The sequence below is a fragment of the Aphelocoma coerulescens genome, chromosome 4A (assembly GCF_041296385.1).
Source record: "Aphelocoma coerulescens isolate FSJ_1873_10779 chromosome 4A, UR_Acoe_1.0, whole genome shotgun sequence".
Lineage (NCBI taxonomy): Eukaryota > Metazoa > Chordata > Aves > Passeriformes > Corvidae > Aphelocoma > Aphelocoma coerulescens.
The window spans coordinates 191,677-255,295 of NC_091018.1; the positions used below are offsets into that span (position 1 = coordinate 191,677).

At 44.7% G+C, this 63,619-nt stretch overlaps 2 protein-coding genes and 1 non-coding gene across 11 annotated transcripts; all 3 read right to left on the reverse strand.

The window, feature by feature from the left end:
* Window positions 1-2,339: 2,339 nt before the first annotated feature.
* ARHGEF6 (Rac/Cdc42 guanine nucleotide exchange factor 6) lies at window positions 2,340-41,268 on the reverse strand. 5 transcript variants are annotated; one of them, XM_069014981.1, is made up of 21 exons: window positions 41,159-41,268; window positions 32,278-32,362; window positions 27,499-27,626; window positions 26,886-27,087; window positions 24,246-24,316; window positions 22,944-23,038; window positions 22,198-22,293; window positions 21,261-21,383; window positions 19,815-19,953; window positions 17,892-17,951; window positions 15,590-15,736; window positions 14,628-14,714; window positions 13,570-13,648; window positions 12,565-12,698; window positions 12,158-12,283; window positions 9,368-9,388; window positions 8,461-8,554; window positions 7,242-7,331; window positions 6,441-6,540; window positions 5,558-5,612; window positions 2,340-4,639 (listed from the first exon to the last, which is right to left on the reverse strand). In XM_069014981.1, exons 4-21 carry the CDS (start codon window positions 27,082-27,084, stop codon window positions 4,499-4,501), a joined length of 1,857 nt encoding a protein of 618 aa, XP_068871082.1. In that variant the 5' UTR covers window positions 27,085-27,087; window positions 27,499-27,626; window positions 32,278-32,362; window positions 41,159-41,268; the 3' UTR covers window positions 2,340-4,498. The 5 variants fall into 5 exon arrangements, with proteins under 5 accessions (XP_068871082.1, XP_068871086.1, XP_068871085.1 ...); XM_069014985.1 differs by lacking the exon at window positions 41,159-41,268 and adding an exon at window positions 40,064-40,142; XM_069014984.1 differs by lacking the exon at window positions 41,159-41,268 and adding an exon at window positions 35,312-35,407.
* An 8,102-nt stretch (window positions 41,269-49,370) lies between these two features.
* RBMX (RNA binding motif protein X-linked) lies at window positions 49,371-59,742 on the reverse strand. 5 transcript variants are annotated; one of them, XM_069014990.1, is made up of 9 exons: window positions 59,674-59,742; window positions 58,284-58,413; window positions 57,979-58,085; window positions 52,352-52,523; window positions 51,164-51,280; window positions 50,688-50,802; window positions 50,448-50,573; window positions 50,267-50,355; window positions 49,371-49,763 (listed from the first exon to the last, which is right to left on the reverse strand). In XM_069014990.1, the coding sequence occupies exons 2-9, from the start codon at window positions 58,390-58,392 to the stop codon at window positions 49,456-49,458; spliced, it is 1,143 nt and encodes a 380-aa protein (XP_068871091.1). In that variant the 5' UTR covers window positions 58,393-58,413; window positions 59,674-59,742; the 3' UTR covers window positions 49,371-49,455. The 5 variants fall into 5 exon arrangements, with proteins under 5 accessions (XP_068871091.1, XP_068871087.1, XP_068871088.1 ...); XM_069014986.1 differs by having other exon boundaries at window positions 50,267-50,370; XM_069014987.1 differs by having other exon boundaries at window positions 50,267-50,370; window positions 58,284-58,410; window positions 59,674-59,694.
* On the reverse strand, window positions 58,160-58,232 carry LOC138110710 (small nucleolar RNA SNORD61). Its single transcript, XR_011151020.1, has one exon. It is a non-coding gene; the product is annotated as a small nucleolar RNA SNORD61 (small nucleolar RNA).
* Window positions 59,743-63,619: the final 3,877 nt, after the last annotated feature.

Genomic DNA, 63,619 nt, shown 5'->3' on the forward strand with positions numbered 1-63,619 from the left:
AGGTGGCTCTGTACGTTTTGAACACCGCTCACCCTTCCCAGCCCCAGGCTGAGATTTCACAGGATCCTGCTTGGGGTCTGGGGACTAAGAGGGCAGTGGGGTGGTACTGGGGGTCACCCTGGGGAAAGCCAGTCCCAGCAGCCTCCAGGGGCAGTCATTCCACCATGCTCCTTGGGGCATGTTGAGGTGCCAGGGCCAGGCAGCACTAGGGACATTTTGGAAGGAGAAGGAAGAAAGGAGCCCCTGTCCTGGGAGGGTAGTGAGGCACAGGCACTGAAGCCCCCAGCACAGCTGTGGAAGAGAGGGGTGGGGACTAGTTTTAAGGGGATTTAGGACACCTGACTGAAAGAGCATTATTCCTGTCTGTCCTAAGGTCATGGAGCCTGCAGGGATGTCTCTGCTTTGGAGCAGTGGAATGGATGCTGCACATGCTGTGTGTGGGGCTGGGCAGCTGCTGACTTCCACAGTACCCCGCAGTGGTGTGGGTCCAACCATATCCCTGCTGCTGCTGAAACACAGCCAGCCCTTGGGCCAGGCTCCTGGAGGAAGTGCTGGCCTCCCTGAAGAGCCACAAACCTCCACAGGGGAGGTGGAATTGCTCGGTCACGGTGGGAGTGCTGGTGGAAGCTACAGGAGAAACCAAAGACGGTGCAAACTGGGATAGTCTGAGACTGGGGGAGGGGTTGGGAGCAAGTAGATGGGGAGGAGAGAACTGTGAGGAGCACATGTGTGGCCAAAAACCTCCAGGAGCTGAAAACCTGCTCGTCACAGGCAAGGAAAACCTGTGAACAGTGCACACTTCGAAACCTCCTGCAGCCCTCAGCCTCAGTGGCCAGGAGCACCTGCCAGAGACCTTGGGCTGGGCTGTGATCCCCAGCCCAAATCACTGAGCAGGGATCCAGGAGCTGCAAATTACATGATTGGGGAAAACAATTAAAGAGGGAAGGAGAGAAATAGTCATAAAACGAGTCCATAAAGTCTGCAGCAAGAGCAGCAGATGCCAACTGTCACCTCCCCTGCCTGTGGGCTGCCTGACCAACCCTAGCCCCTGCCCACACCGCTGCCTTTCTCAGGGCTTTTGTTCCTTGCCTCTGTTTCTTGACTTACCAAAAATAGCCCATGGGATTCAGATGTGAAGTAGCATGTAGGAGGGGATGAGATGCAATTGCTGCCATCCAGCTCTGTCCTTCTCCCACAGCCCTGCCCGTTGCTGTAGCTGGCATGGTTTCCTCTCCCCATGGAAAGTTTAAAGGTCGTCAAAATACTGATTTCTCCCTTGACGTGAGGCCTCTATGCCAGTCCTCAGGCTGTGGATTTTACAGTTTCCAAACTGATTTTTGTTCTTTCTGAGTTAAGAAGGGGTTGAGAGGGTGATGAGTTTGTGGGGCACATCAGCAGGACCGGCACAGGGGGTCATGGATGAGCAGCAGCAGGAACAAACAGCAGCATGGTCATTTGCTGGGAGAGGTGTTTGCATGGTTTAATACACACTGAGCTCACTTTTAAAAAAAAACAACTATACATATATATATAGATACCAGGTTGCTCCAAGCCCCACCCAACCTGGCCTGGAACACTTCCAGGGATGGGGCAGACACAGCTTCTCTGGGCAACCTGTGCCAGGGCCTCACCATCCTCACAGGGAAGAATTTCTTTCTAATATCCCATCTAACCCTGCGCTCTGGTAGTTTTGGACTTCAGTGTTTTTCCATGATGCACCCAAGGCTAGTGTTTCTTTTGTCTCTTGTTTTTTTTCCCACTCTGAGTGCTGTGTTTGGGTCCAGCCCAAACTGTGTAGGGAGACCAGGGTCCAGCCCTGCTGTCCTCAATCCTCTACTTCTGCTGTGGGCTGAGACCGTGGCATGTCTCTATCAAAGAGTTAAAAAACCCCCAGCCTGCAGGAGACGTCCAAATGGTGGTAGACCAAAGGAAATCCTGTCACCACACCTAATTGCCAGAAAAAACACTAACTTAAAAACCATAAAATTTCAAGCAGGCAGGAAGTCACTTATCTACAGCAACTGCCTGGTGCAGCAGAGCAGCCAGTTCTCCATAAAGCATCCTTGTGAACAGAGTGCATGTGGGGCTTAAGGGATGGAAATGCATCTCCTGTCCTGGGACCTGGTGCCCTTGGCCTGCTGCAGGACTGGGTGATGGTGGGAACAACAGCCGAAGTGCTAGCATCACCTTTCACACCAGTAAACCCACCAGCGAATCAGAGAAGGATGATGCTGCCATGGCATTCTGAGCAAATCAGTGATGCCCAGAGCAAGCACTGGCTTTGCTTTCACGGCAGAAAACACAGGAAGCAGCACCAAGGGCTAAGAAGCGACTTTTATCCTTCTTTATTTGTTGAAAATGTCAATTAAAAAACTGTTCAAAATAAAAACATGTTAGAAAAGTTGAACTTGCATAAGTTGTTACACTAAATAAACCTACGTGACAAAGATACACTGGAAGGCAGCTGACACAACATCCATCTAAAGACAGACTCACTGGAACCTATTTACAAAGCACTGTAAACAAAGTAAATATGCAAACATTGCTGTCCATCTGGCATGGCTTCTTTTCCTTTTTATTTTCTTCTCTTTTTTTGGCTTCTAGCTCTTGACAAATGCTTGATCCAAAAAGTCCCAGTGTGCCCTCCATCACATTACATCTCACAAACATGCATATGTACACAGCACGGGTTTCAACTGAGCCTGGGGGCAGCAAAGACACATTTCTACCCTCTCCCTGGAGTGTCAGTGACTCCTGGTTTGTTCTGCACGTCAGCAGCCTAGTCCCCAACCCAGCTTTGGGCAGGCGGCAAGGCCAGGCAGTAGTGAGGGGTCTGCGCATGGCCTCCCAGAGCAGCAGTACATGTAGCAAAAGTTCTGCTCCTGGAAAACGATCCACAAGCACAGCAGAGCTTGACTGCTGACCAAACCACTCAACTGTGTGCCTAGGCAGGGATGTGGGGAGCTGCCATCTGGCTGGGATGCTCTGGGGATGGCAAACGTAGCCAGACCTCTGTTTTGCCCTAGAAACAGCTTAAAGAAGGTTTCTTATTACACTCCTTGAGATGTTTTGGAGTCTACATCTCCCAAAACACCATTTTCAATGTCCTGGCTAAATTTTAATGGCAAGGAGGGAGTTGTAATTATTGCCTCTGTTATGTCCTTCACAACCAACATAATGGTGTGACTGTAACAAGCTGTGGTGCCTCTGCACACCCTGGGACCATGCTGCCCTGTGAGATAAATAAGACACATTAACTTTAACAGAAGGTTATTTTTATAAAGCTGTTAAGGAAGGAAGAAAAACATCAGTTCTAAACTAAGGTATAACACCAAGTAAGATAAGGAGAGCTGATACATATGCATGTTGCCTGTGTGCTGTGGTCGAGGAGCTGTGCAGGGATCAGTGAGGGTGTTGCACATCCTTGCCCCAGGAGCGTTCCAGCTCTTGTCAAAACATAAATACCTTCCCTATCACAAGAGAAAGTTCATTTTCCCTAGCAGAAAGCCCCTTTGGGGTGGTGTGCGGAGAAGTGGCCGCTGGCTACATTCCCAACCCTTGGGAAGGAGCGATGGAGAGCCTAACATGGGCAGAAGGGAGCAGGGGACCAGCACATTTGGGGTTGTTTTTTGTTGTCAAGCAATGTTTACATTTCATACAGAGAAAAGCATGTCCTGCAAGAAGAAGCACAGCAAAATTATAATCTCCTAGGATACCTGGACACTCGATGTGAAAACAAAGCAGGGGATAGGAATTCTCCATCATGCATAAGAAAAGGGATAGGGGACAGAACAGCAGTTACCTGTTGTGCTAATCACGAGCTGTAAGGAGGCAGCACTGTGCAAAATACCTTCCTATGCGCTCTGACAGGTGCTCCAGATCTGGCTTCCCCAAGGAGTTCAAATGTCTTCATGTTAATTGCACATTTTAATCAGTATCAAGGCCACACAGGAACCACAGTATTGCTGGGCTCTAGTTCGCTACAGTCAACTAATGGGGAAAAAGAAGATAGATGGGAAAAGCTTCCCCTGTTGTGACTATCTGAAAAGAGGAGCATGGTGCTTTTTTGGTTTCTGCTCAATGCCACCTCAATAATGTTTTCATTCAATAAATAGGTACCGGCGCTTTTGGAAAGAATGAAAGCATTAAAAAGTGCTTAAGCTTCTTCTAGGAAACTGCTGCCCAAGCCTTTGTGAGCAGCAGTCACTAGCAGAGTTTGTATTTGCTCCCAGTAGCAGGTACAATGAGGTATTAGTTGCTGCAGATGAATTGTGAATCATGGACCACTTGCTTACTGGTTCAGCTGTGATTGATTGTTTCTGCTTTATTTCCTTACTGGATGGAAGAAAAACTATTTTTTTTCTCTATGACTTTTTTTTTTTGTAACAAAATATACCAAACCAACAAAATAAGGACCAAGAAGAGGCAAAGGATCCAGTTGCACTTCCCAAAGAAACACCTGAGGTCACACACCACTGCCTGCAGCTTCTCCACGAATTCAGGCGATCAGGGATGACTTGCGCCCAGTGTCCTCCCTGCCACACTCATCCGTCTGCTTCAGCAGCCTTCTCACCAGCTTCTCCAAGTCCTTCCTGGATTTAAGCTCCTCTTCCAAACACTGTTTCATCCTTTTGTTTTCCTGCAAGGTGAAAAACAAAGGAATAAATATGCGGTTAATGCCCGAGCACTTCATGCAGTGAGGTACTTCCATGCATCTGCTGCCTGATGCCTCAGAGGTGATGAAATAACAGGGACATTTGATAGGACTTCGTGAGGATGTAGACTATAAGTGGATCAGACCACAAGTAACCCAAACAGACCCTTACTACCTCAAAAACCTGCACAGAAGTTCCCTGACTTTGGGCAGGCAGAAACATCCTGCTGGAAACCTAATTTTAGCTTGGGTTGAAGAACCCTGTTCTCCTGCAGTGGTTTCTCCCACCTCCAGACTTGGGACTGGAGGGAAGAGGACATATTTCCTCTGAGTCCACAAGAACTGGTGTCCACCAGACCCCTATAAAATGAACAGTCAAGTTGAAAGAGCTTTCGGAATGGAGGGAAAGTTTCATGTTACCACAAAGACCAACTACTCCTTCCCTCTTGCTGTCTCTGGCATTCAAGCATGAAGGATGAGGAAGTGGTCTCCAGCTGTGCCAGGGCAAGTTTATATCGGATATTAGGAAAAGTTTCTTCAAGGAAAGGGTTGTCAAACACTGGTACAGTCTGCCAAGGGAAGTGGTGGAGACACCATTGCTGGGAGTGTTCATAGAATGTGTGGGTATGGCCCCTCCAGGACATGCTTTAGTGGTGAACATGGTGGTGGTGCTGGGTTGATGGTTGGACTCCATGATCTCACTGGTCTTTTCCAACCTTAACGATTCTATGATTCTGTGATTCAGAGAGGTAAATCAGAAGAAAACTAATTCTCATTCAGGAATTTGCAGGATTGGACCAGGATCAGTAAGACTTTTCCTGGCACCGACCAGCTGAAGATGACCCAGCACAGATTGGTTGGCTTTCACTCAACTCCCAGTACAAACGATCCCACCCAAATTACCTGCTTCAGCTCTTTGACTTCATCTTTCAGTGCATAAACTGTGTCAACAAGGCTTCTGAAAAAAAAATTGAAAGAAAAAAGAAATAAGAAGAGTTGGGGTGCAGGAAAACAGTGACAGCATGGGAGGTGCTGACAGGGAAGTTGCATCCAGATTCTGCTTCCCGAGCATCAAGCTGCTGCCTGTGAGGGGACTCTGGAAACACAGCCCAGGAGCACTTACAGGCCACTGGTCCAAAACTCAGGGCTCTTTTCTCAAACCTCAGTACCTTGTTCTGCGCTGAGTTATTGGCAAAGATCTGTGGCTTTGGCTTCCTTGTTTATGCTATGGCAATAAATAACAATGACTTTAAAGGTAGAAATGCCTGAGCATCTTTTGTAAAGTAGCCTTGATTCATTGAGGTTGTGCTGCAACAAATCAACCATGAAAGGAACACACTGACTGGGTTGGAAAGGGAGAGGCTCAACACAGTCACACAGATGCAGAAGTTATAGTACAGGCTGAGAGCACTCACAGGCAGGTGCCAGGCAGGCTCCCGAGGGGCAGCAGCAGCCCAGTACATCAGTAGTTAAAAAAATAAGAAAATAAGAGCCACTTGCTTGGTTCTGTCCCCACTGACCCCATTATCCTACACCTGGATAAGCCATAAACTGGGGATCCAGACTTCCAGAGGGATACAGCCATGTCAGGACAGCTGGGAAGGCGGCTCTGTCCTTAAAAGGGACAAAATAGCGGTTGAAATTGTCTGGTGGTTCTTTGCCAGAACTAAGGCAGGAGCCAATGACACCAGCCCTGCTCCTCTGTGGGGACAGGGCATTGGTTCTTAATGCCATTCCAAAAAGTGACACAGGGATCTGTCTGCAAGTGGAGAGCAGCTACACTTACTTTTCCTCTGTGACTGTCTGGCCATTGCTTCGTGTTTCCTCTATGATGATTTTCTCTTCCTCAGGAAGAAGGACTTGGGGGATGGAGTCTTTACGGGACCCTGTGTACAAGAATTATTCATCAGGCAGAAAAAGCAGTAATCTTCCCTGGTGCCCATGCTACATCAGACAGAAGCTCTTGTTCTTCCTGCTCCACCATCAACCTGGGGCAGGCTGGAGATGTCAGCTGCATCCCACCAACCCAGAGCTACAGCAGAAAGTGGAAAATTTTCAAGAGTACTCATTGCATCTAAAGTTATGTCATGACTTATAAATGAAACCATTCAACTAGGGTCAAGAGCTCCCCAAAGAACCATGGCCTCCCTTTTTTCTGTGTACCATTATTTGACAGTTCAGTGATTTAATTTGACATCTCACCAGCAATGATAGTTTTACTTCCAGAGCTGAAGATGTTAGATAGCTTCTTATGAAGCAGGTTGTTCTTAAACACGCAGCTGATTGAGAGATAATATTCATGCTTCCTTTCTAAAGCTATAAGCAACCTGAGATTACCATCAGGTAATCACTGGTGAAATAGCAGTGTCTCATCTGCCCTCCTACCTGCTTCATTCTCTGTGTTTAGAAGAAAAACAATGGCAACTAAACCACTAGGCAGATGAAGCTCCCTTATCTCGAAGACTGAACACTACACAGTTTCCTAGCATGAGTCTCATTGCTGTATGATGCAACATCTGTTTTTTCCCAGAGGGGTTATCAGTGTTGTGGGCAGAGTAGGAGCTAAATAACGTGGTTGTGTGCCCACCTGAGCTGAGAGCTTGCTGGAAGCCTGCCCCAGTACAGTATGCCTCGATCACTTTCAGGATCTGAGCATCCTCCTCCAGCGCAGCAGTACCTGTAAAACATTGCAAACAACAGCAGGCACAAAAAGCAAGGTACTCTGGCCTTGTCTCTCCCAGTCTTTGTACCCAAGCCCCTTAAGAGATTGTGCTGTTTCTTTGGCTGACTGTCTCTGGGACGTTGTCAAATCCCTTTCGAGGTCCTTTGCATTTTCTGGCCTTAGTGGCATCAAGCGCCATGACCAAATGGTGTGAAAACTCATCTCTAGTTGCTCATCTTGGCAAAACTCAGGGAATTTTTTGCCCTACTTTGAGTGCAGGCAGCACTGGGAGATGGGCAGGCAAAGCCCTAATGTGGGGGGTCTGGTACAGCAGCACCAGAGCAGGACTTGGAAGTACGAAGTGTTAATTTCCAGCCTCCACTCAGTGCTGTCTTCTCAAGGGAGAGAGCTAGTTGTGGAGCTGCGCACGGCTGTGCACGGCAGCTTCACCATGGCTGGGTGACCATGGCCTTTCATGTAAAGCTCCCAAGGAGTGTCCCAAGTGGGCTTTAGGGAGCTGTCAGGACACCCCTCTTTGCAGGTGAACACCCCTGTTGGGATGGGGACCTTTTTGTTTCCTAATTCCCCATGGAAACTGTTCTAGGACCTGCTGGCATGCCCAGGTAAGGGTTTGTCCGAGCTGTCAGACATATTTTGGTGACTCTTGATGTGCAGTTTTAATGCAGTTTTTAACTACTTGGAAGTAGTTCCTTGGCTTCATACCCAGAACAAGACCACCCACAACCCATGACCCTGTGCTAGCAATCACGAGGAGGGTGGTGGCATGTCTGGCAGTCATAACTGGGAGGGGAGGAAGGATCTGTCAGAGGCTGAGGACCAGTGCACTTCCAGAAGCCTCCTGTGTTCAGGAGCACACAGGCTTACAGTGAGAGCATCCTGTCACATCCTGCACTGCAAGAAAGGGTGTTCTCAAAGTCCCATGGAGATCACTGAGAACACAGAAATCTCCAGAAACAAAAGAAAAATAGAATCATAGAATGGTTGGGGTTAAAGATCATCTAGTCCCAATCCCTGCCATGGGCAGGACACCTTCCACTAGACTAGGTTGATCCAAGCCCCATCCAACTTGGCCTTGAACACTTCCAGGGATAGGGCAACCACAGCTTCTCTGGACAAAACTTACTTTTCCGAATAACAAACTCTTCATCGGATGGTTTTCTCTCAGTTTTCCTTTTTGGAAGAAACTTCTTCATTGTTTTTGGACTTTTGCTGGAATCCTACAGAGAAATAGACTCTTGTGTTTAACCAGAATCAAAGGCAGCTGGGACAGGGGAGCAGCACAGCTGGGTGTAGCTACCCATGCTACACACAACATGTTAGAGAACTATAAAGCAGACAATGACAAAGTTGGGGAGAAAGATGGGTTTTGCCCTTCACATGTGCCAGTTGTGACCCACTGCTCCCTGGAACAGCAATGGGAATTGCACCTGCAAGTTTGGGCCAGGACAGGCTCCTTTAGTAAATTCAACTCTGCTCTAAAATCCTTTAGCCATAGAATTCAAATACATTGATAACACTTTTAGTCTGCTTACCAACTCTGTCATCTGTGCTAGAAAACCCTAAAATGTGGTTTATTCCATTGACTCGATTTCTAATATAAAAGAGTTGGCAAATAGCTCTGCTTCTAAATGTCCACAATTTGTGAGTATAAATCCCACACACACATATACACAGAGAACAGACAAACACATACAAAGTTAGTGTTTGCTATGACTCCATGAGTAAGAAACACAAGTTTTTTTCTCCTTCACTTAGTTAAAATTCTTGCTGATTTGGAGAGAATTAGTGTACTAGTAGGTTACATGCAATAAGCATTTAAAGCAGGAGAAGAGGCATGCCAGGAGGTTTAAGTACCACAATACTAAATCCTTTCGGAGATTTATCTCAAAATATATTTGCCAGTTGCTACTGACTCTGACAATAACTTACGGATACAACAAGGCAAGATTAGGGTCATGCAAGCACAAGAAGCATGAACAGGAACAAGCGTTCTGTGCCACGACAAGCCAAAGAGATTTATCTACCCTTACCTTTAAGATATAAGACATCCTCTACAATGAATATGCAAAGAAAGAGAAGATGAGTGTGAGAGACTGATGATTTTTATCATCAAGTCCATTAAATCCACAATTCTGAAACACATTTCAATGTTAGTCCTGTGATTAATGCAGCACACCGTCTGTACTGGTTTTAAAGCACTATCAACGTGCAAAGGAGCACCATGTCATGCAAAATGGAAAATTTACATGTGAGACGCAGGGTGAGTGGGCATTAATACACTCTAAACACACAGAGAACATGCCTCCTCGGTTAGTAGTGGGTGTTTGTGGATGTTGGTTGCCTAAACTGGTGCTTACAACCACAGGAGCTCCATGTGCCTGGCTCCTTCCAAGCCCCAGGGATCGCTCGGGGTCTGTGCTCAACACCAGTCCTGAGGGCCTCAACCCAGCCTAGTCAGGATGCCAGGATGCTCTGCCCACCCTGGTGACAATCTCCTAGGATTCCATCTTCTCAAAGGGGACCTGCCATCCTCACTGAAGACCTGACCATGCCATCAGGCATCAGCACTGCAATACCTCCCTGCTCCACTGGCAGGGACGGGGAGCTTCCTGCACATCCTGTGGAGGGCCCAATCCCTGGATGCCATCTCAGGGATGCTTGATCCAGGGAGCCGCTTGGCTCTCCTGCAGGTCTGCCCAGCAAAGTCATGAACCCTGATGTTATAAAGCCTTCACCTGATGCAAAGACACCAGTTTAAAAAAAAAAAAGCAGTAGAAGAAATGATTTGTAAATCTTTTTCCCTTGCTAAACTGAATCCAGACACAGCACTTTACACACGGAACTTATCTGTTCTGTCATTTCAAATTACTACTGGAAAGAGAACAGGAAAAATGACCCAATCTCAATGGAAATAACAAGAGTGATGTGCAGTACACAAGCAGGGTCTGGGGTTTCCTGAGCACAGCTGGGTACAAGGAAATGCACAAGACTGTGCCATCCTGTCCTACACTATGACAAGACAAGTAAAGTAACACTGTATGTCTGAAAATCTCTAATCTTTTAATCAAACTCTCCCACTCACTTCCCTACAAATAACCTTTGAAATTTGTATTCCTTCATTAAATCTTCATTATAGGAAGGTGCTTGCACGGAACTGTTAGCATTGTTTATTTTGTGCTCTACTTTAAATTAAAAAAAAATTAAAATACAGTGAAATGGGGATAGCGTTTAGTCATTCAACACCCCAGAGGGAGGGATGAGGTAGATGTGGATCTGCTTGGGCCAACAACCAAACTTATTTCCCATCTGTCATCGCAGGCTTGTGTCCATGAGTCCCTCCACAGGCTCAGCCTGAACTGACTGGGTACCAGGCTGTGCCTGCCCAACTCTGGACACGTTGGCCTTTGGGTTTCCACCAGCATGGTCAGCACAGCTTTTTCCCATGGAAGCCACATTTTTGGTCCTATGACACCTCGCAGGGTACCATCCACCATCCAGTCTCTTGGGACTCACTGTTGGCTAGGCCTCTGTGGCAGAAACCTCTGCCCTGGTTTTGACACAGAGAGTTTAATTCCTGCTATGGGTGGCAGGGGACAACAAACTGCAAAGGACCATGGTATTAATGATATCACTCAATCTGTGTTTTTTCCCACAGAAAAATTTCTCTTCTACCTCAAGCCTCTACCTATATTTTTAATTCACCACGCAAGCAAGAAATCATTTAGCCTCCATTAGGAATTTGGAACATGCAAAGATTATGGATCATTTTCAGTCTGCTCAGTTGGTATTTAAACACTTTAATTCCCAAACTGAAATGCGTTACTCTACAAATTCTAAGAAATAAATGCAACAAGATGCAATGAGGCTACATAAAGTCTCTACCTGGAGCAGCAGACTCACAGCCCTGCAAGCTGCCAGACTCTCCATCCCTAAGTGCTGGGAGGGCTGAGGGGGTCCAAGCCCCCTCCCTGACCCCATCCTCACTGGGGCAGTGACCCTCCCAGGGCTGCTGTACGAAGAAAGGCAGCTGACTCAGATCCAGAGTGCTCACTCAGTAAGGGGAACGTTACCTGAGGTACTGGTGAGTAATCCCAAAAAATTTAACATGAGGTGGGGAAAGAGAGCACTACAGTTGTGGTGCAGGGTGAGAATCAGAGCTACGCTGTATTTTGGGTTTTCCCACACCACCTCCCAGCTCCCAGGCTGGGATTTCTGCAGGGGAAGCCATCACTTGGGCTGCTGCCTCCCAGCAGGACCTTGCTGTGTAACACTCAGGTGGGTGGCAAAGGAGGGTCAAGCCCCACATCCTGTTCCAGCCACCAAAACAGGGTGGAAGACACAAGAAACACGGGCAGGTGTTTTGCCTCTTCCTCGTGGCACAGTATTGCTTCTCAATCATGTATCACTGAGCTACTGCTACAGCTGGAGCTGGAACACATTCCAGCAGGGAGCAAGACCAAGCTCAGACCAAGGCAGGAGGAGGAGAGGAGGCAGCTCCACCATGGCACTGCCAAAGGACAGGGCTCAATGGGACACCCAGATGTGGGACGGTGACATCCAGCAGCTGAGGGTGCTGGCTACAGCAGCCAACAGCAAACATCCAACCTGCAAACACACATACTCATGAGTCCCTTATAGCACAAAGTCTGGCACAGCAACCAACATCCATCACAGGACTGGGGCCAAACTGGCAGAGTCATTTTTCTCAACATCCCCAACATCCTACATTTCTGTGCCCTTGCTACGGGATACGAAACCTGGACACAGGGTCTAGGGATTGTGTGAAATGAAGGTCCTGCACAGGCAGCTGGGATGATTACCTCTTTGTAACTCAGCGCTGCTGATGGTCTGAGTGGAGGAGCAGGGCGGAGGCAGCTCAAGCTCCAGGGCTTGAGGATTTTGGGGGGTTCCAGAGGCCCACGGATCTGCCCAGATGAACTAAATGTCTGAGAAAATAGACGAGAAACAAACCAAGACTGTTAACCACCAAACAAGGCAGAGAAGTGGAGGGGGATGGTCAAGCATTGAGACATTGAGACATCTAAGTTGCAACAAAAATAGGGCAGGCTACATGTAAAATGGTACAAGCACAGCATGGTTACAAACCAGACTGTGGGATATGTCTTACAGCTGTCATGTTACCTTAGTGTCAAGGCGCACTGCTGAAACAGAGAGCTCAGGCAGCAGCAAGGAACCCAGGCAGCAAAGGCCAGGAGGTGACACTTACCGAATGAGGGCTCCAAGACTGTGTTTTGGAGACAGTGCTGCATGTCCCTTTCGTCAGCTTTTGCAAGTGGTCAAGCCACTCGTGCAAGTCCTGGCTGGTGCTGCAGGACACAGTGATCCGCTCCATCATGTTCCCTGTGGCAGAGGGTTAAATAACTGTCTTTAGCAAGTGGAAGAGACTCAGGAGGAAACACAGGGTGGGATCAGCTCAGCACAGTAGGAAATGGCTCCTCAGTTTGCACAGTCCAGTGGCTCCAAAAGGGCCAGGGCAAAGATAGAATCATGGAATCATTAAGGTTGGAAAAGACATCTGAGATCATCAAGTCCAACCATTAGCCCAGCATTGCAAGGTGCACCACTAAACCATGTCCCTAAGCATCTCATCTACAATGATGATGTGACTGCCTATCCTGCTCAGGCCAACCACTGAAAATGTGGGAGCTGCAAGAAATGCTAAGGGAACTGGTGAGATGAATGTGTGAGGATTATTTAATGTTAAAGGTCAATAAACACAACATATCCATGATTAACAGGATCCTGACACCAAATACCACCAGCACAAACAGCTGTACTGCAGCCCAGGCACTGAGCATGAAATTATTGTATATACCTACAAGTAGTGAGATAAATTGAAGGGGAAAATGGGAGGAACACTAGGAAAGCTCCCTGATGACCAGAACCATTAATCTGTCAATAAATTAGGTACTCAGAGCTACAAGGGATGGCCACTGGATGCAGACAGGGCACTCCAGTGCAGAGCAGTGCTACTGGGACGGGAGATTTGTCCCATATGAAACACTACAGTCTCCAAAGGCAGCCAGAGGCAGAGCTCCAGGGCACTGGGAGGAGATTGACTCAACCAGAGGTGCTCAGGAACTCAGACAACACATGGTAAAAGAGCAGGAGGAAGATCATGGTGGGGAATTAGGGAAAGGAGGACCAGTACTTCCAGTGGCAACAGTTGTTTGGACTGGGAGGACAGCCCCAGGCAGAAGGCCCCACTGACCTGTGATTTCAAACATGTGCTCATTCCCTTCAGCATCTTCCAGCTTTGTCAGCGTCATTCCTGTCAAAGGCAGCTTTCCCTGGGAGAATTGAAGAGCAGTCAGCATCTGTGTCTGCTTCCCAGCACGTGTTGTTCTGCTTGTTTCTGCTGATTCCTTTCTCTTTGGGAATTGCCATTTAAAATTAATTTGTGAAGGCTTCAGACTGCAGGAAGAGTCTCCTTTAATGTATGGATCTAGATTTCCCTGCACAACTAGGTCAAACCCCAGAGATGAGGCTCCCATGATAACTGAGTCATCCCTGGCTCATCTGCCACCCTTTCCCTTCATTCAGTGCAAGCCTTTTTCACAGTCAAGTCAGAAGGATCAATTTCCCCTGTTTTTTTCTGAAAGCCTTCCCCGTCCCTCTGATTTGCATGCTGAACTGCCTGCTCACCTTACTCCCATCGGTGGGTCAAGTCAGAAAACCCAGCCAAATATTTCCCATATCGTTCTCATTTCCCTTGCTATGACAATGACACATCAAAACAAGAACATCCTTTTCCTGGCAGTATTGATGGTTTCAGACAGCTGGAGAAAAGCCAAGCTCTCAAAAGCCTGATTCCAGCCATTGGATGGTATGGAAAATGGTAAAACACAAGAAATGCAGAGTTATACGTAGTACCTCATGGAGTGGAATTTTTGTGCTCTTTGCAGTGGGCTTTATAAGTGTTTTCCAGAGATGGCACAAAACTGAGAGCCAGCTGGCTGGTCAAAACCCTACAGCTGGGTCAGGACACCTTACACACACACACACACACACCCCCCACTCTCAAGAACAGCAGGTAGAACAACAGGTTTTGAGGTTTTTCCCTTTTTTTTTCTAATTTCACAGCATTCACTTACCAAATGCTGCTTAACCATTTATCAGGACAAAGGCATTGACTATCCTAAAGCCAAGTCCTGGCTCCCAGCCTGGGGTGTTTGCATCACAACAGAGAATTCGAAGGACACAGAGGACTTGAATTTGATAAGAACTATCTGATTTCCTTTTTTACACTGAACGCCTAAGCATGTCTACCTGATAGATGAACCCGCTCATCCGTGGGCTTGCAGACAGCATCAGCAAAACATTGGAAAATAACAAGAAATACCGCTCCTCTTTCTCCTGGGGGGATAAGAATTTAGGTTAGTCCAGTTGGCAGTGCATCACAAGCACCTGCCTCTAGCAAACTGAACCTGTTGCAGCTGGAATCACAGCCTGTGAGATCACCCCCAAACCAACTATTCTGGCTTTTTTTTCTTTACAGCATCTCATTTATGTACCAGTTTTCCCCGCATAGATTTTTGTCTGCATCCTGCTAATCCTCTTCCAATCATTGTAGAGTGCCTCAGAGGGCCTTATGTCCCCCAGCATCTCACATCCCAAACAAGAAAGACTTTTGGGACTAGATGCTGCACAGGTTTGTTTTACAGGTCTTCCCTTCCCAGGGAAAAGTTGCTACAGCAAGCAATTCAGTGCTAACAGGAACTTTCCCACACCGAGCATGCAGCACACATGCCTTTAGCACCACTGAGGAAGGTCTGTGGCAGGCACTGGTGTGATGCATTAGGACCAGTAGGACAAGAATCACTCCAGTTAGTTCCAAAGCACAGTCAGCTCTGGGGTGGGGCATCAAAGCAGCCCCTGTGCTGGGCATAGGACACTTTCTAAAGTGGACATAGGACACTCCCATTTCTCAGAGTAAGTCACAGGGGAGAAAGAGGGAAATTAATATGCTATATGACACTGAGATACTTCTTTTGCTTGAAAAGTGTGTCACCAAAGGCCTGAAGCTAAACCTACGGGGTGCCTGACTCACTTCAAAGACATACACAGCCCCATTGCACAACTCTTCCTGAAGTAAAATTATTTATCAGCATTATTTGTCACCAGTTTGTGGCCTGGAAGGAGAGGAGCTGCCGCCTCGCATCACTTATCCCGGGTGCAAGCGGGTATTCAGACATCAGTTCTTTAGCCAGCAGAAGGAACATTACACTCACCTCACTTCCCCCAGACTGCACCATAACCTGGGACATGTAGATGACGTTTCCCATCATTTTTATGTCCTCTCCTTCCCAGCGCTGGATGGATTCAGAAAGGATTTGCAACTCGAGTTGTTTCCTCTTCCTCAGCTCCTGGCATTGCGACTAGGAATCACAGCACAGCTTTGTTAGCTGAAGGGCAGGAGCCAACCCAACTGTTGCAGTTGCAGTTCCACCAGCAACACTCACACAGCCCTGTGGGCTCAGGGATGGTTGTGCCAGGGATCAGGAAAGCTTGCTTTGGCTCCATTACACAAAGTTTCTTAAAAAATCACACCCTAGTGATTTATGAAGTAATGATTACATTCAAATGTCAAAGAAATTGCAAACTGCACTGAGCAAACTTTTCTTTCCAAACCAGCTCTACCTCTGAGAGTTTAGGGTCACAATTTCCAAACCAAGACAGCTGCACAGTTAAATGTCTCTAATTTTGCTACTGCTTACAGGGATTTTGCCCATTTTGTCCAAACAGCAGAGTTGTACTTGTAGCACTGCAAAGTCCCCACAAGTCAGATGGGTAGATATTTTCTAACCAAAATCTGCGAACCCAAAAGCAGGACTGGGCAGTGCTGTAGAGTAGTACAAAAAAGAATCTTCTCAAAGCACTGTAACTGAAAAGACTGCACCACTGCTGGGCAGCTGGGGACTGGAGAAGCTCTAGGGAGTGACCAGTCTCTCAGCAGCTCTCAGCAAGAGAGGACAGTGCTGACTGGACAAAGACAGTCCTGCAAATCCAAGCAAAACTTTCTTTAACTGACCCCTCTGCCAACAGGGAAAATTGCTGCAAAGCCAAACCAGAGCTGTTTTCACCAACTGCTTGGTTTTTTCCAAACTCTTTTTCTGACAGAGATTTTCTTCCTTTCCAACTCTTTGACTATCCAGCTCTTCAAAGAGAGAGGCTGCCTTGGGTCTAGTTTGAAACCACACACATTTGAACCAAACTGTGGGTGCTTACTCTAGTTCTACAACTGTTGTATGTTTTGATGGCTCCCAAGTGTAGCTGAATCCAATGTTCCCAGGATAAAAATCCAAATAAAATCCACAGGAGTTCATCAGTCTGTGCAGAGACACCACTGTGAATCACCAGGCTCTTTGGTTCCTCCCTGCCTTTGCTTGGGAGCCTTCCTGGTCCTATAACAGGACCATGTGCCCATCACAAGGGGCACCTCTGCCTGTCTGACCTCAAATCCACACTGAACCTCTTTAGCTGTGTCATAATGACATTAAATTACTCATCATCCTAGTACACATTTCAAGTAAAACCATCCAGCTCTTACGAGATTTCCTAAAGATTAATGACACCTTGTAATTTAAATGAGTTATTCCTCTATTAGCTTCCAGAATAAATGGAAAGAGTGTTGAGTTTCTAGTAAATGTAACATGACCACTCTTTCCTGTTTTCTATGAACTTTCTCCTCCCCATCTTTTATCTGCACTGCTAAACGCATCTGTCACAAATGTGTGATATCTGTTGTGCTAAGGGAAGGAAGCTGGGCCATAGCTGGAGTGGTTATATATCTGGAGTGGATATATAGATATAGATAGATAGATAGATAGATAGATAGATAGATAGATAGATAGATAGATAGATAGATATGTGGCTACGAAGCAAGAGAGACTACAGCTTTTTTAATAACCAAAAAAAGCTTTTCCAGGTAAAACCTTTGTGCACACAGGTGGCTTTCCCCCCTCTATTTCATCTCAGTGCAGCAGGACTTTGAGGGGTGCAGGTGACAGAGTTCATAGAAATAGGTTTGTTATCTCTGAGTCATCCCTCCTCTCTGTTCCCCACCAATGGCCACAAATTACTGGAATGTGGTCCAAGCCTCCCAATGCCCGTGGAGCAAACCTCAGCCAAATCAAGAGTTACTCCATGGGCTCAGAGGGGAAATTCCCATTGGCACCAGCACTGGAGTCAGTCACATCTGTGCTAACTGCTCCCTCAATGAGCAAGGGCGATCTAGTTTGAGGTGGCAGATGATTAGGGAATGGACACAACATGAGATGAAAGGGACCCTGCTGTCACCACGGTCCACATGTGGCTTTCAGCAGCAGAGGGGACCATAGAGCCAGGGTGCTCTTGCCACAGCAAGAGGAGCAGCTCTAGGGTTGAAATGTGAATTTAAGTTTCTTTGTAACCCATCTTTTCCATTCCAGAAGACCTTTTTTTTCTAACGAGGAGAAAAATGTCAGGCTTGACTCATTCTTCATGAAATGCAGACCAGAAATGGAGAGCTCTATTTTAAGAATTGACACCTACCACAAGGGACTTGAAGGATGTGACAGCTTTCAAAACATCTTCATGATCTGCATGCGCCTCCTAGTGAAGGGAGAGCAAATTCAGTCACCAGCACCAGCAGAACCCAACCTGAGCATCAACCCACCCTGAGTATCACCCATCCTGAGCGTTACCCACCGTCCCAGTACACCCAGGGCTGAGGATACAGACAGCATGGGATTCAGGAAGAGCTCAAAGTCCCCCAGGTACCTTCCCCACCATCAACTTCAACATGGCATGGCTAAAGGCAGCTATGCAATTCACTGATACCAATTTAATCAGTGTAAAGTGGCCAGAGCAAGAGTAGGTATGATTGGACTTAGAACAAATCTGACTTGCAAAGAAAAATCAGTGAAAACAGGAAGTGGTACAGGATGCACCTTCAGGAAGGAAACTTCCATTGACATGCCAGGTATTCCAGGCACTGCCCCATCAAGGGCAGAAATCCACGAGCATCAAGGGGGCTTCACCTCTGGGTTTAAGGGAAGGCATGTCTGAGCAGAGTGCTCTTGGGCCAGGTAAAAGCAGAATGCTGCCCCTTATCTCTGACCACAGCTGTATGCTAGTACTCTCCCAGAATTTTCTCCTGGATCTAGGGGCCTGCTCCTCACCACCAAGTCCTCATGCCAAGCAAATCATAAGGTGCCTAGGTTGTGATGGAGCTGTCCCTGCAGCCTGGGATTGCTCATGTGGAATGTGGGACGAGTGGCTGCCTTGAACACACCTGCCCCCTCAGTAGCTGTGCAGCAGTGCAGGGAATGCTGTGGTGTACATCCACACTGCGTACAGCCTGCAGCATCACAGCTTAAACCTCAGCCCTACTAATTCATGCAACAAAATTCCCACACTCATCTTAGAAACTAAGACAAATAAGTGATGTGTCCCCAAATCCACTGCTGAACTGCCTGCAAAGAGCAGGCAAAGAGCACAATGCATATCCTGCAAAGAGCACATTATCCCTGCATGGGCATGGTGGCTGCAGCCAGGCTCAGCTCAGTCCCTATAGCTCAGCTCAGCCAGGTGAGAGGGTACAGGTATGTCTGGAGTGTTCCTACCCTGCAGGCTCTCATGCTTTCTCCTATGCAGGAATATCCCTGGCTCAAGCATAGAGGTTTTAATCCTTTGGCTCAATTGTAGGTCATGGATAAGTGTGCTGAATTAACTGGTAATTAAAACTGGATGAGGGGAAAAAGCAAACTTGGTTAAAAACAGACTGTTACTTCTGTTTCCTTCACCCCCTTGCACCACCCCTGAGTTTTGCCTTCCTGCAGCTAGAGTGCACCAGCATCGAGTAGCAGAGATCTCTACAGTCCCTGGGGCAAGAAATGTCCTGAGGCAGACCTGCTTCTTGCCAAGGAAGTCTTTGTGCCCCTGGCCATACTCCCTGCTCCCAGGGACTTGCTCTCCACCCCTGTGTCTGTGCTGGCTGCCAGATCCATGTCTGTCTGTGCAGCTCTGCCTCCACCCAGGAGCACAACCCTGGGGCAAGGGGTGGGGATGTGCCTGCAAGCCACAGGAGTGAGTGGCCAGGCTTAGGAATCTCATCAAATGATAACAAAAACACAGATTTATTCCTGGCTGTGCAAATAAATAGCAGCTGCAGCCCAGCTCTAGACTCTGCTTTTACTTGTGCTGGAAATGGCCCATCTTTGAGGAAGGGCTGGGGTGAAGAGCAGTCAATGCATTTCCTTAACATTTCTCTAACTCTTCCACCGGTTTCTCACTTTTAATCTGAAAGGTAGATGATGTCTGGGGGACGTGGGACATCTCCTTGGAGATGTGGTAAGTACTTTTAGCCTCATTGTGCTCAAATACCAAGAGGCAGAGGCATGTCTTGAAGCTCAGGGAGCAGCTCTGGCAGCATCAAGGGACAGAGCCTGCCCAGCAGCCCCACACCCCACCTACCTCCATGTGCCGCTCCAGCTCCTGCAGCAGTGTCACGTATTTATCCAGCCTCAGGAAGGGTTTGCTGAGGCTTGTGGTTAGGATGAGAATGCCTGGGTTGGCCGCACCCTGGCTCTCCATGAACTTCTCCAGCTCATCACTATAAAAAGAGACAACAACAAGGAGGGGTCTCAGAGCTGAGGGTCATGTTTTGCTGCCCCCCACAGTCTCCAGATGGCCAGGGCTCTGCTCTGAGCTGGGCCTCTTTGAAGGCAGCACAAACTTCCCTCTGAGCACCCCCACCACGACCAACCCCATGGAGCAGACAGGGAGCTGGGAGCTTCCCACCAAGCAAGACCCTTCTCCCCTGGAAAGCAGGAGAGGATGCTGTGTGGCCACAGGAGTTGGAATGCACAGCCCCTGGGGCACATTGCTGCCAGAAGCTGGTCTCCCAGCACAGCAAGGTGGCACAGGGCCAGGTATCTAGTGGTGGATGGGAACAGGGGGAGCTGCATAGGCTGGTGCTGTGCTGGAGGAGGCTGCAGCAATGCACTGGGACCCTGCTGGAAGCTGTGATACATTGTTTGCGTGCACATTGCTCCAGAAAATATGGCTTGTGTGTGTCAGCACATTTGCCAAAGCTGATTCTTTGGTTGATTTAGGAAAAGGGGTCAGACTGAGGAATCACATGAATGAGTCATTTGCTGGAGCCAGGCTTGTTGTTACACTGAATTAAAGCTGGATTTCAGCAGGTGAGTAAATACATTGCGAGTTCCCATTGCAGAATGGGAAGACGTAAACACTCCTGGATGTGGTCCTGGCTTTCCCATCATTGCAGGGAGGACAGCTAACCTGCATTAGGGATGACACAGTGGTAGCATCTTGGCTTGGCACACTCTTGAGCAGAATATCACAAAAGTTTAAGTGCCTACTCATGCGGGTCACACTGAAGAAAGATGTTATTAATGTGATCTGCCAATGACCCTGAAAATCAACCATTTGGTTGAATAGAAGCTCAATTAATAAACTGGGTAACTGGGTGACTTGATGACCATCCTCCTTCTGCAACAATGGGCCCCCCACCACGGTGCCATAGGGGAACACCCTCCCATTTGTCAGTGTGTGAGCACTTGAGCGGTGGGTCTGAAACAGCAACTGGGTCCTTTGGCAAGTAACAATCACAGGAGATGCTACTGCCAGAGCTGATGCTGCCTGTTTGACCCAAGGTGGGAGTCATCTATGTGCAAAAAGGACCTGTGAGATCAGCTCTGGACACGAGCAGTGAGTTGTCTTCATGCTGAAGCTGAAAGGCTCTGCTGAAGAGCCCAAAGCCCCAGCACGTTTTCCAGCAGCAGGAAATCCCCTTGCCCTATTGTCAAAACACAGGTCAACAGCCATGCCAGGCCAAGTATTAATAACAAAACTCAACTTTTTAAAGGAGTCTGAATCGCCTTCTCCATCACTCACCTGTGTTGTGTGAGGACATTCACTGCTGAAGGGTGGTTAGCACAGTACGTCAGGTACAGGGAGCGGAACTGGGGCATCAGGTTCATGAAACAGCCTCCCACACGCTGCTGGTTCTCGGGGAGCCTACAGACACCAGCACACCAGCCAGGTTAAGCCTCCGGATCTGCACCCTGAAGCTACAGCACTCTCAGGGACCTGCCCAGGAACTACCCACTGCACAGGGACGTTCCCACGTCACCTGATAACTGCAGCACTGAGCAAAATACCCACACCTGCCACCTGGGGAGGCAGAAGAAGGGGATCCTCAGGTGGGTCTGGGTTTCTGTGGTGCAGACAGTGAGCATCACAGCCTAAGACAACCTGTGATTCAGCCTGATCTGTCTCACCAGAAAAGCTACAGCTGGGATGATGAGGATGTGCTTGAAAGAACTAGGGGGTAATGGAGGGGGGGGTCTCTGGGCTGCCCCTGAATATGAAAAGGTGGATAAAGAAAGAGAAGCCACAACCTGAATATATTCCCAGTATTCAGTCTTTCCCCATCTCTTTTCAGCCCTTAGCTAAGGCTAAATGTGTCTGTCAGCCTCCCTGCAGGAAATTATCACCTCTAATAATTTGCTCTTTGCTCCCTGGCAATTCCCATCTTCATGCCTGCCAGATCTCCCACCCTGCATGTGCCTGCATCTTTGGGTTAGGCACACTTCTGTGTCAGGTCTAGTGACACTCATTCAGCAGATGCCTTAACACCAGAAATGTAAGAGTTCCTTCTGCCTTTCCTCCTGCCAAAGCACTGCCTGTCACCTTTCCTCAATCCTGTTATTTTCTTCTATATTTAACAAGTCTAAGACAGCAGCCAGGAGGAACATTAATGAACATGTCTTTCTATTATTTTTATCTAGATTAAAAGCTTAACAACCTCAGTGCTATGACACAAACTTACTTTGCAACTTCTTCCAAGGCTTGGTTCAGTGTTTGCTGAAAAGCAGAGATTTCTTCCATGTTTCCCAGCAATGCTGCGATGTCCCCCGCGCTGAGCCTACAAGAGCCACATCACCAGTCACCATTAAAGAGAAGTTGCTCTCAGGAGCATACCATTTTTATTCGTAAGCAGCCCTTCCAAAAAGACACAAAAATTTCTCCTTCTCCAGATACACAAAACTCATGATCTGTGATCTACAGTCCGCAGTCTCCTGGAGAAGACGTCTGCTGCCAAGGATTATCTTAATTGGATTTTAATCACTTAATCACACTAATCTTCACAGATCTTTAGCTGTCTAATAGACACAGACAGATGGGATTTCAGCCAGAGGTGGGGAGGGAGGTGTGTGCACAGACACAGAGACAGTTTTGTCTTCAGGGATTCATGCTATGGATTTCCCTATGGGAGGAGGGTCCTACAGGTAGGGGCTGCTTTGTTCCTTTAGTGAGGTTGGATGTTTCCAAAGCTAATGTGCCTGTTTCTGTCATCCTGTGAGTCACTCTCCTACCACCCTCATTTAGGCCTACAAGGCTGAGAGCACAAGAAATTTTCCCACATTAAGATTTTGGGAAGGGAGAAGTGACTGAAATACGGAGGCCACTCTCCCGTCTCTCCTGACTGGACAATGTCTAAACATGTGCCCTCTGTCCATGACACCCCAAGGCTCCCACAGTGTCCTCTCCACTTCAGATGCCCTTATATCTTACTTATCATAAGACTGGAGGGGTCTTAAGTAAGTTCCCAGAAGTGACTGTAGTTCCTTTGCATAATCTCGTTCTGTTTCCAGAATATTTTGCAACACCTAGGGTGAGAGACAGAGCACTGAGAAGATTTATGTACTAGCAAACTAGTCAAAAGAACATGACATCAGCTTCCAAGTCTGGAAAAGCATAGAAGTGTATTTTAAGTCCACAAATCACATTTCTTAATGCAGAACCCAGAACACCCAGGAAAGTCCTGGTGGTCAAATATTGAGATTTTACTTTGCGAACTTGAGAAGGCCTGGAAAGCAGACGTTAAAAGCTGCACCAAGGATGGCTTCTGTGGCAAATCAAGCCAAGGTACACCTCATTCGCCACTTCAGGGATGTGGTGGTGATCTGGGTTTGGTCCTGCTAATCCATCTCAGCAGCTGGTTTGTCTCTGGCCACATAGGAGGCAAACCCAGTGCCTCCTGCACGCTCCCAGTCAGCACTCCAGCTTCTCAGTGTGGATAAGTACTGGAGACAGTGGAGGTGGTTTCCAGCTCCCTGGACAAACTGTTTCTGCTTTGTTTTGCTTGAAATATATTTAGACATACTGATGAGCAGGATTCAGCTCCAGCACTGAGAGCCAGGGATGCTCACACGAGGCATCTTCACTCTCCTACACCACAGGGTTCACTCCAGGACTCCTGGACAGAGGCAGTGAAGGTAACTGCCCCTGCTTTGCCAGATCTCCTCACTTCAGCAGCAAAATGTAGAGGAGGGGGTGTTTCTCCACCCATTCTGCAGCAGCCATTCATGGCCTGGCAGGCTAGGAACCTGCTCCAAAGCCAAGTCCAGTTACGAAGCCAGGCCATGAGCTCTGGCAGCTGCCTGTCCTTCAAGGGCTGCAGCTGCTGGCAGAGGCACAGGACAGGCACCTTGGGGATAACAGCTCCAGCCAAACCCAAGACAGGGACCAGAGCCCTGATCTGGCTTGCCTACACCATGACATTATCTCCCCTTCTTTATCAACAGGAAATACTGTGCCTTATCCCCCCGCATTGATGTGAAAGTTGTCACCTCTCCTTAACTATCTCAGTTGTCTACTTCAAGTCTCTACTTTTGACATCTTGCAGCCACTTCCATTTGAGGTTTATTGTCTCAACAGCCTTGAATCCAGGGAATGGAAACAGCTGCATTTAAACACAGAGCCACATCCCCAATTGTTACAAATTGCTTCAATGATTTTTAAGGGAAGGAGCCAGTTCAGAAGATAAATAACATGGTACTTATTAAAATGTATGATCAGCACTTTAAAACTTACCACAGGGTAATAATTCTTTGTCAGCTGAGTGTTTTCTAGCCCTTTTAATGCTTTGGGAGAGAGTGGTTTATCTGCACAAAAAAAACCATGAATAAATTACAGTGCACAGCTCTCATTATTCCACCAGGAAAAGACACTGCCACATCATGTCCAGCAAATGTAACTTCACCCCTGTGACCACAAAACTTCAATTGAAGGGTTTGTTTCCCCATTTCACAAAAAACTAGGATCAAAGCAGTGGCATGCACAACACTGACGGCAGCCAAGCGAGTCATACCAGGAGCTTCGTGCAGCCTCTGCCAACCAATGTCCAGGTTTGCTCCAAAATCCCTGGCAGCAGCCCAGTATCTGGCACTGTTTGGAACTACAGTGTGGCTTCACCTGGCCCACTAAATTTGGTTTTAAAACTGGGTGACTGTCAGAAATGAGAGATACTGTGTTTTTTTCCAGGTGATTCACAAGACACTTGAAGCCAACCCCAATCAATATGCTGAACTCTGATCTCTGCAGTCACTTGTGATGCCAAATCCTTCTCTGAATGAAGTTATATTTAAATGAAGATCTCCCAAAAACCTGGAAATCCATTCTCATTCTGCATTTGCTAAATCCCTGTGGATGCCTCCAGCATCTGTACATATGTGCACGCACACACACACATGGACAAGTTCTTGCTCCATTGTTCCTTCCTTAGAGAAGCCCCTTCTCTGCCAGCAGCATGGCTTTCCCAGCAACACCATCACCCCTCTGGACTGGGACAGGAAGGCAGTGCAAGGCTGCCCCAGCCCTGGCCACTCTGCGCATACTTAAGCAGCTCCATGCTATGTGGAGCAGCCAGGCTCTCCTGTCTCCCTGCAGTCGCTCACACAAGACAATTACTTTCCCACTGATAGCAGGGGAGAAGCTTGAAATTGATACATTTAGCATCTGGAAGCTGCAGCTTGGTGTACTTTCTAATTACTGCCATTGCAGTGCTTCCTGTCACTTCCAGCCAGGAGCTCTGTGCCTCATCTAAAGACTCAGAGGAGCTCACCTCCACAGTTATTTCACAGAATCACAGAATATTTCCACCCAAAGGGCACACCTAGGACAGAGCAGAGGCAAGGACACTGCTGAAAAACAACTCCATTCAGAGTGACAAGTCTTACACTGTGGAGATGGGAAAAGCAGCTCCCTGCCAGCTGCAGCCCCGGCAGTGCTCCTGGGGCATGGAGGGTTTACTGATGGTCCCTCATTCCTCACTTGCAATGCGGCCACATCTCCTGAGCATGCAGACACCAGGGCAATGAACTGTCCTGACATGTGAAATGGTGACAAGAGAGGATCTGGAGGGAAAAGCTCTGCAGACAGAAAAATCTGATGGGCTCTTACATCAGGACCTATGGGAGACTGGCCCTTCACTTCAGTGAGGTACTGTCATTTCATGCAGCTCCCATCTGATTTTCCCTATAGGACTCAAGTTTATTCTCCTTTGTTTAAAACATCTCTCTTCTCCCCTCACTGAGTTGATTAGTGATTCCTGAGTTGTGCCAGACATGCCTTCAATGCCTGCTGCAATGTCCTGCTCCAGGTCAGACATCATTTCCCAGAGGGAAACAGTGGGAGATGAGATATCCTAAAAATGATTTTTTTCATTTAGAATTAAGTAAAAACTGACCTAATTCTGAGCATTAAATCATGAATTTTTTTCTTCCCTCCTTTGCTTTGTTTTTGCAAGTGTGGAAGCAAGGATGTCTAACAGGGGCTGCACATTTTGCAGCTAATTTGCAGACCCCTGCTGGTATCTCATTGTTTGAGGCCAGAGCAGATCTTGAGCCATAGAACCAGCACCAAGCACACAACTGGTCTCTGTCTATGGTAAGTCCTCAAGGTACATTAAGGAGTTAAGTTCCATTTTGCAAAAAAACAGTTTAATCTCACAAAAAGGCCTGGGTGAGCTGCTTGAATGGATGTGTAATGCCACAGGGCAGTTGGCCAGGGGTTTCACATTATCATCACCCTACGTCTGCGTACAGCCACATCACAGAAAATGTTAATGTTAAGGACACTCAAGACAAAGCTCAATAAAGGCAGATGTCATCAGACAGATCATCCCCTCCCTCTTCCTTTCTCAATATTGCAGCAAAATCATCTGGGGAAAAATGTACTCTGTGAAATCAGCCATCACTATGGACCGTGCCCTGTGGCCATGCAGTTTTTGTCATATTCCACACCATGATGGTGAGCATCCATTCCACTGATGCCTGAAAAGCCAGGATCAAACACAAATACATTGCCTGACCAAGGTCTCTAACAAAAAGCTAGTTCTGTGCTCAGATGCTGGAATGACCTGATGGCTCCCCAGGGCAAACAGGACCCACATCCATCTCTGTCCTCATCCTCTGATAATATCACTGCTTCCATGCTGCTGAGGCTTGGGGGGAGTAACAGAAAGGCACAATGTGCTGGGAAGAGGGTGAAGCAGCTCTCAAGCAACTCATCTGAAAGGCTACGCTTTGCCCTTCCATTCATCCTTCCATTAGCCCAGCTGCCTGAAGTACACAAACGGTCCTTAATAAATAGCAGCAATTTCCCAAAGGCACAAGGGTCCTCACTGCATTATACCACTGTCATTCAATCAGCCCTTGAAAGCAACTTGCTTACCGGTGGATTTGATTTCTCTGACGTAGTTGCTTGGGAACCAGCCTGTTTTTCCATTCAAGGTCCCTTCCCACCAGCCCCCTTCTTCAACTCGGGTGACATAAATAATGTCTCCTTTGTTAACAGAGAGTTCATCCTCATTGGTCTGCTTAAAATTGAACCTGGCCTTTACCACCAGCTGATGACTGCCATTCTCGGTCATCTCCTAAGGAAAGAAATGTGGAAAAACATCAGTAAATAGTCAAAAAAAGCAGAAACCACTAGGACAAGCCATTGTTCTTCTCTGTTGTGACAGCTGTTTTTTAAGTATTGCTCTGTATAACAAGCAATAATATCTTGCTGTTACGTAAACACTCCCTTCAGAGGACCACAAGGTCCCTCCCAAGCATTAATTTAGTTTCCCAGTGCAATGGGTGGCAGATAAGAATCACTCTCCTCATGTCACACAGAGAAACATTGCAGTTTGGAGAAGCTGCGGGACTCTCTCCAGGTGAGGCAGCAAACCCATGATGGAGATCAGGGGAGAACAACCTCTGATGCTGAACCAGAGGTACCAATCACACTCCTCTACCCCCAAGGCCATCAAACCCACGATTACATGTTAAATAAAGGGTACCACAGGCTTGGACTGCCTCCGTAACACCCTTGCTGACTGGGAAGCTGTGCCGTTGGAGTCACTCTGGGGGTCTCCAGCCGCAGAGTTAAGAGAGGACAGATGAGAACATGGCCCTTTTGACAGCTGATCTGGGGAAACAAAAAAATGTCTGAGTTTTACTCAGCTGTTCACCATCCCTCCACATCACAGCAAAGCAAAGAGTAAAGCCTGCAAAGAAAACAGGAACAGGGCACAACAGTTCAAAGAGCATCTATCAGAGCAAGATAGCAAGTGCATGACATCTGCAGTGTGGGTACTCCCAGTCAGCAGTGAGGGCAATTTTCTGGGCTGAGATAACCCTTCCATCATGGAAGAAGTTAAATTGCATCCTGAGGCACTCCTAGGTTGTGCCAGCTCTGCAGCCACACATTCAATTGCAGTATTTCTTTGAAATCCCCCTTAAAACTGTAGAAAAGTAGACTAGTACTCAGTACAGTGATTCCCTACTGGGAATGTTTCTGGGATGCAAGTAAGCACTGTTGAAGGTGTGTCAAAGTTTAGCTCTCCAGTGAGTGCTCTTAGGTCACCTCTGCAGCTGCAGTGTGGGCTATCCTGCTGAGTGGGGAGGAATGCTGAACAGTTGGTCCACACAATTGCTCCTCTATTTAGAGAAGTCCCTCTGGGTTCATTATCCAGCTGAAAGAGGCTAGGCACTATTTTGATTGCTGTTCATGGACGGCTGCCATTAGTCATGTGAGAGAGGGATTCAAGCCACACCGAGGAAGGACAGGAGTGTCATGGCCAGGAGATGAACTGCCCATGGAAAGGCTCAGATCTTCCCAGCAGCTTTTGGAGCTGCCGCCGTCACACACACAGAGCTCCTTGCTTTGCAAACCAATCTTTAGGCTTGTTTCTGTCCCCACCTGATGCTGGAGGCAATGCTGCTGCTCTGACACATCTGTTTTCATAATTAGTGATTTGTTTCTATATTAACACTGAAAAAGTTGCCAGAGGGTAAAAAGTTTCCTGGTCCTAACTGTGCAGAGACTGAGTCAGTGGCCTTGTTGCTAAGAGCAGTTCCAGATCCTGCAGGACCTGGCAGCACTCAGCCCCAGCATCCTGCTGGATGCTGCAGAGGGGTAAAAACTTGGGACTCAATTCCCAGTACTTCACTGCTACTGTACCCCACACCACAATGTGGGACACCACTCTGATCACCTCCATTCTGTGTTCCATGGTGCTCAGAAGACACAACAGCACATATTATCACTTCAGTAAACTGTGAAGGACTTTTAAGATTGGTCTTGTAGGTTCTCTTCAGATTTTAGGACACTTCTGCATTCCAGAGCTGCAGTTTTCCACCTGCAGTGGAACCTCACATGTCCGTGGACCTCAAAAACAGAGCAGAGAAGAGCAGTCTGCATGAATCCTTGTGCTGGGTGTGCAAGTCCCTGGACCACGTTTGGAGTTCTGCCTTGAAAACACTGCAAGAGGAGAGGGTGATCCAGCCACAAAATGTGCGCAGAAATGGGAAAAGACAAACTGCAAGGCTGCTTTTCCTCCATTCTCCTCCACTTTGAATGCCAGCATGGAAAACTCATTCTAAAGGGGAAATTTGGTGGGAATTACAGGAAGTCAGCTGGGCTTTTATGCTCCTCAGAGGATTTTTGTTTCAATAGGAAAACACCTCATCCTTAGATTGGACCTGGAGCAACACAAACTGTGAGCTCTTGTGGAAGAGACTTGCTTTGTCTCTCTCCTACTCCTTGCACAGTGGGGACCAGGTCTGTGACTACGACTTCCAGGTGCTGCTGTCTTACAAAGCCCAGCCATGCCATACCCACACACCTGGCTAGCCAGTCTGTGCTCCAGCGATGGACAACATCCATGGCAAACCTTATGTGCTGTCAGTGAGTCAGTTTTCTCTCTTGCCCTGCTTGTTACACAACTGCCTGACGACGACTGCAGGGTGAATTCCCAGATTCCTGGGCTGCAGCAACTGCAAAATCCCTCTCCATGTAAAACCCACTTTGCCAACAGAGTGGGTTTTTCTCTCTGAAGCATCCTGATATTTGAGCAGGAGCGGTTTTGGCTGCTCTTGGTGACTCACAGGCCAGGGGTGTGGCTGGCTGCCAGTGTGAGATATTCTTCCCCTGATGCCTTCTGAAAGGGAGGGCATAAATCCTGAGTCCAGACTTCGCTTATTCAAGTCATCAGCCACAGTCCCACGGAAATGACTCCATTACTGTCGATTTTATGATTCTCCCTGCCCCTCCCAATCTTCCAAAGCCTTTTATAAATATCTGCAGCAACCTAGAAACAAATGCAAAACTGCCTTTGACAGTTTGGCAGGGAAGTGTATCATTTATATTGCATCGTGACAGTGTCCTATTTTATGCCTGGTCCAGCATGGAACACTGCTGCCATATGTTGCTTAAACTATGGTTAAAATAGCTGGGTTTTCTGCTCACATTCCTACGCTATTTTTGGCAGATGAGCCTTGTCTGATCTAGCACAGCTGGTTTTCCTTCCCTGCCCTCTCTTGCAGACAAAAGCATCAAGCTCTGTATTGCTGTGTTTTGATGGACAGCTGCTGAACTAAAAGTTTATCTGCTACAAATTATGCCTCCAGTTATTTGCATAAAAAGATCCATGAAGACACAAGGATTTGGACTTCAAATAGATGCTCAGAAACGCATTCCCACAGTGTTTCCTTAGCTGACACCTACTTCCCTCTGCCTCCAACCAGGATGTTGGGATGTAGCAGTGCTGCAGGTGTTGGGATGTGCAGGCATGTCAGAGCCTTGGCGAAAGCAGCAACTGCAGTAGCTAGTACCAGGCTTATCCTGATGCTCTATTCAGACCGTGGCCTCTGGCAAGACAGACAAACTGGAACATCTGCAGAGGCAGTTTGTAGGACACAGGCTCCTGCTCCTCAGGAATTTAGCCAAGCCACCAAAAAGCAAATTATTTAGACATGTATTTATTTTACCCTGTACTCTTCCCAAGGGTGTTCTCTGCCTGAGCAGCTAGTTATATTGCAGGCATTGCACTTTTTAACATTTAAACACAGAAAGCATATGTTCAAACAGATGTTTGCCACGAAACCAAGAGGATCCCAACTTCTCTATAGCCCCATCAGTAACATATGATAGGAACTATTCCCCAGCAAAGCCCTGTCCCGGGCTGAGCTGGAACAGGGGTGGCAGGAAGAATGGAGTTGGGACTGTAAATAAGGGGACTGACGTGAGAATGGCATTGCAGCCTTGCCACCCTGTCAGCACACACCCCATCACACCCCTCCAGTCCAACAACAGGTAAGGACAAGAAAGGCAAGAAAGTTTCTCTCTCTTTTCACTTTCAGAATAATGAAGTAAATATCAATCACAACAGCAGCATTTGCAGAAGTTGTTCCCAGTCGAGTTAACCTACATTTTATATATATCCCCTATCACACTGAACTGCAAGAGCTTCTACACAGGGTCAGCGGGTACTGTTGATTATTGAGTGGTGAGGGGCTGGGAGGAGGTGCTGAGGTGGGAAGATGGCATGCTGAGGCCAAATTCCCATTCCCAAACTTCTATGGAGTGAGCTGTCAGCAGAGCTGAGTCCTGGCTGCAGAACAGCATCCTCAGAACCTGAATTTCTTCAGAGCAGCATTATACACACAGACACACACATATATGTGTGCACAAATCATAGGGGGGTGTGTAAAAATATATACTATTATTATTATACCATATATATTATTATTAGACATTATATTATTATATATGTTGATGTACAATATATGCATGATAATTCATACACTAGTTTATATAATGTATAGGCAAAATGCAGTAAGCCAAAAGGAAAGACTTCCCATGAGAGGAAAATAATGAGTTTTCATTTTGAAATTTCCTCCTTAAATCACCTCAAATGTAACCTGCAACAGGGAAATGGAACTCTTCTCCTGGTGCTGGACTTCGGTGGGTGTGCAGGAGTCTGTCCTAAACCACCTGTATGACAAGAGGCTGTGAAGTCTTCCCAGCACCAGGCAGACCTGCTCCTCATCCCCTCATAAAGGAGATCCCAGTCCTCTCACCCCTCCCCAGAGCACCACTGTGCCATTGTCCTCCCTGTTGAACTTCTCCTTTCACAGCCTATGCTACTAAATATCATTTTAAAGCAATCTGTAGGGAACAGCTACATATCTGGGATGGAATCAGGATGAGCTGATTTGTTTTGCTTCAGCAGCCTACTCCTGCTCCCAGGGATGCAGGACAAGCCATCAGCTTGATTCCCAGATCCAGGAGCCTACTCCATGGAACCAGGGAGAGGAGAGAGAAAAACATCAATACAATTGACTGAGCAACTAGCAACAACATTTGCTTTGACATTCAGGAAAGGTATTATGCAGATGGAGCTGTTTTTCTCTTCAGCTTTAAAACACACTCTTTAAAATCTGATATTTGCATTTTGGGAGGTGTATGTTCATTTACATTGAGGATCCCTTACGCTGACCTACTTTGAAGTCCCTTGATACTGTCAAAACTGAGCAGAGGTCCCCCAGTGTAAAGTGATAATCGAGCTCTGCAGAGTTCACACAGCAACTCTGAAACGTCACAATTCAACCCTGAGTTGGTAGAAGCCTGAAATGCCAATCCCACCGTCCACTATCAGCCATCAGTGCTGGGTGCACAATTTGACAAACCTCCAGAAATCACCATAAATCAGGAATTAGCAAAAAACCAAAATCTGGCCCTGCATACACATGAGAAATAGTTGGAAATTACAACAAAAGAACCTCTCTTTTCTTACCTTCAGTAGCTTTATTTACAGCTGTTAACGTGCTCAGGACCTTGGAGAACTGATCTCCAGTGTACAAATCATGTGGATCAAACACCTGTGAAAGATGAACTCAGTCAGTTGAGCCCAAAACATCTCACTCCGGCTGCTGGAGCCACCCACAATGCTGGAGGGTGAGGATTAGGCAGCCCCTATGTCTCTACAGGGACAGGGTATTTATTCAGGGCTGACAAGTCCATTTCCTTTGCAGACAGAGAATTCCTGGGGCACCACTGGCAGGTGGTGTGGGAAGGGCAGGGGGACCCAGCAGTATTTGGAGTGTAATTCTGGGAACAGGGAAGGAATCAGTGCTGTCTGCAGAGCAGAGACTCCTCTGAAAATCACTGAGAAGGTTATTGCTGGCCTTGAGGGAAGGAAAGATTTTATTTCTATTTTTGTTATCGAAAGCTGAAGAGATTGAGGCTGTACATACAGAGAGCTATGTATAAACACACACATACTTTCCACAGCAGAATTAACAAACATGGAATTTTCTGCTATTGCAATATATACATTTACACTTTTTTACAGGAAGACAAACCCAGTTATCTTATATACCAAAATTTCACCCTAAAGAATTTGATGTTGCTAATCCTCAATGGCAAAACAGAAATACATGGTTAGCAAGGGCTTATTTTCCATGACTGATAACCTGAACCTTGTACACTTCAGAAATCATCACCAGTATAATGAGGGGCAGTTTGAGTTTCCAAAACACTTCAACCCCCTCTAACACCTGAAAAATGCTCTCAACTTCATACAGACTGTACAAATCCTACCATCAATGAAGCAAAGATAAGAGATACAAAAAGTCCCTCTTGATGCTACCACCATGGCACCATCTGCTAATCCCCAAATACATGTTGTCTTGCAGATGGAGACCACAGATACACAAATCCAATGAACAGGAAAGATGATTTTAAAGCTCTCCTGACAGACACCATCTAATTACAAACATCTCCAACACTCTAAAGAGTGTATCCTGCTAAATAAGGACAAAAATCGTAATTACGTTTAGGCTAGTACTGCCCTTTAAAACAGACCTTTCTTGCTTTCCACACACAGCTCCTTGAGTATGCTTGGCATATTTCAAATAGGAAGGGAACTGGCCTCTCTCACAGCCCTGGATGCTCGCAGCACCTCCTCCTCTTCACAGACACACCAGAGCAGCACCAAAGTCCAACACAGACAGTACAATGGCTGATCTTTGTTGAGAATATGTTTTCAAACTAACTCAGCTACTCAATACTGAGAGACACGCTTTACCCTAAAGAAATTTAATCCATGCTTAGCATGGGGTCAGCCTGCTGTCATTACAAATATTAAAACCTGTAGCACCACAGCTCCAGTTGCATCTACTGCTCTGCGCATTCCAGGGATATACCCACCTTCCTTGGGCTGTTTCTGAGCTGATCTAGCGCCTGCGTTCACTTGGGTTTGCTCCTTTGGACTATGCAAGTCCCATCCCCTCTGCCAGCTGGTGCGTGAACCATTTTTCCTGCCCTGAAGTTGCAGGCAGTGCTATCCAAGCATCACCTTCAGCCCTAAGCAGCGATGTTCCCATCTCCGTGGAAAGGGAAACGGTAACAGAGAACCCAGGTGTGCGCTGACCCCGTTGGCAGCTGCTGGAAGATGGGATATTACAGTTGCACAAGAGGAAGTAAACAGCCAGGCTGGGATGCTTGAATGTATCTCTCTGGTGTGTCATTTTCTCAGCCATACCCTTTTTCTTCCACTTCAGTAATTTCAGAAAAATAAAGTCCTGCCTTGAATGAATGCCTTTTTTTTTTTCCTAAGGAGCAAAATAGTAAAATATATCTCAAATCATTCAGTGAAGAGGATAATGCTGTAAGCTCAGTAATCAGGCTGACAAAGTCCAGATAAAAATGGTGGGAAGAAAGATATGCAAAAAATTCCAGACAAAAGCAAGTAATAACATTTATAACTTCTTCATGGGGAAATTGTCTTGAACAGCTACTGTGGAACAGTGGCTATGTGGAAAACTCTTCTAGGTCAGCTACTGTAATGTAAATATACTCTGCAGCTTGTTCCAGAATAAATTCCTCATACAGAAAAGTCCTCACTTATGACCTAAAAATTACTTTTTCCAGCACAATCCATCGAGTTCCATTCATAACTAAAAGACAAGCTGCAACTAGAAGACAAATAGACGCAAAAAAGGCTTTTTCGCTTCTAACTCATGGAAGATCAGGTGGATGTAACTAAAACCGCATTTAAATCTACACCTATCATCTGAGGATCTGCATTAAAACGCAATTCTGACTTCAATAATCACAGACTGCAGCTCCCCTCGGTAAAACGCTCCGGCTGTTTCGTCAAGCACCGCGCCGGGCGAGAGCTCTGCACTGCCGCACCGCCAGCCTCCGCCAAAGGCAGCGAGGGGATGAGCAGGAGACGGTGCTTCGCGACCAGAAGAGCGCCCGGCTATTCGGGAAGGACGAGAATAGGAGGCCCAAACCCGTGTGCGGTAAGCAAGTTATCAGGACCCAAAATCCCAGTCCCGCGACGGGAAACGCAGAAAAGTTAGGGAAAGCCGGGTTGTGTTTCGAGTCCGAGCTGTCCACAGTTGGACAACCCTTGGCAAACTCCCAGCTGGGTGCCAAGCCCGAAGCCCGGCGCGGCCGCGACCCCTCCAAACCCGAGGACGGGGGCTGGAGGCGCCCGTCCCCCAGCGATGCGGCGCTTCGGGCGCTCGCTGACCCGGCTGCTCCCACTGGACCTGCCTCCGCCTCCAGCGGGACCGGCGGCGCGGCCGGAGCTCCGCCAGCATCGGCGAGACAGAGACAGGCGGGCGGCGGGAGCGTCGTTGTACCCGCGGAGCGCCCAGAATACAGCCACCGCGCCGGCTCCGAACCCTCCGCTCCGGTGCCGCGGGGCCGCCACCCCTTTCAGCGGGGACACCCATGGGAGCTGCCCGGAGGCATCCCTGCTGAGCAGCTGGGACAGCCGCGGGGACCCCCGGGGGATGGAGGTGGTCGGTACTCACGGCGGCGGGCGGGCGGGCGCGCAGCCCCGGGGCATGGCGGCAGCGCGGGCGGTGCTGCGGGGCGGCAGCTGCGGCTCTGACCCGGAGCCGGATCGCAGCGCGGGGAAGAGAAGGGAAGGGAAGGGGAAGTGACAGGCGGTGCCGCCGCCCCGCTCCGCCCCGCTTCGCTGCTCGCTGCGGGACGCGGCCCGGCCGTGCGGCCGCAGCTCCCTCCGCCGGCCGCGGGCGGGAGGCACCGGGCGGCCCCCGGGAGAGCAGGAAGCGGACGGCAAAGGGGAAAGGGACATGGGAAAGGGAAGAAGAGACAGGCCGGGGGTGGGGGGGAAGGAAAGGGAAAAGGGAGAGGGAAAAAGTGAATCAGGGAGGAGAAGGGGAAGGGGAAGGAATAAAGGAGAGGAAAAGAAAAATTTCAAAGGACGGGAAAGGATGGGACAAGGAAGAAATACCCACGCTATTGGAACAGCAATTGCAGCAGGTTTGCACCACTGAGAAGAGAAACACTGCAGAAGGGCCCATAAATGAAGCACAGTTCAGTTGAGGCAGTGAGATCTCAGAGATGATGTATCCTCTGCTGCCTGTTGGGGGAACATTCTCCTGCAAGGAACAGGAAAATCCCCAGATACTTCAGGACACCAGCAGGCTGCAGCATGGACAGGGAACGGAGGAGCACTGCACTGATACCCAGAATGAAGCCCAGCTGTAGGTCCCAACCCCATGCAGGGACACCCCACACACCTGGAGCCAGGGTTCTCTGGGACACTGGGTCACTTTGAATTCAGGCAGAGCCATTCTCCAGTGCTTGTACTGGTTGGTGTTGGGCAGGAGCTCTCACTTCTGACGTTATCCAGCTAAGAGAGGTAACGTCACTTTGGAGTGAAGCTAAAGCAGAGCAGGTTTTGGGAGTGCATGGATGGGGAGCTTAGAGGGTGATGATTTCTCACCTGCTCTCCCATGCCTTCAGTCCAGGTAGTTTGTTGGAGGTTGCAGGCACCTCCAACAGCACAAATAACCTCTATGCTGCCCATGATAGTAACGACCCTCTGCATACTCTATGATCGTTCTGGACAGCCAGGTTTAATCCAGCTATTGATTTATCTTGCAGATACTGTTCTTAGTTCACAAAATTCAGACCTTGCCAGAAGTTCTGTTGTTCTATTAGCAGTGAAATGCTGCTGCTGAATGAAGGTCTTGTGCTTCTTCAGCAGCAAATGATGCTTATCTATTGATCTACTGTTGTTATATGCACACTGGTGTCAAGAGCAAAAGCAAACAGTTCCCATTTGTGTCCACCAGAGCAAGCTAGGCCAGGAGCTTTCTATGATTTTTCTCTTTCCTCACGATCTCTTCCCTGTCTCTTCTACACTAGACTCCACCTGGCCATCAGGACAGAACGCTTTGTCTTCCACTTTCCACCTCAACCCACCTGCATCCAGCTGGCACTGCCTTAGCAGTGCTCACTCACCGGACCAACTCTTGGGTCAGATACACAGCTCAGATGTTGAAGCCACAGTATAAATGAAGCACATTCAGGATTTCTGCACTGGTCCTCAGTCCAAACCATTAAAGAATCCTCTAAGGACACTTAAGCTCCAATGAAATGCCCATGTCTTTTGCCTAGCCCTTTGTCTCAGCAGAGCTGAGCTGACAGACATTCTTACAACTTGGATCAAATTCTAGCACTGGAAAGCTTTTGGAAAGTTTTGGACACAGTCTCATTGTTTCACCTCATTATAACACTTGCCTGGTTAGAAGGATGGGGCAATTCCCCTGCTTGCCATCTCTTTTAGGACTAACACACATGAAACAGCAAAAGATTTCGGGCTTCAGTCCTGAGCTGAAGCTAAGAAACAGTTTTGTTATTTATACTCTGCCATGAGGTGGATTCTTCCAGCTCACACCTCCAGCCTGTAGAATGGCTTCAACTTGATGGAGCAAGCTCATAGCAGGAAGGTCACAGAGTGTCCTTCTACCCTATGTCCAAATGTTTCACTGCTCCCGTAAAACATGAGAAGTTGCTGTTTGCCTCACTTTGTCTTTCGTCCACTTCCCGAGTTACCAGGACAACAAAGAGTAGGCGGGAAGTGCCTATGTGTAGCTCTGAAAGAGTAATCTCTATGCATTCCCTCCTACTGGGAAAGATTGGCAAGCGGTATCTGTTCAGTGGAAGGTGGGACTTCGGTTTCCACCAAAAGCTGCTGGAAACCCTACCTTCCACACTGACCACCCTTCCTGCATGCTGGCAATGGCCAGTGAAGTGGTGTATTCCATGGCAGCTGCACAAACATCCATGTCAAAAACAAATGGAAGGCAGAGTACAATGAAGCCATGGGATGCTAGGATGGGATGCTAATATCATGTTTGAGTTTCCCTAGGATAAGGCCCTTTTGTACAAGTCAGCATCCAGGAAATAAGTTGGGAACTTTCATTTTCCTCAGAACATCCTCTTTTGCTCTCATCTGCAACAAGAACAGAATATTTGACCTTAACGTGCCCTGTCAGTTTCAAGACAGAAGTGGCTCAGGTCCACTAGGGTACTTCTTCATATCTAAGGAGCAAGAGTCCACTGTGGCATTTGGAGAAGGGTAGAATTTGAGAGAACCATCAGGGTTTGATTGTCATATTCATGGTTTGGGTAAGCAGCAGGATGGCTGTCTTGGAGTTCAAATGTATTAAGCCCACACCTTTCCTGATGTTACCCTTTTCTCAGACTATGTTGCTGAGGCAGAACAGATTCCCTATCCTGTGTTCATCTTCCTCTTACCTAATACCTGATCACTGCAACTTCAATGCTGATACATCTTGGAAGCAGAAGGTTCTCTGCCTATTCTGATGCTCCAGACATGCTTCCAGGGTAAATGTGATGCAGTAAAACCCCTCCCAAAGGGCAATGGCCCTTTCCAAGGCAAACTAGGGATCAGGCATGAGGGATCACCCATAGGAATGCTGCTTAGTCTCCTTGTCAAGATGTTCCAAACAGAGGAGCTTTTAGAAGGAACAGATGGCAGAGGCTCTGCCTGAGAGGACTCAGAAAAGCTGGCAACACAGGAGAAAAGTCAGAAGGAAGCATAAGCACTCTGCCTGTGCCATGTCTTGCCCACCATCTCAGCTGTCCTACCTCAAGCCTTCTTCTGCATGAGGCTTCAGAGGGGAGCTAGGAAGAAGCAAAATTCATGTCTTCACTTGGCATTCTAACATGACAATACTTTGGGGAAAAAATTAATTAGAAGAAATTGTTTTCATTTCACTGCAAAATTTAAACTCAAGCTTGAGAGGTTTGAGTTTTTATCCAGCTTTTGAGGTCTCTCACAGCAAACAGGAGAGGAGCACATGAGTGTGAAGGAAGTTACTGAAGGCTCAGAATATTTCAAAGATTAAGTGGGTTATAAATCAAAGTTAGATAAAGAAGTTAGAAACCTTGAATTTATTAAAGCCAAGGAAGAAAATGCCCATGGAGGATGAGAGAAACACCCAGAGACGGACACACCGTGTTGCCTGTTTTGAGTATTTGCAAACTGTGGAGTGTGACTGCAGTATTGCAGAATGAGCTTTCAAAGCTATGAGATGGCACTGCACAACAGGTGAGGAGCGTTTCCCCATCCTACCTTTCAGCAGTTTAAGATTCCTATTTTTAAAAATACTTTCCACCACAACCATTTCATGACTAGTTTGCAAATAGAAAAATAAACTCTCAGAAAAATGGAGGAAATCACATGGTCAGTGCCAGAAGACTGGAAACAACTGATTTCTTATGCGATAGGCCTTCTGGGATTATCAATCTCTCTCTCTCTATATATATGCTCTTAAAACTGTGCTGCTGCAGCAGGCTCCAAGAAAGGCATCACTGGGCAACAAAAGGCCAGGCAGACAGTTCTGGAATGAGCACATTTTCATGCTGCTTAGCTTAAAGCATTTTAGCTTCTGAAGAGAAGAAAGGCCCTTTTCATGTTTAGATCTTCAAGGGGAAAAAAAAAAAAAGCAGGAGCAGAGCTATTGTGGGTTGGACTTTTCTCACTGTGGTGCATGAATATTCTGTATAATGCCCAAGGATGCCATCCCTGCTTCTGGCAGACTTTGTCTTCAGAATGTTTTTTCCACAATCTTGAGCATATTTCAAACAAGATAGTGATGACACTTGGTTACAGGTTTCTTTTTTTACTGTAGGAATTTAAGTGTGACACAAAAGTCTTTAAATAGTAAATAATTAGATGGCAAAATTAATTGAACTCTGAACTAATTAATTTAGACTCTGATCTTGCAAATACGAGCTATAAGAATCTACACAGAGGATCAGGAACAGCCACAAAAAAGATATCTTTTGACTCCATTAGGATTATTTTTATGTGTAAGGAACAATTTAATATGTGTTTGGCAGAATCTTACACAACAGTTGCAGGGGATGAAAAAATACTGTAGTATTAAGATCACCTTCCCATTAAAACAAGGCTAAAACCTGCAATTCCTTCTAATAACGAAAAAAAATTATGAACAGGCCCAGGCAAAAGTCTGTTTAGACAGACCTCCTATTATTGCTACATGTTTTGTCTCAAAAGATGAGAATCTGTTAAGCTCAGAGTCAATATACTGTTTCCAAATTCCCCAGACTGAGTATTAAATCATCCATGCTCGGATTTATGTTATTAATACAAAAGATGAGGAACTGATACCAACTTTTTCCCTCTGATATCTGGCTTCCTTTCAGAAGGATGATCAACTGGCATGTTACAATAAAATAAAGGATCTAAGTTGACTTACCTCCACTTTCAGGAGTGCGCAGCCTTTCAAGAACTCTTGAATATTACTGATGCAATCAGCTTCATTTTTAGGCTCCAGGCAATACTAAAGAAAGAAAATCCACTGATCTCATTGCATTGCCTGTGCTGAGAAGGCCTGCATGAATATTGACATGTGCATTTTATACTGAATTAGGGAAGTTTCTTCAGGGGGCGGGTGGGGGTGGCAGGCAAGCTGTTGAAGCAGGAAGAAAGCCACTGAAGGAAGTGATGCACACACAGAAATGGTCGGCATCTTGTTTTTGAATGTCAGCATATGACAGTAACCTAAGTGACAGTGGGAAATTGATGACCTTAAACAAGACACTGCCCTGAACCACCAAATGTAAGAAAAAAGGAGCTAGCAAAACTGCTTTCTGCATAATGAAAGGCTCCTGTTTCATAGGGTGGAGAACCTGTTATGCTGTTTTTTGGGGTTTTTTTAAACTTCTCTTCTGTGTTGCCAGTTCCTATCTCTAATTGGACTCCTTCCCTTTTTTATCTCCTGCAGATTCTTATCACGCTTCTGGACTGCAAACACACGCCTTGTCAAACTGTAACAGGAGGCATTCACATGGTTTCAATACCAATGGATTTGCTGGTTTTGGGACAGACCAAATGGCACAAATGCCAAGGGTTATTATTTACTCCTGTCCCAATCTGCTTCTCCAGTGCATTTCCTGACTAACAAAGCATTTTGCAGTAAGAGTTCTGAAAGAGCGAATATATTTACAGTCATAATTAAAGATATTTATGTAAATACTGATACATTGCATATCCTTCTATTCAAAACCAAAATACTCTGATCTCTGGTGAGCCAAGTATTTCCTGCCACTGACTGAACAAGTGTAAGCGAGCCAACTGCAACCTTGCAGGGCTTTTTTCTGGATGTAGAAACAAAATCAAAGAACTAAAGCTACAACCATACTTTGCTCTCAATTAGAAACTTAGATGTAAGCTCTCTGAAGCTCCTTGCTCCTCTCATTTACCTAAGTAACTATGCCTCAGAATGCCCAGGGCAGAGTTTCACTGAGCAGGGCTCTGTCTCAGGCTAACGAAATACATCAGAAAGCATTACCTTTTCTGCAGATCCCGGAAGAAGTCGATTAATGAGTTTACACAGCACAGTTCCATCTTTCAGAGAAGTTTTCAGGAACTCCTCCGGATCATCTACTATTTTCTTAGGAGAATTTAAGACTCCTAGTGAAATAAGCCACGTTACAATCTGTTCTTCTGGATTCATGGCGGAGAGTTCTGCCGCCAGTGCTGTTCTCCTGTGCAACAGCGTACTGGAACCCACATCCGTGATTACATCTTCCTGATGCAGCTCAAGTGTGAAACTACGTTTTTGGGGTTTTTTTGTTTTGTTTTGTTTTTGTTGTTTCGTTTTTGGTTTTTTTTTGCTTGGTACAAAAAACAAATCTTAGGAACGAAAAGTAGCTACTCTAAGGTAAAAAACTGTTGTTAAAATAAAATAGTTTCCAGCACTCAGTAGGAGACAGGGAAAGCAGATTTTTAATGATATCTTTGAAAAATCATTGAAAGCACAAGAACTTTATATGAATAGTTATTACACCAAAAATATCTCACTTAGGGACTTCCTCCTTGTGGCATCTGGCACCATACCACCTAGTAAATTAGGTCTGAACTTAAGGTTATTGCCCAAAGAAATAAATTTCTTAATACTGTAAATAACAATATATTTACAGTGTTAAAACAGAATTCACAATGGTGATGTTTTGGAGGAATGTTGCACTAAATAGATATTTTTGACTTTATGTGGCAAACATAGTTATTCAAATTGCCTTTTACAGTAGTTTTCTATTTTCTATTGTCTAATTTTTGAAAATAAATTCTGATCATGCACTTTATGGACAAATAATGCTTCTTTTCAACTCTTGTGTAGAAGTCCACCTATAATCCAAAATGGTTATTTAGAAGATGATAATGTCTCAAAAACAATTATCTGGATAACTTCAAAAAGGTCAGGAATTTAAGTCATTCAAAGCTGAGAATAAAATTCCCAACTGTTTCACTCGTCTTATTAAGATGCCCCTTTCCACCACCACTTCAGGATCACCTGTAGGTAGTTTTCCACCCTGCCCAGGGCAGTATTAATCACCACTACTTATCACAGCAAGTCAGAAAAGTCCAGCCATCTTTATAACTGTCCTTTCACAGGAACAGATGGAAAATAAAGCAATTCTGTTCACGATGAAGTTGGAACATCATGGATTGAAGTAATCCAACAGGAACAAAGTATCCTAGAGACCAGAATTTCTTGGTTACAATGTTCTGAGCCAATTCCTACCCTGTTACTTGAAACAGCTGTTTTCAAGAAACCAGTGTTACCAAACTACTTATGATTTAAAGGGTAAGGAAAAACACAGCAGGAGAGGGATAAATTGTACAGTTAAATGTGCATGGATTTGTCTCCACTTTGCAGGTCTTATATGACTGATACTGGGACCTACCTACGGACCATCTTAACAGCCACCAGTAAATGAGAACTGTCCCTTTAGGATTAGACAATTCTGACCTTTTTCAGGATGAGCTCCAGGTCTCTGTTGTGTGGAAATACTCGTAACACATGGCTGCAGGCACTGTGAACAATAAAGTGGGCTACAGCTCAATCACAACTCACTGCTCTTTGGTGAGGCACATCTACTAACACGCGTGCAAAATATTTCAAAATTACGACTAATTGGCAATTCAGCTGTTTTTTTTTTTCCAGTTGTCATAAGCACTACTGCTTTGCAGAAGGGAGTAAGAGTATCCACTTTCGTAATTCTTTTTGCGAATCTGTAGGTAGCCAAGACAACTGCGAATGCTGATTTATCAATGGGGACATGCATTTGGATATAGAAGACACTTCAGTCACCTCATCAGAACACAGCAGTTTCTGATGTAAAGAGACATACCTCCAACACTGGGACAACTCCACACCTGCTTCACTGAAGTCAGTGTTACAAACCTGAACACCCAAGTACTTCACCCACTCCCTCCTCTAAAGGAAACCTCTGGTATAGATGGGTGGGCTTAGTTTTATTATTGTTTCACACGCAGCTGCTGCAGCCAAGCAGATATTAATGGCTGTAACTACAATTAAATGAAAATACTTGCCAGATCTTGAACACTTACCAACTGCTTGAAAGACGTGCAGATTTGGATATTCAGAAAGCCCAAAAATACATGGAGTTTTTGATAAGCCACTTCAATCCCAACCTTACATCTTTTAGAAAGGACTCATCTAAACACATTCCAGCTTGTTTACCCACGCCCTCGCCGAAATTAATTCTGTGGCAAACCCAGGGTATGAAGGTAGAGCCAGTAAGGAAGGAACAGCGTCCGGTCTGGTCTGGTCTTTGGAAAGGCTTCAACTTTGGCTATTTGCTGACAGCAACAAATCAAGTGAATCGTCGATCATCCCTTGCAGTTATAAATACTTATATACAGCCTGATTTATACTAGTGATGACTAATAGCACAGTATTAGTTTAAAAGGGGCAGCATACACATCACAACAGCATGGCGACAGGAGCAAGGTAAGAACAGCAGTCACATGTTCAGACACCATTTTTGAGTGGTTCTTCTCAAAATCACAATAAGCTTAAGTAATTAACTCTTTTTTTCCAGCAGAGGGAAAATACTCAACCACAAAGAGCTGGAGTATTTGTCTGCTGCAAAATCTACTGATACATTTCAACTGGTAGCTTTCAATGATGAAGTTTGACTTGATGCATGAGTCAATACTGTAGATCAGGGTACATTCTCATTAATTAGGATTTTAGTTAGGCATTGATATTACAGTAGCTGCCATTTTGGCATTACACTTTAGGCAGGATGACCCAGTTCAGCCTGAACAACAGCACTCAAGACTGTAGGTTACTGCTGAAAAAGGAGCCTGGTAGTACAGCATATCAGCCTTTCTTGCAGAAGAGATACTGAGATCACTTTGTAACAATAACCCTCCAAGATGTAACACTAGTAAATCTTTACCACTATTCAAGTGTCTGAGTAAGAAATGTTTTTTCTTTTTAATTAGACAAAAAAAACCCCAACCCATAATACTTGTTAACAGCAAATTTATTTGCCCTGGGAAATATGCAATTCTATCCATCTGCTACACAGATTTACTCCTAGAATCTGCACCCCATAACTGAAGTTTAAAGTGATACCCTTATCCCAAATTTAAAGTTTTAAATCTGTAGACAAGGTATGCATGCTTTTTCTTCTTTAGCTACTCATTATGAACCGAATGTTGTTTAAATGAAATCAGTTTATGTTTATCACAAAAGTCAGTATAAATTTTATTATCTGTGATTAAGTACTTCAGTTAATCTTAAATTACGAGTTTTCTACATGAAATACCAATGCCTGAGGATTCCTCTCACATACATTGGCACATCAACATGTATGCAAAAGAAAAATGCATCAAAATCAAGACAAAGTTTTGAATGAAGCACCTACTCCCAAGAGATGCAGTGCTGTCCAGTGTACATACAGGAACACTAATTATTCTGGGCATTCATTACTAACATTGTCTCAGTACACCAACACTCCCCTCCTCTCATCCAGAAGGTCTAGACAAATCTGTTAATATAATACAGCCGAACTTTTCATGGTTTCTTAGTCAAGTCCTCTGTATTTAAGAGGACTAAGACTCAGTTCTGTGTAACTTGCTCTTTTTTCACTATAAATGGCAAGCACACACATGGGCAACCCAAGTACTCCTCTGCTGTAGGATGTGTGTGCAATGAATGGGCTCACTCTGGACTGTTGGAAGGTGCCAGCTACTGCAGACAGGAATTCCACCAGGAATTTTATGAATGTCCAAGAGATCAGTAGTGCTACTTTCAAAGGCAACTCCTGAATGCTTATGCAATCCTCTAGAAAATGGTGGGCAACACTACACTCAAAAGTCAGGCTGTATCAGCTGTGATTTGTTATTCTTCGATTTTCCAATGCATATCCACTGTTGCACTGCCACCTTCTAGTCACTGTAACTGGAAAAAGGAAATGCAAGTTAGTACCCTCTCAGAAACCAAGAGACAAAAAAGCTACATTATCTTTGAATTAGTTTTATATACACAGTGAATACATTGGGATTGTATTTGATCTGTTCCAACAGTATGAAAGCACATCAATAGCTAACTACAATAATCAAAATGCCCTGAAGACAACTTATATTAATGCACACTCCTTGTGTAACACTGTCTCCAGAGCAGGTATTAAGTACTGCAATTCCTGTGTGTATTCCCTCTCCAAATTCCACCCACCACAAAATCCCACCAGCTCTTGAAAACCTCAGCATGCTATTCAGGAGTTTGGTAATACACTGGTATACATACCGGTAATAACTTGTAAGTAATAATGTGCTATAAATTAATAATAAGTAATTAATACTAATTAATACTTAGTAATAATGTGCTATAAATTAAATAAAACTTGTGACCAAGGGAAGGTAAACAGCTGGCAATTCCAATCCTGATTTTTCACAAGCTTATTATTACCTTCCTTGCCATAAGTTAAGGTCTATTTACTGTTCCCTTAACATTGGTACCATGTCTGTTAAGAATCTGGAAACATTTATAAGCTGAAGACAAGGCTAATAAGAGTGCGCTTTTGTCTCTAATATCTGTATTTATTACAACATGGTCAAAACAGATTTACTAAACTGAAAAAAAGCACTAATTTTTTCAAAAAAAAAAGGGAAGCTTTTTCACTTGTCAAGAATAATTAAGCTTCAGTTTCCCAGCTAACAGAGAGAATTGAGGTGCAAACACATGGAAGTTTAAAATGTTCTGACACAACCTATATGATGATTTGTCAATACCTTTTGAAGTCTCCTAGAATGCTGTGTATTAAAGACAGTATTTGGTCTCTTCATTAGAGGATTCAAGACCTGGGTCAAACTATAAATTTAAAAACTGACTCCTGATGGTTTTTTGCAGGTGGGTGGGAGAGTGAAAGGGAAATGCTACTTTTAGACATATTTCCCTAATCCACTTCAGTGCCATGCTAGTGACATCAGTGATTTTTGAATGAAAAAGGTTAGGTTTTTTAACCTTTAGAAACACCTGTTGCTCAGTGTCCTTTCAGTAAGACTCAAATTTAAATACTTCAACAGTCACATTTTAAGAGGAAAACAAAGACAGCATTTGCTAGCTGAAATTTTATCAAGTGATAGAAAAATAAAAAGCTGGTTGGGGAGTAGCTTTTGTTTTGCTTAACTACATGCTTCCTCTGAACAGAAAACACTCGTGATGATTCTGTATTTAATCTGAAACACAGTCCAGTACCCTGAAACAAAGCATATTTTTCCTTCATTATCAAGGTAACAGCATCAATTTATCAGGAGTATTTATAAAACATTACTGGCATATTCTGACAATGGCATTGCACAGTTATTGAGTTGCTGTTACTGAGACTCTGTATAATAAATTGTAACCCAACTGAGGCCACAAAATCACACAGTATACAACAGATCCTATCCTTCCCACAAGACAGGATTTCCCTGGTAACAGTGACCACCTGTCAGATAAACCAACTGTACAAACAACAGCTTTTTCTTTTTTACCTTTTAAAAGTTGTTTCTTAGAAGTAGAATTTGAAACTAACAGCAAAATAAGTTCTTACATTTACAGACTATTTAAAAAATTACATTAAAGAGTACACATGCCTCTTTACATAAATGCTTCTCTTGGAAAAGGTAGTTATCCTTATCCTCTAACCTGTACTAGATTTTATCAAATTCTGCACAGACTATAAGTTACTTCCATTTTTTTACCAACAATTATTTAGTAGAGAAATTTTCCAGAAAGCTGTGTTAGAATGACAGCCACTACCAATTTTTCCTTACGAGTTTTCAGAGAAAACAAGAGAGTCAAGCTTTCACATAAAATCTGAAGACAGCTGCTCTTGAATCTACTTAAATAGTAATTTTAATAGGGTAGCTTCAGAGCCATGAAACACAATCGACCTAGTCTTAAATCATTCTGGAGATGCCTGAAGTCTGCAATTTAATCCCAGGACCTCTGCAGAGATCAATTCCTAATCGAAGATTATACTCAGTCTAATTACTCATCCTGCATGTTAAGCAAGACTGATTAAATATCTATACTGACATTCATTATTACAAGTCAGATTTTTATGGTCTGCTCTTACAAAAATTCATACTCAGTACTTTCTGCTACATGATGCAAAGGGCAATTGTAAACACGTTTTTCTTTAGCTGTACCCAAATCAGACCCGTTTTTGCAGCCAAGTAGTGTCTTGCTGCCATTCCTAACCTGGCTGGTTTACAAAGCCTTCTTAAACTTCCTCCTCCAAAATTTAAACAGAAGTCAAAAATAATACTTAGCCATGAAGAACACCCATTCAAACCCACAAACACAATGACCAGGAAACTTCCTTGCAGCTATTACACTGCTGTAATATTTACCTTACATATTGGTACAGGCACCACTCATGCCTGCCACCAACACAGATGAAACAGCATTATTTCAGTGGTATCTTCTAGAAGTTATCCCCCTGCAATTAAGAGAAGATACAACAAATTAAGAAAAACACGTTTTACAGCACAAGTTAACCTACAGTAATTGCTCCCATTTCAAAACAATGGCACAAGTTTGGTTTGCATATTACTCTGTTGCAAGTTTTTACTATTCTTTAAATGGTGAAGGATTCACTGGCTTGGAATGGACTGGAATGGCTTAGAGAGAGGTTGCATGGCTTATGGATTCTCATTCCTTTTCAATGGTGCACTGCCATGTTAAATCCATAAGTTGAGTAACAAAATTTACTGAGGACTAAACAGTAGTACAAAGGTTTTGGGTTTGTGGTTTGGTTTTTATTTTTAGTTGGAGGTCTTCATGCTTACTGTATTCAAGAGCATCTTTTGAACTTCATGGCTTTACCAGAGTTACAGCAACTTGCCACAGGTTCTGCTACATGTACTGGGTATCCCTGCAACGCAGTGTCAAACTAAACAGTTAGGCATCCAATTAAATGTCAAGTTTGCATTTCTTGCTTTAAACTCCCAATAATTGAGCTGGTATTTGTCAATCTAAACCAATTTCTGATTTTGCAAGGCTTTAATTTTGTTAACATACTGTATATGCAGCCTCTTTAAGCATCTTCACTGAAAGATACTGGTCATAAAATACCCCCTCCCAACCCTACATGGGAATATTCCGTCTACAGTGAGCTGCATTACAGCTTTAGTTTCAAAATTGAAATTAGGTGCTTTTTTTCAGTTTAGTAAATGCTTTTATCCAAGAATTGTTGAATTTGGAGAATTTTTAATGTATCGAGGAATTTATCTTTCTTTTTTCTTTAATCTAGACAGCACTTCCATTGCCAAGACATGCAGCTTGTCTTACTGTACTAGAAGAAGGCAATTTGTTTCAATTTCGACTTAGACTGTAAAACTAGTTTGCTTTGCTTACCATCTTTGCTGTTTCACAGGCATTTGATGCTTTAAATCAGCTGTGGAATGCTGAAAGATTCACTTGATTTTAGGAAGCCATAAGCCTTTGAGAAGTTGGAGAGAAAGACTTCTTTGCTTATTTTCTCCTTTGGAATCAAAGATGTTCCCTTAAAAGTGAAACACTACAGAGTTGCAAAAATTTGAAACAGTATGAGTAAGCATCGTTTTGCAGCTTCTTTTGATGGAATTGGTCAATGGTTTGTGGTTTGGTTTTTTTAAACAGTATTCTGCAGCTGACTTACATGAACATGATTTTTTTGCAGGGGAGTATTTTTAAGCTCCCCATGAAACAGTAGGAAGGCAGAATATAGTATTATCCACTTGTTTTTTCGGCTTAAGTGAATGAAATCCTCTATTTTTCTTTACATAATGATCTGAAGGCATTTGGTACTGGGAATATTGTGACTTCAAATTCTAGGCACAACTGAGTTTTATGTGGAATCATCCCCACCACCCTCCAAATCACACGCAATACTTTCAGAATGAGATGTTGAACATGTAGAACAATCCATCTCCATGTTAGATGGCTGGATGTTGTGCAGAAGATCTTAAGAACAGCTTGTTCCATTCATGACGAAAATCAGATGGAAGTGTGGCATTTCAGGGAAACTTTACTTTGAAAATTACAACACTAGTACACAGCTCAAGTTTATACATTTAACATCTGCTTTCTGAAAGAAACGTTAACAATTTTGAAATGATATTAAACATTGTTTTAACTTTTCCTCACAAAAGCATAAAAGTCATGGAGGGGAAAACTTAACAGGCAACAATAAAAAAAGGTTAAAAACAACTTTTCCTTTTAGTAGTCCTCTGGTAGTAAAGATAGAACAGCTTCCACATTTGAGAAGTAATCTGTCTTGGTCCAAAAGTTTAAGAGTGTTTTTAGTATCTGCTTCTGCCTCCACCTCTATCGGATCTGCTTCCACCACGGCCACCACCTCTGGGTGCCCCACGGCTTGAACTACTGTAAGAATCCCGAGGAGGTGGATAGCCCCTTTCCATGGATGGGGGAAGACCCCTGTCCTGTCTTCCAACACGATCACGGCCACTTGAGTAGACATCACTTCTGCTGCTTGAGTAACTTTCTCGGCTTCCATATCCATCTCGTGTGCTGCCGTAATCATCATAGCGACTGCTTCCACCATATGATGGCGGGGGCCCTCGAGCAGGTGGAGCACTACGTGAGTTACCTGCAGGGTCAATGGTCAGGTAATATGGCAACACCATAAGTTATATAGAACAATTTCAAATCTGAATTTACAGAATTGCTGTATTAAAATGTTTACTGCTACTCTTTCATACGTATTGAGATGGTCTTAATATAATCTCCCACACTAATGGTATTTAAAGTGCGGATTGCATACCAGGCAGTGAGTGGATTTAAAGACTCTGAAGGAATGAAGACGGTGTTTGTTTATTCAGGCAGGCTCTTTAACTGGGTATTCCAAACAGCTTGTTATTTTAGAGAAGAAACTCAGACATATTTTCCAGAGATAGTTGTCATTCTGAACTGTAGACTTTGCTTCTTTAGCTTATAGCTTATTTAACAAGATGATCAAATGATAACCAACAACTGCACTTTCACTGTAGGGGAAAAAAAGTGTGCCACTTCCCCCTAAAACACAAGCGATCTAGTGAAAGTCAGATTTTTTGACACCTGTACAGTTATATGATCCTCAAAATGGATTCTTACCATAACTCTCATATGAATCTCTGTAGGAGCCTCCACTTGGATGATCAGAGTAGTCTCTGTCACGTCCACCACCATATCCATCACGATCACTATAGGAGGAAAGACTACTAAGACTTAGTACAAATCACTAACACTACAGGCAAGAAAAAAGTGACAGGGAGAAAAATCCAACAGTAGGTACCTATATCCCCTGGAGGGGTACTCATCACGTGAACTGGAATGACCATAATCACGATATGCGTAGTCTCGGGGAGGTGGTGCGTAGTCCCGGGTATCCCTGGAACTGGGATAATCTCTGCTTGAATAACTACAAAGAACAAAAATTGAGATGTTAGCCGTATGTCCTAACAAAAGGTCTGGAATCAAGATCCTTCTCTGAACAAAAAATGCTTCACTAAAATAAAACAGTGTAAGAATTTACCCATCTTTAGTGCTATAGCCATCATCTCTTGGAGACATGTAGACATCTCTCCGTGACGGCATTGGTTCTCTGCGTGGAGGACCACCGTAACCATCTCTTCCACGTGATACAGGAGCTTCAGAGAAACAGTCCACATTTTAAATTTAATTAGCATTTAGCCATACAGAACACTCAAGGCAAGTGCCAGTAAATAGTTTAGAGCAATTTAATAGCATCTCTAGAGCCTACATTTAGGAACACTTTGCATTTCTGCTTGTACAGTTTTAAAGCAGCACCAGAACAAACATACTCAAATTGCACTGAATTGTTCCCAACAGCTATGAAATCATATTGGTACGAAAGGAACCAAAAATTATTAAAACAATACACTATCGCACAGCAGACTGAAGTTAGAATCAATGATTTGCACCAGTTCCTAAAGGAAGACTAAAGTGCTACAGCTGACCAAGCAATTAATTTAGTCAGGAAGTCTTTACCTCTTCCTCCCATACTACTGCTACGCACTGGTCCTGAAGGTGCCGATCTTTTAGGTGGAGGGCCTCCACTTCGTGGAGGTGGACCTCTCTTCATAGGAAGTGGCCCTCGAGAAGACCCTAGAAGGATAAGCCATGAATGAATTATTATTTCTGTGATACTCACCTGCATGACCCTAAAGCCTGAACTACAACCTGAAGGTGCCATTATTACCACTACATGATCAACAGTAAACCTCTAAAACTAGACCTCAAAGCCTTCTCTTGTCTTCTAGCCACTATTAAATGCTACTGGCAGAATTGAGAGCCAAACTTTCCACAGCCTAAATGCCTGTCAAGAACTGTCTTTTAGAACTTATCCAAAAGCTACAGGGTGTGACACAAGGGAAAAAGACAGCTAATATCTGTAATCAGTCACAGCTGAAATGCTTAACAAGTTACTGTTCTCAGAAGACAAGAACCACCTGGGAAGATGTACTAGAGAAGAGCCTACAGAGAGGGAACAGAGGCACTACCGAGTCTGTAGAACCTACAACACAGACTCTTCAAGAGAGAAGCTTCATTACTTCCAGGGATTTTTTTCTGCATTACAGTTTTTACTGTTACACCTCAGGTGCAGCTGCTTGCTAGCTCTTTTAAGTGAGTTTTATTTTGATACTGAAAAGTCTGAATAAATAGCTGTATCTTAATGAATATCCAGTATCAAGTAATGTACTATCCTTACACTTCAGAAAGCTTCAACTCAACAAACAAGGTTTAGCTGCCCTAACTCTCCCTCTGATCTGGAAGGATCAGCCCTACGATTTTCTCAGTTTAGACCTCTTGCTATTAAGAATGAAAGGCAGTTCCCTTTCCCTGGTGGTAGAGAATCACTTTTTCAACTTGAATACCAGAAAGCTTCCTTTCTCATGTGCAAGGCAGGAGTTTTGCTTTTCTTTCATAGGCAAAAGTCAAGTGGAGTGTTAGTTGTAGAAAGGAATCTTCATATTTGAAAGCCTTTTCTTAAGGTGTACTTGCCTAATCAAAAATTTGGCTAAACTGCCGAGATCACATTTCATCATTTTAATAAAGAACAAGGAGTGCACTATTCAGCTGTTTGACTTTTTTTTTTTCCAGTAGGATTATGGTCATCTTCCAATGGGATTGTCTTGTATGTTGTCGAAGTATATAATGAGAGAGGTCAATACATACCCAAGTGACTCCCTCTTGAAGGTGGTCCTCTTGCGCCACTTCCGCCTCTTGCACCTCTAAGGCCCCTGGGAGGACCTCTGCTTCGGGGAGGGGGTGGCGGCCCACGCCTACCACCACTTTCAAAGGATGGCTTGGTTGCTTGTTCCACTTTAATTGCCTTCCCATCTAATGACTAAAGAAGAAGCTGCTTTACTTACTGCTCATTCATGTTTGTATTTCTTAAATCAAGCCCCTCTTGCTTCACTATTATAGGGCTTCCATTTTATAAGTTAGAGCAATTCTAGAACTGATTTCAGTCTTCAGTATTAGTCCCCAAGTACTCAGCAGCATGTTGGGCCTAATTTCAATTTCTACAGTACTTCATTCTTGTGGTATTGATGGAAAAAAAACACAGAGCAGCATCAGAAAGGACTTTCAGTGAAAACACAAGTGTCCAACGATTACGGCAGCCCCACGTCATTTATTCTGTAAACGAAACATGATATATGATCTACAATTTACTTTCAATTGCCACGTACTTTTGTACCAAACTAGGAGTGCACCTGTAGGTACAAGATTAAGCTGAAGATAACTTAGCTTCAGTCGGGATTTCTGGCAATGGGGAGGCCGTTTAGCACATTTTCTTGATGTCCTGATAAAACGGTGATCGCTGAAGTATATAGAAGTTATGTCAGCATCTACACAGCAGATTGAGTATGACAATTCACCCCTTTTTTTCTAGTGTTTCAAGGTGGGTTTTCAATCAAGGTGACTGTCACAATTTACGCTATTACTTTTCCACAGTGAAGGTGCTTTGTGGTTGGGGTATTTTTGTTTGTGGGTTCTGTTGTGTGGTTGTATTTTTTTTTTTTTGGTAGGAAAAAAGTAGAAGCTTTTTCTGGAATATAGACCTGCAATACCAGGAAGTCTGCAGCCAACTATTATACCTCAAACATGAGCAGGTAGTAACATGTTAAGTAATTCAACCTAGTTAATCAAATTTCTGTATAATCTTTAGATACCACATGTTTGGATATTACAGCAGAACCAAGATCATAAGCTCTGCTGAAATTAGGTTACTGCATGCCTATCCTGGCAAACATGGTTTATTTGCTTTTTTTAGCAGTTAAATATTTAACTCTGCCATGACAACTAATTAATTATCAGGCAGAACGTGTTCATTGTGCTTCTTTGCTGCAATAAATGAACACAAACATGACCATGCTAGTAATGTGTTAATCTGCACTGCTAATAGTATTTTATTGACGTACTGAATGTTTTTTTTCTCTATCAAAATCTAGCTCTCTGAAAATTCACTGTAGTAGTGCATGTATTTTGCCACCTCATGGAGTTGTAGCAATTCTTTGAGAACCTGTGCGTACATACACAGGTCCAACTTGATCCATTGTGAGGGGAAAAAAAGTAAGAAATACCAGCAAAATCATACTGGTCTTGGCTTTGACTAAATGAAATATTTAACTTATGGAAGGTTTCTCAAAAAGCCTTTTGGTGTGACAAACTGAAACATCCCAGGAGTGAGCATTAGTACCTCCAATCACTGGAACTTCTCAGTTTGCTTAATATTGATTTGCCATCATAATTAAATCTCTCAGTTTCATCCTTCTCAAGCAGGAACAGTGGGCTTGAAGCCTTAAGCTTTGCTATGGCCACTGCTGTCCTCAATTTCATGGAAGATGCTTGACAGCTTGTTTCAAGTTTAGAAAGCAAACACTGTCCCCTTCTGCTAGCACGGGTTCTGAAAACCTGAATGCTGGGTTCAAGTTCTTTCATTTCTGTTATGTAGGAGGTACAGTTTTCCTTATAATTTCTCCTCCTATTTTCTTCTGCCTTGTACTTACACATCTTACCTTGGCAAAAGATAGTTTCTTTGCAGACTGCTTTACACAAGCAGTCTTAAAAAGCTATTCCATAGGTCCAGAAAGACCTTTCACTAGGTACAGGAACATTTTTTTGTTAACCAGAAAATATTTGTCATAGTTTGTCCTATTTCAAAGCAGAGGGGACAACATTTTACAGTTTCTTAGCTCAAAGGAAGGTCTTATCTCACCAAACATAAAAGTCACACAACCCATCTCAGAATAAGGAAGCTTTTTCAATGAGCTCAAAGCACCAGCTGTCAACATGAGCACTCATTAGTTTGTTTTTATAACCTTGATTCAGAGTGTTATAGCAGCATTTTTAGTATGATACAAGCACCAGAAAGTGAAGTCACCTTGGTGCTAAAAAGCATTGAAGTAATTTAAGATACAAGTCATTTAAGGACAATAATAGATTGGCAATCAAAGTCTCCTATATGTGGAATGAATAATCTGTACAGATTTGTAAAGTGAGCCAAGGAACCTTAACCAAACACAATTAGAGAACTATCCTGCAAATTGTTCCACATTCCAACAGAAAAGATGAATGAAATTTGCATAATTTTGGGAGTGGGGCAAGAAATCAAGTATTTCAAAGAAACTGTTAAAATAACTTGCATGAAGCTGGTCCTAACACCACACAGGGCTTTCCTCTCCAATGGATCATTTCACTGGTGATGCTGCAATGACTCCATTTCTCCATGTTCCTTGATGGCACATTAAGTGAGTTTCCCTTAAGATTCACTTCTTAAGAGGCCAAGCTTCTGTGCATTGTATCACTTCTTCACCAAAGAACATGAAACACTTTCTGCCAATTAGAGTAAGACAACCTTCTGTAGTGTTGAGTACAGTTTACACTGTAGGGATTGTAGCATCTGCTTCCATCCTCTTAACACAGAACAGCTGGCTTGGCAGGTCTACACTGGAATTAAATCTTTGGTTTGTCCTGATCTTTTGCCTAAGGTCATATCCTCTCTTTAATTATCCATTTCTTCTTAAGGACTTAGAAGATCATGAGAACAGCCCACTGCACCCAACAACCACTAGACCTGGGAGTATCCACATTTGTGTCCAGGTAAGCAGGTACATTTCGTGGCATCAGGATGTAGACTTGACTGCCATCATTTAAGATTCTTCTTAAAGAAAGCTGGGAAGCTGCTTCAAAGTATTTCTACATTTCTTTTGCACTGCTCAGGCATGTTAGCATTGATTCAATTCAGCAGACAAAGTAATTGAAAAAAGGAAAAATCTCTATCCCAACTCTAAAATAATTATCTCCTGATCTCTTTCTGCAGGACAAACTTATCTTCAACAAGCAAGCTTTGACTGGTCTATGCTTATCCCAATATAGAGTGAAATATAGTTATTCACTTATTATCCCTCACCCAAATTGGTGCAAAACTCTGGATATATGATTTTCATAAACATTTGCGAAGTAAAAAATCAAATGTAAATTCATTCTTGCAGAATCTATTGGAGTCAGCCTCTTCTACTGGCTACAGCTTCAAATTCCTTTGGGATTACAGAATGAGCAATCGACAGGCAATGCAGAACTCTTCCCCCTGGCTAGACAGATCGCCTAACTCCTTACAGACTGCTTGAACTGCAGTCTGCACAGTGCTTCTGCTGCTGCTTCTCAAGTGCATTAAAATCTCAAGAATGCTCCAATCCATCTTTTCCAAATGGACAAAGAAACCTTCAAGTTGTGATTTATGACAATGACCTCTTCTCACACCAGGCCTCAAACACTGCTCTTCCTCAGACCTTGAGTGCAGAGTCTTTTTGGAGTACAAGCAGTAACTGTTGTCCAGAAGGCTTTCTGAAGATGAGAATGAGAGACCACCTCATGAATATCTTTCATATCCATGGTTAAAGCAAGTTGGACCAGAGGACATTCTAGGCCAAATCCCATTTGAGAATGTTCTTTTCATACACTACTTGCTGTTCTAATTTCAAAGCAGATGAAGGTACTTCTAGATTTACAGTGAAGACAAACCATGAGAACAATGATCCACAAGGCCATCCCTTCTAGCATTTCTTGACAGTAATGCAGGTTGTGCATTCCAGAACAAGTAGACATTACCTCAGCCACAAACATTGTCTCATTTAGCTACTTTACCAAGCAGTACTCTCCTAAATGTTTCCAATGTGACCAAACACATGCCACAACATTCAAGATGTAGAACAGTCGGTGATTATTTTCAGAGGGATTTTGATTTGCAAGCTGCACTCCACAAACACGCAGATTAGTGACTGAGTTCCTTTCAGTCTGACAATTACCTACTGGTCCTTGAAATTACCTTATGTGAGGATTCAATGACTGTTTCAGAGAAAATCAAGTATTTAAGCACAGCAGTAAACAAGTCTTCAGAACTGTGGCAAACTAGACGGTGGAGAAATAAAAGTCAATAAAAGGAGCACCTCGAAAGATGTTTAGGCTGGTATAGAAAGAACATCATTTGAACTTGCCACTCTCTGCCTTGACAAAAACTACTAGCTTGTTTGAAAAGGAAGCAAGTCTTCAAAGAAAGTAACCCTGATTGTGATAAGGTTGTCATGAAGCACCCAGAAACATCAGTACATGGAGTAGAAAACCCACTATCCTTCTATAACACATAGCCTGCTACAACACAAATATGATGTTTTACTATTTGTGTTCATGAACACTACAAAAAGCTCTTTTCTTATTCCTAAAGTTACTTTACTTACTGACTGCAACAACTGACATTTTTCTTTCACTTCAACTTCTTGTACTAAGAAGACAAACATATCAAAATCCCAAGTGTCAATTAATCACAATCACTAAATGTTTCTTCACCTTACTTGAATGCCATCTCAAGAGACACTGCTTACAAGGCCAATGCAGTGTGACCTCAACACAACCATTCAGATTATGCATGGCAAACCAGAGTCTGCAGTTCAAGTGACCTAAGATAGCTTTCACTGCCTGAAGAGACAGCACCTCTATGAAGATAAGCAGCTGTTGACCAAAAAATTGCTGACTTACATCTACCTTCTAAAACACATGCCACAACAGATACAGATTACAGCAGCCTACAGTTCTTTGACAAACTATCCTGGTATTATCTTGGAACTTGTGCTTCAAATTCCTATATTTTTATTTTTAAAAACATTACATTTCTTATTTCTCTGAAAGCTAGACCATTGCATTTTAGGGTGTAATGAACAAATTCAGTCGCTGGCTAATTGCAAAGCTATTGCACATTAACTGGAAAGATGCTCCTCACACACACCAGGCAGATCAATGATGCAAGTCACAAATGTAGATTATCCACAGGATACCAGACAGCTCATCAATGCTCCAGCACAGCAGGGAAGTCACAGTCAACCCATGTTAAGGGAACCGTTAATAGTTTTCAGGTAAGTCACTTCCCTGAAGTGTAATTTACAAAGTACTGCATTCAAATACGATCAAAAAGAAAAAAACCAACCCAAAAATCATTATTGAAACATGCAAGAATGAAGAGCTGATTGTCAAAAAGCCCTCCATCACTGATTAAGGAACAATAAGAAAAGAGAGTGTAACTGACTGACAGCCAGACTTCATTTTCTATTGTCAAATCCATGAACAGGAGAAACAGATTTCACCTTCATGGAGACAAAGACATTTTGTCAAATTTAAAGTTATAATTTGTCTCCAGGATGTTCTAATCCATTCTCTTTCCAACTTTTATTACAGGTTTATTTACCCCAAAGATTAATCATCCTGGTCAGTAGCAAAAGCAATATATAATTGGTCTTAATTCCTACCTTTCCATTCATATCTCTGGCAGCATCTTTTGCATCTGCTGGACTCTCAAACGTGACGAATGCAAATCCCCTGGACTTGTTCGTTTCCCGATCTTTCATCAAAAGGACTGCAAAAAACAAAGTCACATCAGCTTTCCCTGTAATTCCCTGTAAGGAACACTTAACCTTTATTTAACCTTTTAAGCTCAGAACTTCTTAGAGGACATGTAAGCGCCATCATTTCAGATGATCAACGCCAAAAAGGTCATCATAGCTATGTTGTTGTTTGTTTTTATTAGCATCATCTTAAAAAAATTTCTCTTTACCTTCCACAATGCGTCCATATTTGCCAAATACAGCCTCAAGGGCTTTCTCATTAGTCTCTGTGTTCAGGCCCCCAATGAATAGCTTCCCAGGACGATCTGCTTCAACCATTTTGATTCCGTAAATGACCTACTAAAAAGAATCAGGCCATTATTAACAAAACATCAGACTGCAACAGAGACCTCATAGTACATAAATTACTTCTGTCCTCAAAAGTACAAGCAATTTTCTTCAGAAAGATGTTGGGTAAGAAATATGAGGTATAAAAAGCATTTTAAAAAATCACAGTTTTTTTTAATGAAAACAGTATTAACAGTTCCTTCTTCAGATTATATAGTGTGTTTCAAGGATATTAAATAGAACTTTGAAAAGTGGAACAAAGCACTGTTAAAATGAAGCCATATTGGTGAATGTGAAAATTCTTCCAGAAGTGCTGTTCTTTTTGCCCTGGATGGCAATTCTAGCACACCTTTCCTTTAAATCCTGGACGTTTCAAGTCATTTACTTAATAAGTCGAAGTAACACAAAACTATTAACTCTTAAAAGCATCTTGGGTGAGTATTTCTAAATTAAGCTTATTCTCTGTATTACTTTAAGTAATACAAAGCCTATGCTGAAGTCCTGGCCTACACAACGTGTGAGACTGAGCAGACACCAGACCACCACTGCAGTTCTACACACCAATGTCACAGCTACTGCCGCGGGGGCGGGAGGGCTTAAAAAAGAAAAACAACCAAGAGCCGAAGACAAAGCCAAACCTCTCCGTGCCTGGCAGGCCGCCCGGCGCCTATGGACAAGGCGCTGCCCGCGTGTCTCCAGCGCGATGGCGGGAAGGCCCGGGACGACTCCGGCACACACGGGAGCGCGGAAAAAGCACCCCTGAGGGAGCCGCGGCGGGGCCGGGTCGGGCCGGGCCGCACGGGGCCCGGGTTCAGCCGCGCTCCAGAGCACGGGGAGCGGGGGGGGCGTTGGACCCTCCACGGGCTCGGGCACCGCCACAAAATGGCGGCCACCTTCAGCAGCGGCTCCGCTCCGTCCCCGCGCCCGGCGGCCTCCTCGACGCTCACCCACCGCGCGACCCAGCTCCGTCCGGACACACCAGCGCGGCACTCCTGCCGTGCCCACCTCGCTCTCCCCGGGGATGCTGAGGAACCCCCACAACTAAAATGGCGGACACCGCGCCTCACGCCGCCGGGACCACCCTCGCCCCACCGCAAACGCACGGGTCCCGCCGTCCTACCCGGAGCCGGGCGAGAAGGGAGTGCCGGCCAGGCCCGGCTCTGCCGCGCCTCTACTCCTCCGCAAGCTGCGCGCCACGCGGCTCCCACCCCGCGGATCCCCGCAGCACCCCGCGGTGCCGCCCGCAGAGCCCCAGTCCGCAGCCGCACTCACCTCCACCCGCACCGATCTGCAACTGCGCAATGGGGGCGAACAAAGGCGCTGCGGGCCTTTATATCTTGACGTCACCCACCGGACGGAGCCCCGGATGCGGCGGCGGCGGCGGCAGCGCCGAGCCCGGTAGGGGGAGCCCGCGGCTCGGCGGGCCGCCGGGGGCTCCCGCCGCGGCCGGGGGTCAGCGGGGCCCGGTGGGGACGGGGGACAGCGGACAGCGGGGCCGGAGAGTCCCGTTCAGCCAGGAGCGGGGAGCAGGCCAGGGACCGTGAGCGGCGGGAAAAGAGCGGGAGTGGGCCGTGGGAAAGACGGATGTGCCTCGTCCCAAAGGAGTGAGGCCACATATGGAGCGCTGTATCCAGTTCTGGGCTCCTCAGCACGAGAAGGGAGCTACTGGAGATAATAATCAGCACAAAGATGATTAGGTGCCTGGAGCATCTATCTCTCTTACGAGGAGAGGTACGGAAGCTGGGCCTGTTTAGTCTAGAGACGAGAAGAATGAGGGGGGATCTCACTAATGCATATAAATATTCCAGGTGCTGAGGGAATGGTGCCAGAGTCTTTTCAGTGGTGCCCAGTGGCAGGACGAGGAGCAATGGTCATAAACTAAAATACAAGAACTTCCACTTCAACATGAGAAAGAACTTTTCCTTGAGGGTGGCAGAAGGTACCAGAACCCTGGAACAGCTGCCCAGTGAGGTCATGGAGTCTCCCTCTCTGGAGACATTCCTGTGTCACGTGCTCCAGGTGACCCTGCCTTGTCAGGGGGATGGGACTGGATGATCTCCCAGAGGTCCCTTCCAATGCTAACTGATTTTGTGAAGCAGCCGACCTATCACTGCTTTATAAGGAAAATCACAGCAGTATCAGTTTAACTTCGAAGTTTGTGCAGCTTAACCCAGTTCGCTCAAACAGCCCTAAAAGCATTTTTAATTAGTTTGATTAATACATGTGCATGTCAGCAGCCCTTCCTTGGAGAATAACAGCAAACCAAAACAAGTGTGGTTTAAAATTAAATGTGTCGTTGATGGCACAAAGTTTTGCCATTTTTGTTCAACTAACTCTGTTTGTTAATTATTTATACTCAAAGTTCAAATGTGATTTTCTTTAGCTGGCTAAAACTGATAGTGGAAAACTTAGGAGGAAATCTGCTCATGGAAAAATTGGCTAAATCTTCATTATTTGAACCTGTAGATTATCTAAATTGATATTAATCTGTCCTCAAGGCCTATTTTCTTAATGCCACCCAGTCTAATCACTGCAAAGTCTTTTCTCCCTTGCAGTTCTTGCTTGCAGTTCTCCAGACCTTCATTTCTGGGAGATGCCACAGAGTCTATGGACTCTACAGGCACTGCCCAGTGCTGTTACAATTCCACAGCTGCATAATTGCTGCATTCTGATAAGAGAACATCAGACTCCATTCTTATCTTCAGTTTTTCAGTCTGTCAGATACTGATACTCAGCTGCTGTTTGTGTTATGGGAAGCAGAAGGCAACATCGCCTCAGACTAGCTCAAGGATGTGTTGAGAACACAAAGGAAGGGAGCTTTCAAACACTGCTCTAAACTCCAGTATGTACTTGAAGATGTCACCTTTCCAGTGTGGATGCTGTTACTGTGAAGGGGAAAAGGGAAAGATGACCTTCATAAGGAGGTGGGAGGGCACTGCCTATGATATCAATGAAGTTGCCAAAGAACGGCATTACCAGATACTTATCCAATTACCATATTAAAAAAGCTTCAAATTCTAGTTTCAATACAAAAGAATTTAAGCTTCAGAGCCTCCCTGGGATGGATAGTGAAAACTGAAGCAAATTGTTAGTTCTGTAAGAAATATGCTAAAAATGGCCTCCATCAAGGTGGGATCTCTGAGTGCTTTTCTGACCCACAAGTGTATTTATTGACTGCCTCACAACTGGAAAAATAAGCAAATGCAAACAAAAGTCTCTACAGAAATCATCAGGGAACAAACTGCAGTCTGAATGGAAACTAATTCCTCTTCAGTAAGAAGTTCAAGGCTGAAGAGCTCTGACAATTTCTTTTGCAAATGAATTTTCAACTTTGAATTTTCTGATAGGAAATTAGGTAGTAATAAGAGGTCCTAATACTGGCCCATATGGAATACAAAACTTGGATGGGACAGCTGGGGAAAGAGAGAGCAGGAAAACTTAACCAAGGTTTACACAGAGGACAGTTGCTCCCTAACTAGCATAGATATACTTGCCCTTGCATTATCACATTTTTGAAAGTAGAAGAAATGCAATTAAGTATGTTACAAACCCACATACATATAAGCTGATCCTTTCCTGCCTTTCTATTGATAACCCTAAAAATGAGGCCAGTAGATGGGAGAGGTGGACAACATTCCACGAGGGTAATATTTTCTGGATTTTTGTGATAGCTTTCAACTAAAATGTCATTCTCTCGAATCCTAGGATGTTTAACAATGTAGTTGAATTTACACTGCAAACTTGTTAATGCAGAGGAAAGTGCTTTGGATCTCCCCTGTAGCATGCTGCATATTTTCGTCAAACATATTGGCCTTTTACCAAGTTCATCATGCTTTGGGTTTAAACTGGATAAAGGGTTTAGGAGAACTAGGGGATGGGGACTAATGAATACATAAATAATCTGATCACAAAAGACTCATTCAGAATTAATAAAAAAGGGAATATAATTCACTCTAGATATATAATCAAAAACAAATAACCGAAAAATCAGTTTAATAGTTTTGTAACAAAGAGCACTGTCAGTATTTATAGAAATTCAGGAATTTTCCTCTGTAAAACTCAGACTAGAGTAGATGAGAATAGCACAAAATAATTGTTTCTGGCACTGACTTTGTCAACCATTTCTAAACTGGAATTCCCTAATGTTCTTCTCCCAAATCACCTATTTGAGATCTCATTGTGGCTCCTTTCAGTTTAGCAATACAAGGTGGATCATAGGTCCCTATGACGTAGCTGGAGCTGCCTGAAATGACAACTCTAATTTACAGGCTCAGCCAAAAAGACACAAGAATTCCTGTGCACCCTTTATTCTTTTTCCTTTTGCCTGTTGCTGTTCTATGGTAAGGGCAACTCACTACAGATTGATGAATTGGTTAAAATTATTGGACATGGAGGTTTTGCGGGATAATACAAATGTAATGTCACAGTCTGGAAACAAGAGTGACAACAGCTTGCAAAAACGGGAAATAGAGAATGAAAGAAGGAGGTGTTTGCTATCCAATATTGACAGCAATGCCTTTACCACAATGTCTCAGACAGCTGTGAGTACCAGTCTTGCCAGGGTAGCACAGAGCTGGGCTTGCAGCCATCACTTGTACTGACCCTGCTCCTCAGACAGGTTTTGCAGCTGTTCAGAGCGCTGCTCCTGCCATCACCACCTGAACAGGTGACTGTGGAGCTTGGCATCATGTTTGTGGCATCACTGTGCCTGTGTTGTACCAAGAGGCCATGAGGCATATCCCACTGTTGTGGCTGCAAACATCACATACTGCATCAAAAAAAACAACAAATATAATTCTTCCAGATTGCTATATGAAAACTTGGATTTCCACCTGATTTCTGAGCTGGTAATATCTGATTTTAGCCCTTCTCACTCACTCTCTCCAACTGCCTGAAAACAGGATGTAGCCAGGTGAAGAAGGCCAGACTACTCTCAGGTAATGAGAGGACATAGACTCAAGTTGTGCAGGGGGAGGTTTAGGTTGGACATTAGGAGGAATTTCTCCACAGAAAGGGTAATTAGACATTGGAATGGGCTGCCCCGGGAGGTGGTGGAGTCACTGTCCCTGGGGGTGTTTAAGGAAAGACTGGACGAAGCATCCTGTGCCATGATCTGCTTGACATGGTGGTGTTGGGTCCTATGTTAAACTCGATGATCTCAAGAGATATTTTCCAACCTAACTGATTCAGTGTTTTTTTGCTGGGGGCTAAAACCTGG

Coding starts and splice junctions, on each gene's coding strand:
- RBMX (XM_069014986.1), bottom strand. CDS start 58,392: ATGGTTGAAGCAGATCGTCCTGGGAAGCTATTCATTGGGGGCCTGAAC. Junction 58,086..58,283: donor ATATGGACGCATTGTGGAAG/GTAAAGAGAAAT, acceptor TGTTTTTTGCAG/TCCTTTTGATGAAAGATCGG. Junction 52,524..57,978: donor CCAGAGATATGAATGGAAAG/GTAGGAATTAAG, acceptor CTTCTTCTTTAG/TCATTAGATGGGAAGGCAAT.
- ARHGEF6 (XM_069014981.1), bottom strand. CDS start 27,084: ATGACCGAGAATGGCAGTCATCAGCTGGTGGTAAAGGCCAGGTTCAAT. Junction 23,039..24,245: donor CAAAGAATTATTACCCTGTG/GTAAGTTTTAAA, acceptor CTCTCACCCTAG/GTGTTGCAAAATATTCTGGA. Junction 12,699..13,569: donor GCACATGTTTGAAATCACAG/GTCAGTGGGGCC, acceptor CCTCTGCCACAG/GGAACATGATGGAGCGGATC.